The 72,089-nt window shown below is 35.3% G+C and overlaps 3 protein-coding genes across 3 annotated transcripts in view; all 3 read left to right on the forward strand.

The window, feature by feature from the left end:
* The first annotated feature begins 7,824 nt into the window (after positions 1–7,824).
* Positions 7,825–27,289, forward strand: LOC131803537 (zinc finger protein 850-like). Its single transcript, XM_059124884.1, has 3 exons — positions 7,825–7,960; positions 20,493–20,629; positions 25,406–27,289. The coding sequence occupies exons 2-3, from the start codon at positions 20,507–20,509 to the stop codon at positions 27,287–27,289; spliced, it is 2,007 nt and encodes a 668-aa protein (XP_058980867.1). The 5' UTR covers positions 7,825–7,960; positions 20,493–20,506.
* Positions 27,290–35,955: 8,666 nt separating this feature from the next.
* Positions 35,956–41,012, forward strand: LOC105261439 (serendipity locus protein delta-like). The gene is made up of 3 exons (XM_059124883.1): positions 35,956–36,088; positions 39,914–40,039; positions 40,106–41,012. Exons 2-3 carry the CDS (start codon positions 39,917–39,919, stop codon positions 40,976–40,978), a joined length of 996 nt encoding a protein of 331 aa, XP_058980866.1. The 5' UTR covers positions 35,956–36,088; positions 39,914–39,916; the 3' UTR covers positions 40,979–41,012.
* Positions 41,013–54,877: 13,865 nt separating this feature from the next.
* Positions 54,878–72,089, forward strand: part of LOC131800460 (transcription factor grauzone-like) — a 23,753-nt gene continuing 6,541 nt past the window's right edge. Inside the window, exons 1-3 of the mRNA XM_059124885.1 lie at positions 54,878–55,029; positions 62,896–63,028; positions 63,091–64,350. Coding sequence (XP_058980868.1) covers positions 62,906–63,028; positions 63,091–64,350 — 1,383 coding nt within the window. The 5' untranslated portion in view covers positions 54,878–55,029; positions 62,896–62,905. The remainder of the gene's footprint in view (positions 55,030–62,895; positions 63,029–63,090; positions 64,351–72,089) is intronic.

Below are 72,089 nucleotides of genomic sequence, written 5' to 3' on the forward strand. Positions count from 1 at the left end.
TAGTCCATTAGTCTATTCTATAGTATAACTGTTTAATATTAAAAATTTGTTCTATATTTTCCATATTCCATAAGGCCAGACACTTCGGAACAATGTCCTACAATAAAAAAAAATTAATTTATTCCCCTTAGTTTAAGTTTTGTTTCTTCCACGTCTTTTGAATAAGTTTTATAAATATCTTTTTTATGCATTATTTCTAATATTTATTTTATTTTATTGTTGAAAACACTGTTCTATAATACGAATATTTTAATAAAAAAATTTGCTGAAATTTAAGTTCCACAATCTAAAATGTTGATGGAATCGGACCCATCCAACCTTCGCTTACAGTGTTGATAGATTTCGGACCCATCCAACATTCGCTTACATTGTCGGTCGATTTCGGACCCATCCAACATTCGCTTACATTGTCGGTAGATTTCGGACTCGTCTGACGGCCTAGGCCATCGCTGTGTAAATGTAAGTAGAAATTGTATACAGGCTTTGGATGGGTCGCACCTACATTGTCATTGGTCTCAGATGGAAGATGTATGTGCTAAAAAATCCGCTGGGGAGTTGAGCGAGTGAGAGAGATAATTTAAGAACAGTGTTCATATGTATGTTCGTATGTACGTTAAATGTGTGCATAAGTTATGTTAAGCCATAACTTTAACTATTTCGATTTTTAGTTTGTTTACATTTTTCGGAAAACTCATGTTGTTTTATTTTACCGACAAATTGAAACTTTAGATGCTGTCTTTGTAAGCAAAAATTAAGTAGAAAATCGAACGAATGAAAGCCAAATTTTGAAAGTTGCGATTTAAGATAACCTGTACTTATTACGCACGTTTCATTGCTTGTTTTGATCACCTCATGGTAGAAATATATACACTGGTGGCCAAAACTAAAGCAACTTAAATCGTAAAGACAATAAATGTCCTGTAACTTTTACAAAAATAAACAAATCCTAATTATTTTTCCAGTTTTAAATGAGGGGTTTAATTCACTTCTAAGAAACTAAAAATAAAAATACAAAAATAATTTTGAACGAAAAATAATATGTGGAAAACTAAAATGACCCAATTTTTGCTTGGTCAAAACTAAAGCAACTTTTGATTTTTTATTTTAAAATAATTAAATTTTGGCTAGTAGTCGATAGCATAGCCATTATTTTTGATAGCAGCTGCACACCTACGAGGCATTGAATCTATAACACGCTCAATTTGATCCTTGGGTGTGCTTTCCCAGGCACCCCGAATTCTTTAGAAAATGTTGTGCTTATTTATTTCCGAATTTCTCTTGATCTTCCTATCTACGATACTCCAAAGGTTTTCTAAGGAGTTTAGGTCAGGTGATTGTGCCGGCCATAACAAAACATGAATTTTTGACTCCCGCAACCAATATTTGACAAGTTTTGATACAAGTTTGGGATCATTGTCATGATGAAACACCCAAATAAGCCGAATATTTTACTCAGCGTAAGGGAACAACGTGATGTCCAAGACATCTTTGTAAAAAACCCGATCCACAACTTTCTTTATTTTATGAATAGGCCCAAGTCCATAGAAAGAAAAACAGCGCCACGCCATTTTTTACCCTCCCTCATGCTTCACTGTACCTTTGCAACACTGCGGCTTGAGTCCTTCTTTTTTTGGCCTTCTCACCGTAAAATTTTTCACGTCTTAGCCTTTAATATTAAACGTAGACTCATCCCAGAAATAATGTTTTTTTCCATTGAGCTTGATTCCACTTAATATTATCGTTTCCGAAAGCCTTTTTGATTTTTTCAGATATAAATGGTTTTTTGATGTTTTACGGACATGCAGACCAGCTGCCACTACTCGTCTACGCACTGATCTCGAGCTTATATCCAATGATTGCTCTCTCACCAATCCAGTTGAACTCTTAAATAGCTGTTTTTTATTTCTCTCATAATTTGTGGATCAGTACGGGCTGAAGTTTTTCACGGCCTTCATCTGCTATAGACTGTTACTACTGATCCAGTTTCAAAAAACCGACTTAGTATACAGAAATAATTATGAAATCACATAAATATTAATGAAATATTTCTCGGAAATCATTTTCTGTGATATGTTGTTTTGATAGTCACTGATAATTTGCTGTATTATTCAGGTACTGTATTTGCTTCTAGCCATTTTTAAAGTTTTTTTTGGGCAGTACTTAAAAAACGAAAAGAAAAACACATACTGTTGTAAAAAACTTCTCAAAAAGGATTTATGACAAGCGAAATTGACGAAGGAAGCAAAAAGCGATAAATATCACAGTAAAAACAACTGAAATTGCAGCGGTTATATGAATGTACAACAGAGTTGCTTTTGTTTTGTCCAAGCCAAAATCGGGTTATTTTTCTTTACCAAACATTATTTTTTATATCAAAATTAATTTTGCTTTTATGTTTTAGGGTTTTAAAACAAGAAAAACTTTCTCATTTTCTTAATTTTTGAAAAAGTTACAGGGCATTCATTCCCCTTGTAATTTCAGTTGCTTTTGTTTTGGCCACCAGTGTAGTTATTTTGTCAATGAGATGTTGTCAAATGAAAAAATTGAAAAGGAATTGTAAACATATGATTGCATAACTTTACCTTCGTAAATATGTCAAAAAAATTAAAATTATATTATGTTTCTCTTACACAGAGGTTAAGTAAATAAGTCAATTTCAACAAATTTAACAGATTTTTTATGCCCTCCCCCATACTATGGAGGGTATATTAACTTTGTCATTCCGTTTGTAACACCTCGAAATACTCATGTCAGACCCAACAAAGAATATATATTCTTGATCAGCGTTAAATTCTAAGTCGATTAGGGATGTCCGTCTGTCTATTGTAATCATTCGAACGAATTGAGGTAGATAGATACATTTTGCACACATGATTATTTTGCCAGTAGGCAGGTTAAGTTCGTAAATGGACCATGTAGGTCTACGTTTTCATATAGCCCCCACATAACAGTACCTCCCCATATTCGGTATTTTGATTATTTTAGCGGAGGTACTTGATGGATTGGATCGATATTGTCCATTTTCGCACCTGACCTAGCACTAATGCAAATATTAGCAAAGTTGGAGCAAAATCTTTCTGTGCAGTAAATTATTTTCTTTGAAAATGTTGACATAATATTACGATGTACCAAGTTTGGATACTCCCTTCGAGTGGTATGGTGCGCACCAGCCATCCAGACAGGATTTGGTTCAAAGAGACCTAAAAAACCGTTATTTCGAAGAGGCACGTTTTGGTCGAATCAAATGATATATACCCTCTCTAGCCATATGTTTAATAATAACAATTAAAAAGTGTAAGTTATTTTAAATTTGTTTGAAACAAGTAAAATAGTATCAGTAGGTTTTGCCGACAGATGTATACCCCCAGCCTTGTGTTATGAACGTGACGGATTAGGACTATATCGACTACTTCTTGGACTTTATATGAGATACGTGTACATTTTCGGAAAATGGAAATATGCGTCAGGTAACAGAAGTATTCCATTTTCATATTTCATCTAATACAGATAAAATATTTTGGTATGTGCAAAATTTGAAGGAAATCGAACATTCGTATCCAATTTTATGCGAAATCATAAATTCCGACAAATTACATATTCATTTCAGAATACTGGTTAAGAGAAATATTTAGATATAGCAAGTTGTAAAGAATCGCCGACTTGTTTCGCAAGTTATGACAGTTATAAGTTGGCAGATGTATATGATCTTCACAACAGATCTTGTGTTAGAAATAATGTCTGTATGTGGGAAATTTGAGGAGATGGATGGATGCATTTGGATACTTTTTTCGAATTTCCTGAGCCTTTTGTTTTTAAAAATCTTGAACCCTATGTGGGGAGGTACCAGAAAAATGCTTCGATGTTAAGAGCTTCATGTATACTCAAAATGTTGACCCTTTGTGGAAGAGGTACCAGAAGGAGTGGACCGATGTATTCCATCTTGGCACCGGACCTTGGGTTAATAAAATTATTGGGATATGTGAAATTTGAAGACAATCGGTCTCTTACATCATCCAAGTCTGATTAGAATCGGATGTTAATTTTGCGTTTTATGAGCTTCACGGATACTAAAAATTTTGACATTTGTGGGGAGGTACCAGAATGAGTGGAGTGGAGTGATATATCCCATCTTCACACCAGATCTTAAGTTAGTAGAAATAATGGGACGTGTGTAATATGAAGAGAACCGGATGTTTATTTCGGATTCTTTGCTGGTTTTGATCAAAACTTAGATCCTTCGTGTGGAAGGTACCAGAACGAATGGTCCGATCTTTACCATTTTTATAAAAGATCTTGCGTTTATGATAATATTGAGATGTGTCAAGTCTGAATTTAATCGGATGTTAATTTAGCGTTTTATGAACTTGATGGATATTCAAAATTTCGACCTTTTGTGGGGGAGGTACTTGATGGAGTGGACCGATATTATCCATTTTTGTACCTGACCTAGAACTGACGTAAATATCAGGATAAGGATTTGCAAAGTTGGAACAAAATCGGATTATCGATTCTCTTTCTGTGCAGAAAATATATATATTTTTTTAAAATCTCGATCATTTGTGTGGGAGGTACCAGAAGGAGTGGACCTATATATTCCATCTTAACACCAGACCTTGGGATAATATAAATATTGGGATGTGTGAAATTTGAAGACAATCGGTCTCTTACATCACATTTTGTGAGAGTTGTAATTATTAAAAAAGTTGATCCTTTGTGGAGGAGGTAGCAGAAGGAGTGGACGGATATTGTCCATTTTCACACTTGACCTAGTACTTACGCAAATATTAAGATTTGCAAAGTTTGAGCAAAATCGGATTATCGTTTCTCTTTCTGTGCAGAAAATAAATATATTTTTTTTTAAATTTCGACCATTTGTTTTGGAGGTACCAGAAGAACTGGACCGATATATTCCATCTTAACATCAGACCTTGGGTTAACATAAATGTTGGCATATGTGAAATTTTAAGACAATCGGACTCTTATATCACATTTTATAAGAGTTGTAGTTATTAAAAATTTTGACCATTTGTGGGGGAGTTACTTGATGGAGTGGACCGATATTGTCCACACATTCACACTTGGCCTAGTACTTACGCAAATATTAAGATTTGCAAAGTTGGAGCAAAATCTTTTCTCTCCTGTGCAAAAAATAAAGTTTTTGAAAATTTCGACCTTTTGTGGAGGAGCTTCCAGAAGGAGTGGACCGATATTGCCCATCTCCGAACTCGATCTAAGTTTGACAAAAATACGACGGTATACCAAGTTTGGTCCAAATCGGATACTCCCTTCGAGAGTTATCGTGCGCACCAGACAGGCAGATGGACGGATGGACATCGCTAGATCGACTCCAAATGTAAACTATCAGAAAATGGTCGAAGAACACTGTACTAATTTTGAGAAAGACTCCAATGTGATCTATTTGGGTATAAATTACTAAAAGTTAATTTTGCCATGTTTTTTTAGAATTTTTCATTTCTTAGTTCAATAAATGATAACAATGCGAATCGAAACAAGTTAAAAAGCAGTAAGTTCGGCCGGGCCGAACTTTGAATACCCTCCACCATTAGAAACGAATTTGGAAATTTTCAAAAAATAAAGTCCTTAAAAAACTCTGTTAACATCTTAAAAATATCGAATATAGCCGTTATATTGGGGTCAATACAACGTGGACCTACATAGGCCTTATTTGTGGTAAGCCATTACCATATTCAAATTCGAAACTTGAAATAAACGGTGAATAATGTAGCTAAAATCATCAAAATATCGTATATAAGGAAGTGCCGTTAAATTGGAGCTGTGCAAAGACCTGGATCAGCATAGAGAGCTTTCTGTCACAGGCTGTAGCATCCATTACGAACTTCAAATACCACATTTCAAACAATTTCGGTGGGTATTGTACCTAAAATCGTCAAAATACCGAATATGGGGAGGTACTGATATATAGGGCCTATACGAAGACCTGGACCCGCACAGACAATTTTATGTCACAGACTGTAGTATTCATTACGTACTTCAAATTACAATTTTCAAACAATTCCGGTGAATAATGTCGCTAAAATCATCAAAATACCGAATATAGGGAGGTACCGTTATAGGGGGGCTATACGAAGACGTTGACCTGCACAGACAATTTTCTGTCTTAAGGTGGAGTACCCATTTTGAGCTTCAAGTACCAAATTTGAAACAATTCCCGTGAATAATGTCGTTAAAATCACCAAAATACCGAATATCAGGAGGGGGCTATACGAAGAAATGGACTTGCACAGACAATTTTCTATCTTAGACTGTAGTATTCATTACGAACTTCAAATACCAATTTTCAAACAATTCCGGTGAATAATGTCGCTAAAATCATGAAAATACCGAATATAGGGAGGTACTGATATATGGGGCCTATACGAAGTCCTGGACCCGCACAGAAAATTTTCTGTCACAGACTGTTGTATTCATTACGAACTTCAAATTACAATTTTCAAACAATTCCGGTGAATAATGTCGCTAAAATCATCAAAATACCGAATATAGGGAGGTACCGTTATAGGGGGGCTATACGAAGACGTTGACCTGCACAGACAATTGTCTGTCTTAGGGTGTAGTACCCATTTTGAGCTTCAAGTACCAAATTTGAAACAATTCCCGTGAATAATGTCGTTAAAATCACCAAAATACCGAATATCAGGAGGGGGCTATACGAAGAAATGGACTTGCACAGACAATTTTCTATCTTAGACTGTAGTATTCATTACGAACTTCAAATACCAAATTTGAAACAATTCCCGTGAATAATGTCGTTAAAATCATCAAAATACCGAATATAGGGAGGTGCCGTTATATGGGGGCTATATGAAAACGTGGACCTACATGGCCCATTTACGAACTTAACCTGCCTACTGGAAAAATAGACATGTGTGCAAAATTTTAGCCATCTATCTCAATTCATTCGAAAGATAGCGTGATTACAACAGGCAGACAGACGGACAGACGGGCAGACGGACAGACAGACAGACAGACGGATATCGCTAAATCGACTTAGAATTTTATCAAGAATATATATACTTTGTTGGGTCTGACATGAGTATTTCGAGGAGTTACAAACGGAATGACAAAGTTAATATACCCTCCATAGTATGGTGGAGGGTATAAAAGAATTGATAAACTATCAGAAAATGGCTAAGAAGGCTTTTAACTAATTTTGAGGAAAAGTCGTATGTGATTTATTTAGAAGAGTAGTGGGAGGTCTTGTTTTTCTCCCGACAAAAATTTTACGATCAGAAAATGATCTCATTTTCCAGCTTTTTAATCACGCAACACGATCAGAAAATACTAGAATGTGATTAAACATTTCAAAAAAATTCTGACTGGGTACAACTTTATCTAAACCTACATGATTTACCCTGGATCTAATAAACGCAGTGCGAATCTGCAATAGTATAAATGCGCCATTAATGATATTCTTTAAATTCAAAGTTATTTAAAATAAGTTCTTTGGTCCTTGATTTTCTTCGATTGGCAATTAATTTTCTATAACGACAATGTTGTTATTATAAATGCTCTCTTCCAGAAATTTAATAAGATGTTGTCAATAAAAAACAAACATTAACATATAAATACACAAGGTTACCTTCGTAATTCTACCATGTATTGTGAAAAAAGTTGGCAACAGTGAATTTGTAGAAAAAAAAACAATCCTCTCACGAGAGCTGATTTTACATGCCTACAAACAAACATACGTTCATGTATCCATGCGGACGACGCACAGTCTGTTGTTTATTTGTTGTTCTTTCAACTGTAATATGTCTGTGCAGTTGATTGTACAGGCTAGCTGTTAAAAGACTCTGTTGTGCCGGATCAAATCAGCAGATATGCTGGGTGTCTGTTCACAGCTTAGTTTTTTCGGGGAATGTGTGGATTTTAGTTCTTTTAATAAATTAAAAGTTGAATTTATCAGTTTTATCCACCGGTAAGTCTAATTTTGTTTTTGGAAATAAGCATTAAGTATTTAAATAGAGTTAAATATTTGAAATGTGCATACATACAAAATATTCTGGCTTTATGATTTGTTTACCGAATCGAAATATCTGCTTATTTGATTCTCTTTTGAACAATTTGTTGAGTACGGTTGCTTGCGAACGGAATTAAGAGAGAATATAAATACGTTGTTCGTATGTTTGCATAACATTAGCAGTAATTTTTATTTTGTTAACATTTTGTGGTGAATTTGTGTTATTTTATTTTACAGTCAAATTGTTTTGTTCACCGACATATCTAACAAACGTAAACAACGAATATATCATACCAAGTTTAGACAGTACATACAGTGAAGTCAACATACACTTTACGATTTTGACCAATAGGCAACCATAATTTAACCAAATTTTATGAGTGTATTTAAAGCATTAAAAACCAAGTTTATTTATAAACAAGTAAAAAGCAATAAGTTCGGCCGGGCCGAACTTTGAATATGGAATATGAATATAACGATATCGTTAACCTTTATAGAGAATTATCTGTCAAGGAATAAAGTGCTCATAAAGAACGTACGGACGGACAGGGCTAAATCGTCTTAGAATTTTACGCTGATCAAGAATATATATATACTTTGTTAGGTCTAAAATGATTACTTCGATGATTTACAAACGGAATGACGAACTTAATATACCCTCCATACCATGTATGGTGGAGGGTATAAAAAGGAAACGTTGAAAAAGGGGAACATTCTCTGAAAATGAAAAATCGAAAATAAACTTATATTTCAGTTAAAAATATAATAAAAAAAATACGAAAAGAAAATAAATCATACGGAGAAATCGCCGAAACTTGTAACATAAGCTTTTCAACTGTGCAAACTGTTGTAAGGAATTATAATAAAAGCGGTACAACTGAAAATAGAGCGCGATCTGGTAGACCTGAAAATTTGTCCAAACGAAATAATAGCAGTATTCTCAAGAAAGTACGTCAGGATAAAAATATATGTGCTGCGATATTGGCGGAACATGTGGAAAAATATTCGAAAAAGATCGTCCCTCCGAGATCTGTAAGAATTCTGCTACATTAAAATGGCTTTAGAAGCAAGTAGGAAAGCTAGAAAACTTCGACTAGAGTTTGCAAAGATACATATTGACAAGGGAATTAATTATTGGAGTCACGCTCTATTTATCGACAAAAGTAAATACTACATTTTCGAAAGTGTGATTGTTGGGGAGGGGCGTTAATTGGGGCTTCTGTAATTTTTATAGAAAGTCCTTTGGTCCCATATCTGTAGGGTCCTGTACACATATGTAGTGTAGTATGCAGACCATCAGGCTAGCATGATCTTGACTCACGTCGCGACGTGCAGCCTGGTATGCTAAGTTCCACCGATACGAGATTTTGTATTACGTTTAAAGATGTGCGTTCAATAGCAGCTTGGAATCATGGCAAGGTATATTAATGTCAAATTATAGGGAAAACGACGGAAGGATTCTAGTGCGGCTCTGGCATCCTTTTATGATTTGTCACAAAATACGTCATGTGAGGAATTCGAGCTGCTTGTGTACCCACTCCTCATAGCAGTTTTGAGTGTACTTTTTGACCCGCTTGTAATTAGAATTAAAGCTTCTCATCATTCAGATGGACCAAATCACAACTTTAGTGGGGGAGAATCCCCGAATGGTTTCTCATCGGAGAAAACCAAATTCCGCAGTTCATCACTTTCGGCCACGCGAAGTAACGCTTTATTTTTTTCTTGAGTCTATTTTCTTTCTGTTGCGGTGTAAGTTCTTACACTTTTAGGAGCTCATTTTTCAACATTTGCGGAATGGAATATTGCAATAGGTTAAGCTCACTAGCCATTTTCGGCTACTGCGACGCGGGTTTCGATCAAGTGGCTTCTTTACATTTCGAACTACTGTTCTTATTATTTTCTGCTGATCTTGCTGTTTTCTTCCGTCCACTCCCTTGACGCCGGGCCACGGTAACGTGCGATGGTACGAGACACCAAAGGTTTATTCACATTTAATTGCTGGAGTGCTCTAACGATAGCCACCTGTGGTTTTCCTGCCAAATATAAAGAAATCACACTATCACGCTTGAATTCCATCACGAATAACTTTTTTCTCTGGAAAATTCACACCAAGATGCTTTTGTACGCTTGTAAACATTTAATGAGCTGTCACTGGAATAATTTTAACAGCTGTCGGACGAGTGGCTTATAAATGACAGCAATCTGAAGTTGGTTGCAGTTTTTTCACCTTACCCCGTATATCATATGTTTGCAGGAGATTGCCGCATATAATTTAGCAAGATCCTCTCAAGAGAGCTGTTTCGATATCAAATAAAACCATTTACCAACTTTAAAGTTGAGACCAATTTCGTATAGTTTGCTAAAAATTATAGCTTGATTACCATTTAGACAACAATTATATTAAGAACAAGTTTCAACAAGTCCTAAAATAATATAAAATCGAATATTTTTTTCTCTTAAGCTCGATTTTGCTCACCTATTTTGTATACGCTTAGGCACATACATACATGCATCCACACGAATGCTGGAATTGTGTTTTTAACATGTATCACGAAACACACCGTTCCTCCTACAGTCTGTTATTCTGTTCATCCAACAGAAGTACGAATGTCTGTGCCGTGCAATGTACAGACTTGCTGTTATATGACTCTGTAGCGTTCTTTCAAATCCTCCGACATGCTGGGTAGACACTACCCAGTTTTGTTTACAGCTTAGTTCTTTCGTTGCATTCGCAGTGTGCATTTGTAAATTTTCATACTTTTATGTAATCAAAAGTTGGATTATTCCTAGTCAGTTTTACTGCCATGTAAGTGAAACTTTGTTATTTCGTTTTTGTAAATAACATTACATTTAAATAAATTGAATTAAATCCATATGTTTGATGTGTGTACCTACAACATGTTTTGTTCAATGCTTTTGTTTACTGAATACCGAAATGTCTGGCTATTCGATTCTCTTTTGAACCATTTGTTGAGATGAACAATAGTGGTTGTTTGCGAACAGTGCTGAGAGAGAGAAAACGTTGAACGTATGTATGTATGTCCGCATGTACATTAAAAGTGTGCATAACCTTAACTATATAGATTTTTGTTTACATTTTGAGGACAAGTTTTGTTGTTTTGTATACCCTCCACCAAAAAAGGTATGGAGGGTATATTAAGTTCGTCATTCCGTTTGTAACTCATCGAAATAATCATTTTAGACCCAACAAAGTATATATATTCTTGATCAGCGTAAAATTCTAAGACGATGTAGCCCTGTCCGTCCGTCTGTTGTAATCACGCTACAGTCAAAAGGAATTGAGATAGGAAGCTAAAATTTTGCACAGATCTCTCTTTTGCATGCAGGCAGGTCAAGTTCGAAGATGGACTATATCAGTCCACGATATGGTATAGCCCCCATATAACGGTACCCCCCGATATTCGGTATTTTAATGATTTTAGCCACGTTTTTTAACGGAATTGTCTGAAATTCCACACAAAGAGTTCCTTGTGACTACTTTACCGCCTGAAAGAGAATTGTCTATATAGGTCCACGATATCGTATAGCCCCCATATAACGGTACCCCCCGATTTTCGGTACTTTCATGATTTCAGCAACAATTTTCAACGGAATTGTCTGAAAATCCACACAAGGAGTTCTTTGTGAGTACTTTATCCCTTGGCAGAGAATTATCAATAAAGGCCCACGATATCGTATATAATGGTACCACCCGATATTCCGTATTTCCATGATTTTAACCACATTTTTCAAGGGAATTGTCTGAAATTCCACACAATAAGTTCCTTGCAAGTACTTTTCCCCCTGAAAGAGAATTTGCTATATAGGTCCACAATATCGGATATCCCCCATATAATGGTACCTTACGGTATTCGGTGTTTTTAGGATTTTAACAGAATTTTCAATAGATTTTATTTTTTGCAAAATTTCCTAATTCATTCCAAATGGTGGAGGGTATTCAAAGTTCGTCCCGGCCGAACTTACTGCTTTTTTACTTGTTATACCCTCCACCATACTATGGAGGGTATATTAACTTTGTCATTCCGTTTGTAACTCCTCGAAATACTCGTATCAGACCCAACAAAGTATATATATTCTTGATCAGCGTAAAATTCTAAGTCGATTTAGCGATGTCCGTCTGTCTGTCTGTCTGTTGTAATCACGCTATCTTTCGAATGAATTGAGATAGGTGGCTAAAATTTTGCACACATGTTTATGTTTCCAGTAGTTCGTAAATGGGCCATGTAGGTCCACGTTTTCATATAGCCCCCATATAACGGTACCTCCCTATATTCGATATTTTGATGATTTTAGCGACATTATTCACGGGAATTGTTTCAAATTTGGTATTTGAAGTTCAAAATGGATACTACACCCTAAGATGGAAAATTATCTCTGCAGGTCGTAATTATTTTTTTCAGTTTTAAATGATTTGCTTTATTCACTTTTATAAACTAAAAATAAAAATACAAAAATAATTTTGACGGAAAAATATATATTGAAAACTAAAATGACCCAATTTTTGCTTGGTCAAAACTAAAGCATCTTTTTTATTTTTTATTTTAAAATAATTAAATTTTGGCTAGTAATCGATAGCATCCATTATTTTTGATAGCAGCTGCACACCTACGAGGCATTGAATCTATAACACGGTCAGTTTGATCCTTGGGTATGCTTTACCAAACACCCTGAATTCTTTGGTAAATGTTGTGTTTATTTGTTTCCGAATCTTGCGAATCTTGATCCTCCTGTCTACGATACTCCAAAGGTTTGCTATGGGGTTTAGGTCAGGTGATTTTGCAGGCCATGACACAACACCGATTTTTGACTCCCGCAACCAACCATTGACAAGTTTTGATGTTTGTTTTGGATCATTGTCGTGGTGAAACACCCAAATGAACCGAATATTTTCCTCAGCGAAAGGGAACAACATGATGTCCAACACATCTTTGTAAACAATCTGATCCATAACTTCCTTTTTTCATAGAAAGAGAAACAGCGCCAAACCATTTTTGACCCTCCCTCATGCTTCACTGTACCCTTGCAACACTGCGGCTTGCCATTTTTAAATTTTTTGGGCAGTACTTAAAAACGAAAACAAACACGTGCTGTTGTAAAAAAACTTCTCAAAAATTATTTATGACAAGCGAAATTGTTGAAGGAAGCTAAAATCGATAAATATAACAGTAAAAACAACTGAAATTTCAGCGATCATATGAATGTACAACAGAGTTGCTTTTGTTTTGTCCAAGCCAAAATCGGGTTAATTATACCCTACATTGTTTGTAACAGGCAAAAGGAAATGAGATAGACCCATAGTTCCTTTTGATGATCTGCATAGAATTACATTCTGAGTCTATTTATGCATGTCCGCCCGTCTGCCTGTCCATGTAGTTTTGTGACCAAAGTACTGTTCTCATTTATTACCCGATCCAGATGAACTTTTGCACAAATCATTTGTTTGGCTATTGAATTGGGGGTGGTAAAAATTTAGATATAGCTCCCATATATATCTTCGTCCGATTTACGTTTTATAGTGCACCAAACGTGTAATATCAGCCCGAATAGTATGGAATTTTGCACATACAACCAAATTAGACCTGAAAATAAGTATGCCAAATTTGATCGAAATCGGTTCAGATATAGCTATAGCTCCAATATATATTGTTCATCCGATTTGTTATTTTAGTCCTCCGCAGCCGTAATATGCACTCTGTAACAACAATATTTGGGGAAATATATCAAATACAGCTCAGAAATACCTTTGCTAAATTTTATAGAGATCGGTTCGGTTTTAAGTTTTTTACAAAACTTCTCAAAACTGATTTATGACAAACGAAATAATTGTTTTTATTAAAAAAAGTTTCTAATTTCCTTAAGTTTTAAAATTTTAATTTTCTTAATTTGTAATTTCAGTTGATTTAGTTATGGCGGCCAGTGTATATGGGAGCTTTATCTTAATTTGAACCGATTTTCACCAACTCCAATAGGGGTCAACATTTACAATTTGATTGGAAAATAAACATTTTCTTGTAAAATGTTAGTGGGACAGGATATATGAACTTTTGCCGTTATTGTAGCAAAAGTTGACAACAATGGACTTGTATGAAATATAAACACAATCCTCTCATGTGAGACGTGCCTACAAACATACCTTCATGTATCCATGAAAACGACGAGTTTTGTTTTAACATATTCGGAAATCTACGGTCTGTTATAAATTTGTTTGTGGTATATCTGTGCAGCGAATTGTACAGACTATCTGTTAAAACGCTCTGTTGTGCTGGATCAAACCAACAGACACGATGTGTGTCTACCCACTTTTGTTAACAGCTTAGTTCTTTCGGTGAATTCGTCGTGTGAATTTGTGAAATTTTAATTCTTTTGATAAATGGAAAGTTGAATTATTCTGAATCAGTTTTACCCAACTAATGTAAGAGAGAATTTAGTTTGTTTTAAGAAATAAAATATTCCATATTTTTCTACAACTTAATATTTAATAGGTACCTACATACAAAATGTTCGGACCTATTGATTTGTTTACTGAATCGAAATGTTTGGTTATTTGATTCTCTTTTAAACCATTTGTTGAGTATGGTTATTTGCGAACCGAGTCGAGAGAGAATGTGAAACGTTGTTCGTGTATGTACGTGTACATAACCTCAGCAATGATAATTTTGTTTTGTTAACAGTTTGTGGTGAATCTATTTAACATTAAAATTGGTTCGCCCGCAGAAATATCTCAAAACATAAACAACTAATAGGTATATCATACCAAGTTCACATGGTGTAAATTATTTAATTTTATAAAAAAAAAATAAAATTTGGGAAAAAAAATGAAAATCTTGAATGTACAAGGATACTTTTTAATACCCTCCACTATAAATAGTATGGAGGGTATATTAAGTTCGTCATTCCGTTTGTAACTCGTCGAAATAATAATCTTAGACCCAACAAAGTATACATATTCTTGATCAGCGTAAAATTCTAAGACGACTTAGCACTGTCCGTCCGTCTCTAAAGAATTCTCTTTATATATGTATATTCTATTCTATCTATATATATATATATATTCTATTCTATTCTATTCTATTCTATATATATTCTATTCTATTGTATGAAATTGTACACAAGGAGTTCTTAACGATATAGCCCCCATATATCGGCACCTTCCGATATTAGATATTTTAAAGATTTTAACAGAATTTTCAATGGATTTTATTTTATTTATTTTTTATTTTTTTTTTTTTTTTTTTTTGAGAATTTTCTAATTCCAAATGTTGGAGGGTATTCAAAGTTCGGCCCGGACGAACTTACTGCTTTATTACTTGTTATACCCTACACCACATAGTGGTAAGGGTATTATATCTTTGTACATTTGTTAGTAACTTCTTGACCATGATCGGATCAGGTTAAGATATAGCTCCCATTGATTTCGGGTTAACGGTGCACTAAATAGCCAATTTCAGTCAAAATGACCTAAATTTTGGAACATCCGACCGAATTCAGTCTAGAAGCAAGTAAATTAAATTTATAGTTCCCATATATATATATATATATATATACAGTGTGAGTTGAAAACACTGACTTTGGACATTCCAACAGGACTCAGCACCATCGCACTCAGCACGCGCCACCCAAGAATGGTTACAAATGAGGTTCCTCGCTGCATTTCCAGCGCAGAATGGCCACCAAAATCTCCGGATACCAATACGTTGGACTATTGTGTCTGAAGTATTTTGGAAAGCAAGGTTGGCAATAAAAAATACCTCAAGCAAGCGCTTCGCCGGGAATGAGCCTAAATACCCCAGAGCAACATACGGCAGCGTGTGACGGTTTCATTGGGCGTTTGAAGGCCATAATTCGTGCCAAAGGTGACAATTCGAACAAATCTACACTTATCTAGCATATGATGTCCGTCATCAAATATCATTCTTCTGGAGTGCATATTACGCTTGTGAGGGACTTAAAACCACAAATCTGATGAAATATATATGGGAGCTATAGCTATTTGAACCGATTTTCTCCAAATTTGATTTACATAAATTCGGTGGGTTGTGGACTTTTATTTGCCATTTCGTGTACAATTAACCCGAAATCGGTTGTCAATATATGGGAGCTATATTTAAATCTGATCCGATTATCACCAATATCAATAGGGTTTGTCCTTGGGTCAAACAAATATTGTTTACAAAATTTCATCTCAATCGGATAATAAATGTGACCTGTATTTTGTTCACAAGTATCCATGGACAGACGGACTGACATGCATAAATTGACTCAGAAAGTGATTCTATGTAGATCCTCAAAAATTAACTATGGGTTTCCTTATCCATTTTACAAACAAATACACAAAGACATAATATAATATAATACTGGAACACAAAACGCTTGTGAGCACTTAGTCATTTCGAGCGAGTTTACATGTGATGTAACAGGTTGACGAATTGACTTCACAGATGCTCGAGAATTCATATAATAATCTGTTCAGGTGGAATTGATGAACGGAGATTCGATGGCTTCGACGGTGTTGAGATTCAGTTTCTTAACGATTTGTAGATAATCGGGAACTCTGTTAAAGGACGTGGGGGATCATGAAGTTCGGGTTATGGATGATCCGAGGATAACCAAGAATTTTGTAAAACGTCGGCGACCACGACGATGCTGTGTTTCGGGTTGCAGACGGTTTGAAGGCAATCGAGAACTCTGATAAATGGTCGTCGGGTGTCCGGTGCTCGAAGGTTAGTTGGTCGGGCTACGACAGGTCTAAGACTGCCTACACGTTACTACTCTAAATTTCGGTTGGGCAGCGAGCCCGAAGCTCCTTTGTCAGAAACAGTCGAAAAAGATGTTCCCATCTAACAGTTCCAGCTCCTGACGACAGTAAATTATTTCAAAACCAGTAAAGAAAGTCCTAAAGTCGGGCGGGGCCGATTTTATGATACCTCACACCACTTTGCTAATTTAGTTGAGCTTTAGTTGAGTTGATTGATTATAATTATAATTTAAAATTCAAAGGACTAAATATGCCGAAGATTTTGTATATTTTAAATTCGGACTTGTATTGTCCATTTGGTGCAAAATTAATTTGAAATCAGATAAAGATATATATGGGAGCTATATCCAAATCTGAACCGATCTCGATAAAATTTAACAAAGGTATTTCTGAGCTGCATTTGATATATTTCCCCAAATATTGTTGTTACGGAGTGCATATTACGGCTGTGGGCAACAAATATAACAAATCGGATGAACAATATATATGGGAGCTATAGCTATATCTTCACCAAATTTGGCATACTAGCTTCTAGATTCAATTCGGTCGTAAGTAAAGATTTATCCCATTTGGACAAATATTAGACGTTCGGTGGAAAATAAAAGGTAAATCGGACGAAGTTATATATGGGAGCTATATCCAAATCTGAACCGATCTCGATAAAATTTAACAAAGGTATTTCTGAGCTGTATTTGATATATTTTCCCAAATATTGTTGTTACAGAGTGCATATTACGGCTGTGGAGGACAAAAAAAATCGGATGAACAATATATATGGGAGCTATAGCTATATCTGAACCGATTTCGATCAAATTTGGCATATTTATTTTCAGGCCTAATTTGGTTGTATGTGCAAAATTCCATACTATTCGGGCTGATATTACACGTTTGGTGCACAATAGAAAGCAAATCGGACGAAGTTATATATGGGAGCTATATCTAAATTTTTACCGATTATCTCCAATTTCAATAGGGTTCGTCCTTGGGCCAAGCAAATGTTGTTTGGAAATTTTCATCTCAATCGGATAATAAATGCGACCTTCATTTTGTTCAAAGAATACATGGACAGACAGACGGACTGACATGCATAAATCAACTCAGAAAGTGATTCTATGCAGATCATCAAAAGGAACTATGGGTCTATCTCGTTTCCTTCTGCCTGTTACAATCAAATGCACAAAGACATAATAACCTGATCACCTTGTGGTATCTATATCTATAAAAGAGGAAAATGTTTGTACGTTTGTTTGTTTGTTTGTTTGTTTGTAATTTATGGACTCGAAAACTGCTGAATAGATTTTTCTGAAAATTTCCATATATACTGCAACATCGCCTGAAAGTAACATAGGCTATATACATTTTTGAATTTCCACTTGGAACTGGAGATATAGCATCAGAATCGGAGGTACCTCCCAAAAATTTGGATTTTATATGCACATATCTATTTATCGGTTAAAGATACAGTCTCCAAATTTGGAATGTGTAACGGAATTTGGAACAAAAATAAGTTTGCTAAATTATATTGTAATCGGTTCAGATTTGGATATAGCTCCCATATATATTTTCGACCGATTTCGTTCATTTGATGCCTCAAACACAATATGAATGTTCGATTCCAATGAAATTTGGAATATGTGACGGGATTTGATCCGAAAATAAATTTGTCAAATTATATTGAAATCGGTTCAGATTTGGATATAGCTCCCATATATATTTTCGGCCGATTTCAAGCATTTGATGCACCAAACACGCTATGTATCCCCAATTTCAATGAAATTTGAAACGTGTGATAGATTTTATCTAAAAAAAATTATTTCCCAAATTATATTGAAATCGGTTCAGATTTGGATATAGCTCCCATATACATTTTCGGCCGATTTCATGTATTTGGTGGACCAAACAAGATATGTATGTCCAAATTTAATGAAATTTAAAATAAGTAACGGAATCGGGAGCAAAAATGAATTTTTCAAATTATATTGAAATCGGTTCAGATTTGGATATAGCTCTCATATATATTTTCGACCGATTTCATGTATTTGATGCACCAAACACGCTATGTATCTCTAATTTCAATGAAATTTGAAATTTGTAGCGGAAATTAAAACAAATATACATTTGTCAAATTATATTAAAATCGGTTCAGATTTGGATATAGCTCTCATATATATTTTCGACCGATTTCATGTATTTTATGCACTATTCACGATATGTATGTTCGATTCCAAAGAAATTTGGAATATGTAACGGGATTTTGATTAAAAAATAAATTAGTCAAATTATATTAAAATCGGTTCAGATTTGGATATAGCTCCCATATATATTATCCGCCGATTTCACATATTTGATGCACATTTGACAAATTATATTCAAATACGCTCAGATGTGATTATAGCTCCATATATATACTCAGCCGATTTCACATATTTGATGCACCCAAAGCGAGAGAGACAAAATCTGGCACCGGCAAAAATTGCCAAATTATATTGAAATCAGTTGAGGTTTAGATATAGCTAACATATATATTTCGGCCGATTTCATACATATTATGCACCAAACACGATATATATGACCGATTCCAATGAAATTCAGAATGTGTGGCGGAATTTTGTTATAATAATAAATGTGATAAATTAATTGGAAATTAGTTAAGATTTGGATATAGCTCCCATATATATATTCTCGGCCGATTTCACATATTTGACGCACCAATTTCAATGAAATATGAAAGGTGTGGCGGAGTTTGGTGTAAAAGTAATTTTTTTAAAATTATATTTAAATCGGATCAGATTGGGATATTTTTTTAATAAGAACCATTGACCCACAACGCCTTAGGCTAACACTAAAAAACAACACAACAATTTATTTGAAATACGCTTATTACGGCGAAGTATGTTGCTATCTCGAATTCACTAATAGCAATAGAAATGCCACTCTACTTAAAAAAATTGCAGTTTCCTGCACGCTTGGTATTTGCTATGAAATAAATAAATCCAAAGGACAAACCCTTCGTGTATGCATGCCATGTTACTGCTTTTGTAATGATTTTGTTTATTAACGCATTAAATTAGTGCAATATTTTTTTTAATTTTTAAATTAGTTTTTCTTTATCCAACATATATTCGTAAATAAAATGTTGAATGCATATAAAATCAAAAGGGGTAGCGAAGCGCACCGGGTTCAGCTAGTAGGGTATAATCACAAAGTACACTTTAGGCAAGCTCCCTGCAGTAGCGAGCATGTTATTGGCAGAAACAGTGTGGTTTATTTGATTTTGTTTGCGTATGTGTACGTAAAGAAAGAAGAAATGTTAAACACAGTTTCATAATGCCTAAATTTCTATTTATCACTTTCTCTGCTTATTTGATAAAAGTTTTGTTGTCTTTTGTAAGAAAACTGTAAAAACTTGTAGAATGACAAAATTGCCTTTTTAAATAAAAACAGGAATATCCCGCTTTTCAACTTTTTTCCTCAAAATACTCTTATATTGATCAACCATTTTCACAGAAAAACAAATAATTTTGCTCAAAAAAAATATATCCTGGAATTTTGTAAAAGAATCTATTACTTGGGAAAAACTCGGTTATCGTATTAATATGTTGACATTCTTCTCTCTTCTGTAACTCAGGAAATATCTGTTACGGAGACATTTAAACATTCCTGCCTGCTTTAATGATTTTCATGTATTTTTTTTTTTTTTTTTGTATGTTTTAGTTTCATCTGGAACGATGTCTTTACTCAACGCATGCCGTTTATGCAAAAATATTTGCGACAATTCTATATGTCTTTTTGATGAACTAGGTAGTTTCACAGAGCCTTATCACACCACCATTAAGTTTTTTCCACCATCGGTAAGTATTTGTAAAATATATTAATATTTATGTTATAGAAAATGTACATGATCGCGAAGTTTATAAACCTGAGGACCCTAACGACATTAATATAACTCAAAATACACAATTGTTATCGATCAATGATCGATCATTTTGATCATCTACAATCTTTAACTTACATGATTGTAGGGTTTAAGAAATATCAAAAAAAAATATTAAGCGCTACATGGCTAAACTCAAGCTTTAGATTTTTGAGGGCCCATTTTAAATCAAGAGAGGTGGTAGTTTCAAATAGATTTACACATTTTGTTCACGTGACTCCATAATACCCAAAACGAATCAGTAGGGAAAAGTCAAAGTCGGGCGGGCCGACTATACACTATTTGGGCTGGTATTAGCCATTATTTGCACAATGAACCTGAAATCGATCTCGATAACATTTGATAAAGATCTATTGATCTATAAGATATCTGGTACCAAATATCATTGTTGTCGAATGCATATTACGAATGTGAGGGACTTAAACACCAAATCGGATGAAACATATATATGGGAGCTACAGCTATATCTGAACCGATTTTCACCAAATTCGATGTACTTGCTTCTAAACTGAATTCGGTCGGTTGTACCAAAATTCAGGGCTTTTGTACGACTATTGGCCATTTGGTGCACAATTAACCCGAAATCGGTTGAAGAAATATATATCATTGTTGTCGAATACATATTACGAATGTGAGGGACTTAACCCCAAATCGGTTGAAGATATATGGGAGCTATATCTGATCAGAATATCACCAATTTCAATAGGGTTCGTCCTTGGGCCAGGGAAACATTTTTTTAGAAAATTTCATCTCAATCGGATAACAAATGTGACCTGCATTTTTTTCACAAGAATACATGGACAGACGGACTGACATGCATAAATCGACTCAGAAAGTGATTCGATGAAGATCCTCAAGAGTAACTATGTGTCTAGCTCGCTTCCTTCCCCATGTTACAAACAACTGCAACAAAGATATAATACCCTTACCACTATGTGGTCAAGGGTATAAAAATGAAATCAGAACAAAGTGCCTGTAGTTTTGGGCACAATGTGAGATAAAAAACTGCAACAAAGTCAAACGCCATAATGCTCTGCGGTTGATCGACACTTTGGTATTTTTTAGTGCCAACCTTGCTTTCCAAAATACTCCAGACACATTAGTAAATCGGATTGGTATCCAGAGATTTTGGTGGCCATTGTACGCTGGTAATAAAGCGGGGAACCTTTTTTGTATCCATTCTTGGGTGGCGTGTGATGAGTGCGAATATAATTTCTCGATAATATTCGGCATTTATTCTGATGCCATGGTCGATTAATACGAGCGGAGAGTGACCATCGGGTGTTATGACGGACGACATCATCACCATGACCGGCGCTTGAGTTCTGGTGGCCAACCCAAGGTGCACATTTTCAGCTGACCTCTTTGCAAGTAAACAAGAGCGGATAATTGGGTTTGTTTACAAACTGCTAAACAACGAATGTTTTCTCATCGGAGAAAGCCAAATTCGGCAGTTCACCCCCTTCGGCCAAGCGAAGCAACTCTTTAGCTCTTTTGAGTCTATTTTCTTTCTGTTGCGGTGTAAGTTCTTGCACTTTTTGGAATTTCAATGGCTTTACCCCGAACTCATTTTTCAATGTTTGCCGAATGGAATATTGCGATATGTTCAGCTCACGAGCCATTTTTCGGCCACTGCGGCGCGGTTTTCGATCAAGTCGCTTCTTTTCTTTTCCTACCATTTCTGCTGATTTTGCTATTTTCTTCCATCCACTTCCTTGACGTCGGGCTACCCTACCAGTAAAACGTCAACGAGCAATGGTACGAGACACTAAAGATTCATTTACATTTAAATGCTGGTGTTCTCTAACGATAGCCGATTGTAGTTTTCCAGTCAAATATAAATAAATCACACTATCACGCTTGAATTCCACCGCGAATAACTTTTTTCATTGAAAATCCTCACCAAAATGCTTCTGCCTTCCCAGAGAGTGCCACCAAACTAAACCACCATAAGTCAAAATCGGACGAACGATTGAGTCATATAACCATTTGAAGATATACGGTTTCTGTCCCCAGCTCCTTCCTATGGAGTTTTTGCAGGAGTAGAATGCTATTAAGGCTCTCTGTTTCTCTTTCAGTTCAAACGCTGGCCGAGAATGGTACCGAAATACTGGGCTTCAGACGAAAGATTCAATGTGGCGCCATCCAGCGATGGTAGTTAAAATTCTGAGTAGTTAATATTCTGTTTTAGATGGCCGCGCGCCCATCTGGAAATTTTCACAAGAGCTGCTTGTAATGTTAATAAAAAATTTTAGTAAAAATATTGTACTTGAAAATATCTTTAGTTCAGTTTTTTAAAATTTTCAACATTGTAAGATTTCAGAATTATAATAATACTAGCTGGCCCGGTCCGCGTTGCCGGCCCGTACTTTTAGTCTTTAAAGCATAATAAATCAAAGATCTGACTTATGTACCCGGCACAATTTTGATTATAAGTAATGACTCCATTATAATGACTCCAATTTTGATTATAAGTAATGACTTGATTATGAGTAATGACTCCATGATTAAGTATAAATTAGTATTCAAAAAAATTATAATTACCGTCGGTTTTAGATATTTTTAATGGCCTGATCTTATTTTTCAGCTATAGGCTTTAATTTGAGTGTTAAATACCTATATGATAAAGAACATCTATAATAGCCCCATGTGAAAATTCAGCTCAATTTTTGATATTGTAAAAAGCATTCAAATGAGCTATAATTTGAAATTTGTATTTCCAACATTTAAAATCCCGTACTGCGTGGTATTCAGTTTTGTCCACCTCATACTTGAAGGCAGAATGTTGTCAGAATAGCCAAAAAAAAAACTCTTTTGCTCCGATTACCGTAAGATGGGCATTAATTGTTTGTCATTTAAATTGTTTGGTGGAGATCCAATAAAGTTACTTTATAATTTCGTATTTTTTCATGTTTCTGCCACAATTTCCGACTGAATGAGTCCCAGATTGATATTTCGGAGTTTATTTCATATAGACGTACATCCCAAATCTATGTTCCCAACCAATATTCTCTTGGGGGTTACAAATTCAATAGAATACCAAATTTTCTTTTCTGACCACACATTGGTTGGGAAAGTGGACTTGGGGGTATACTAATGTGGGGACTATACTTAAATAAATTCCTATGAGGATAATTATCTGTAAGATGATTTTCTACCCCAGGGTTTTTTACCCCAGGTAGCCTCAAGACTAAGATGCGCACTTTTCCGAAAAATAAAAATTTATAAGAAGAGGTTTTCTTCCCCCTTAGAAACAAAGATGTCAAATAAGGGTCAAAAAATGAAAAAAGTGACCAAGACCCCGAAAATACCATAAATCATATGATGGTGATACTAAAACGTGATAATATTTTGCAAAGATGGTTTCTTCTTAAATTATCAACATAAGCTAAAATTAGTACGAAAAAAATGGTTAAAATTTAGAATATACTTGAAATCGGGTTGTTCCGTTATCGGGGATTATGACCCATATCATGACCTGGCAAAGCGATTAAAGGTATCTTGAATGTTTAGGTAGAATTTCTATTTTGCGTTCTTTATAGTCGGTATTTGACTGATTGCAGTCCCAATGTAGTTTGCATTTTGTGTTCTCATTTGACAATTTATTGTCATATGAAAGAAGCAGGTCCACTTTTTGAAATTAACCCCATAACGCTTCTTCGGTCATTTTTGTTTGTTTAAATGTATTCGCATCTTCCAGCTGAAGAACGATGTAGGTCCTGGAGTAGAAAGCATTTAACATCGTATTGCGCCCTCATTTCATTTTTAATATTATTCATTCAGAATTCAAACCAATAAAAAAATGTACACTTCAATATAGAAAAAAGAAAAAGAATCTTCAACTGGTTCGCTGATTTTTTTTGCGGCAAACTTTTAAGAGTGATTGCGAAGTTTGTCGGTAAAATGTACAATTATTTTGAAATTCGATTCCATTGAAAAATTGTAGATTTTTCCCGATTTTAGAATTTTCATATAAAGCGACAACGGATAAAATTGTTATTTATAGATTTTATGTATTTATTGGATATTACGAATAAATACATAAAATCTATAAATAACAGATTTATCACACATCATATTAGAATTCCAAAAAAAAAAAACTCTACAAATGTACATTGGAAAATAGTAAGTCAAAATGGAAAAAAATATGCAATATAAAACATTACTATTGTACATTTTAAAAGTCAAAATGAAAATGTTCAAATTTCACATTTTTACGCGATTTTTTTCGATTTTATTCTTTTCTGCCAAGAGGCAATTCCGAATTTGTCTAAATCGTTAAAATCAGACCGGCGGTCTTTATGTTATAAGAGTAGTAACTAACACAACTTTCTTTTACATATAGATAGATAGATAGATTTAAAAGTAGGCGCGTTCTTCAGCCCCCAAATAAGTACTTAGGGTTGGATGGGAAGCCAACAGCATCTCGTGTAATAATTCTCAAACCGATATCTTCACTATTTTGGCAAATTTAAAGATTTTAGATAAATCGTATTAGTGGGAGTAAAAGGAGGCGTGGTCAATTTTTTTTTTTTAAACCTAACTCGGGGTTTGTCGAACGTTTGTACAAAAAATTATGCAAATCGGTCCAGCCGTTTCCAACTGATTCCGTTACCAACAAACAACAATTGATTTTTATATATATAGATAATTCTTAATAAATATTCCCAAACCGTTATCTTTTTTAATATAGTTTCTAGAAATTGAGGACAACGAACCTGATCCTTTGGCTGTCTTGTGCGAAGAATGTTGGCATCACATTTTCACGTTTAATAATTTTCAAAAAAATGTTATAATCGCCAAAGAGCAGTATCTACAAAATCTCGCTAAAGAATGCACTATTAGCGATAAACAGCTTGTGGCATCTGTCATATCAATCGATGACAACCCTGAACCCCTGAACGAAGTTGAAGGATGCAATGCGGGGGCAGCTTTAAAAGATACCCAAATTAGACCCAGTTTAGATGCACGTTCGGATACAATTTCAATTGCCGGTACGTTAAAAGATAGTTCAGATGAGGAAGACCAAGATCAACAAGCAAGCCGTGAAGTGCCAAATTATGATTGGCAAAATTCGTTTTCCAGTTGGTCCGAAACCGAATTACTTGCAAACGTACAAAGTAGGATCCGTCAAACCGAGTCGTGTGATATTCCCACAACCAGTGCACACAGCTTAGAGGGGAATAGACCCAAAAAGAAAAGAGCAAACGAAAAGGAGCTGGATGATATTATATGTCAGTGGATGCCATCACTGGAGTGCCACATTTGCAAGGAGATTTTCAAAACATTCTCGGTACTGTCCAATCACGTGGCCCAAATTCATCCTAAGGAGAAAATTTCGGTTGAATGTTGTGGCCGTGCATTTCATTTTCGTTGTCGATTGGCTGCCCATTGCCAAATACATATCGATCCGAAGCATTATCAATGTGAGAAATGCGGCCAGTGTTTCACAACGGAAAATCGGATGATGAATCACATGCGGGTTGTTCAATGTGATAATGGCAGGACTCGGCGAACCAAGCTGATGTTATCCCAGCAAAGGGAAGGCAACTATAGTCAAACTGCAAGTTCGAAAGACGGTTCTATTATTGTATTGGATGAGGACAGTAGCGATCTTCAGTCCATAAAATCCAAAGAGGAGGGAGGAAACTCAGTTTTAAACACCCCAGAAAACGAGCCTGAGAAAGAAGAAATCTATGAAGAATTCGAGGAAACAAAATTTGTTATGCAAAGTTCAATTCCCATCGTACCCGAGCTAGGACGAAAAAATCACAGGACTTCCGATGAACTTGATGCCATTATAAGCCAATGGAAGCCCATTCTGGCTTGCAGAATATGCGGCGAAAAGTGTCCAACATTCACCCTATTGTCCCATCACTTTAGCAAACATCATCCAGATACGAAAATGTTTGTAGAATGTTGCGGACATAGATATCGTTTCCGTTGCCAATTGGTGGACCATGCCCATGCCCATCTTAATCCCGAACTCTTTCAGTGTTTCAAGTGTAACAGTAGTTTTTCAACCAAGCAGGCACAACAATATCACACCAAATATGTTGAGTGTCTCAAAGGAAATGTTCGCAAAAAAGCCTCTACAAAAAGGTACAAGCGGGGCAAAACAAAAAAGTTTGCAGATCTCATGATTACACACAGATCTCTAAATCAATCGAATGTGCATGTGTGTCGTAGTTGCAAGAAATCATTCAAACATCGTTCTTCTTTGGTGCGTCACATAACCATGAGCTCTCCCTGTCGTGCTCAATGTCCTTCGGGTGGACAAACGCATCCACACCAAGAAATCGATGATGCTGAAGAAAAGGACGAGAAGTACACGAACCGACGTGGTGGTAAAGCAAAAACTCACATTTGTCGGAGTTGCAAAGCAAGATTTCAACATCGCTCCTCTTTGGTCCGACACATCACAATGAACTCGGCCTGCCAAGCTGGAAATATTGGTCTCAGAAGAATCGATCGAAAATGCTTTATTTGTTCGAAACAATTTAAATTTCGTTCTCGAATGCTGCATCACATGAAGGTTATTCATGGTCATTGTAAAACGGAAAAACCTGATAATTAAACAAACTTGTAATGAAATAAAAATTGTTGCATTTGAGAAGCAGTTGTTTTAGGTTTATAGTTTTTACTGGCCGCAAAGGTAAGTCGAGGGTTCACATGTGATTTTTTTCAGATAAATTAATCATGTTTTTGAAGGATTGCCATGTAATTTAGAAATTTTTTTCTACAGTTTTTCGTTTCCTTACTACAATGCACCCACATTAATTTCTATACCCTCTACCATAGTATGGAGGGTATATTAAGTTTGTTACTCCGTTTGTAACACCTCGAAATATACAATTTAGACCCCATAAACTATACGCCATAATTTTATTTTTTTTATTTTTTATTTTTTTTTATTTCGATCGGTCCCAACGCCACACTCACCCGCCCCTGCCGACCGAGGGGGCCACCTCCCAATTACGTAGGGAGCGCGTACACCCCATAGTCCGAACTATGGAGGGTTAGTACGTTAGGGAAACCAGCTACAGTTATACATCAGCCGGTTGTTTAAATTCACAAATAAAGACAACACACAGGAAATAAAACAACATATAACAGATAAGAGTAGAGAATCTGGCAACTACTTGCTTTAATACTAAAGATGTAAAATAGTGTGTTTAATGACATGCAAAGGGTCTGTCAATGATATCTCATTATATAATTTGTTGTAGATATCACATAAAGACCTCATAGGATTATAAAATTCATAATTGGATTTAGCCAAGCAAAGTTTAAGTGGTATGTAATTTCGAGTATTACGAGCAGGAATATTAAAATTTAATTCACCGGTTAAAAACTGTGAATCGATTTCGCCACGCAAAAGTTTTATAATAAATAAAGCTCTTAACATTAAACGTCTCTTTTCCAGTGTCGGAAGATCAATTAGTTTTAGGCGATTCTCATATGGTGGAAGTGTATCATTTATATCCCATCCTAATCCTCTGAGAGCAAATAAAAGAAATTGGGTTTGTACTGATTCCAATTTAGCAGAATATGTTTTGTAAAAAGGACTCCACAATACGCAACCGTATTCTAAAGTGGGCCGAACCAAACTAATAAATAAACGCTTAGTCACATAAGGATCGTCAAATTCTTTTGACCATCTTTTTATAAAACCCAGCAATGACTTGGCTTTATTTACACATGAATCAATATGCAAATTAAAACGCAATTTATTGTCTAAAATTACACCAAGATCAACGAATGAGTCTACATTGTCCAATTTGTAAGAACCAATGAGGTAATCATTTTTAAAAGGTTGTGTTCTAAACAAAGACAGTTTTTTACATTTCTTGAGATTTAGCGTCATACCATTAGCACTGCTCCAATTAACAAGGCAGTAGATATCATGTTGCAAGTTAAGGGAACTAATGTGAGAGTCCATATTACAAAAAAGTTTGACATCATCAGCAAACATAAGGATCTTAGAGTAACGTATAACCGTTGGAAGGTCATTTAGATACAATACAAAAAGTAGAGGACCTAAATGGCTACCCTGGGGGACACCAGAGTACACAGTTATCTGTTTAGAAAGAACATTATTGAAAGAAACTCTCTGTGTACGCCCTTGCAAATAAGATGATATCCATGATAAAAATAATGTTGCGAAACCCATTTTGTCAAGTTTATGTAATAATAATAAGTGATCCACTTTGTCAAAAGCCTTACTGAAATCAGTATATATAATATCAGTTTGGCATTTTATTGAAAACCCCCTGTGTACATAACATATAAGTTCTAATAAATTAGTTACAGTTGACCTACCCTTTACAAATCCATGTTGGTAAGGCGATATTATAGACGAAACAAAGTGTGTTAGTCTACGCGAGACTAAAAACTCAAACAATTTCGGTATTGCACTTAATTTTGCAATACCCCTATAATTTTCGACGACACTTCTATTATCAGCTTTATGCAAAGGAATAACAAAACTAGATCGCCATACTTGAGGAAAATAACCAGATGTCAAAGAATAATTAAATATAGTGGTTAGAGGTAAATAAAGCTCATATGCGCATGACTTTAAAATGTAAGCAGGTACTCCATCAGGACCAGGGGAATTACTACTTTTTAACGATAGGAGACCATTTAAAACCTCCTCCTCAGACAGAATAATTTGGGGGAAATAATTTAATCTACTAATATTATAAGCATAACTGTCATTATGATTGGATGAAGGCTTAGAGTAAGTATTTTGAAAAAAGTCAGCAAACAAATTTGCTATTTCAAGGTGGTCCCCTGATTCCCTGCAACCAAGTTTCATGCTACTAGGAAATTCGCGGACTTTACGTTTTGAATTTACAAATTTATAAAAGCTTTTAGGACTCTTCTGAAAGTTATTTTTCATTTTACTTAAATAAATCGAATAAGACCTTAAATTTTCAATGTTATATTTACTTCGAGCTTTGGAATATTTTGAATAATTTAAAGTGATATTACATTCTTTAAATTTTTTAAATAACCTACTTTTTATGTTGCGCAAGCGCCTAAGATGTGGGGTAAACCAAACTGGTCCTGAGTCAGGATAGAACTTCAATAATGGAACTGATATAGTTAACGCATTTTTAAGAACGCTATAAAAATTTGAAATTTGCAATTCAATGTCACCTTCATGAGACCAACTTGAATTGGACAATGTAGAACGAAGGAGATTAATATTAGTCTTAGAAAAATTTAATTTGTGAGGCTTAGTTTGTGGTTTTGCATAATTTGTTTGAATATTAAGTTCAAGGTCTATGACAAGTGTTGGGTGATATTTATCTTCCGGTTCTATTTTATTTTTTTAAATTTTATTGAATGAAAACAAAAATATCGGAAATAGCATCAAATTTTAGGGTAAGTTTAGATTTGTTCGATTGGATCACCTTTGACACGACTTATGGCCTTCAAGCGGCCAATGAAACCGTCACACGCTGCCCGAATGTTGCTCTGCGGTATTTTGGCCCATTCCCGGCTAAGCGCTTGCTTTAGGTGATCACCACTTTTGTATTTTTTTTAGAGCCAACCATGCTTTCCAAAATACTCCAGGCACAATAATCCAACGGATTGGTGTCCGGGGATTTTGGTGGCCATTGTTTGCTGAAAATGAAGCAAGGAACCTCATTTTGTAACCATTCTTGGGTGGCGCGTGCTGAGTGCTGTTGGAAAGTCCAAGGTATGCGGCCAAAATGTTTGAGAGCCAAAGGCTATATTTGGCATTTATTCTGATGTCAATGTCGATTAATACGAGCGGAGAGCGGCCATCCGCTGTTATGGCGGCACACCATCACCATGGCCGGCGCTTGAGTTCTGGTGGCCAACCAGAAGTGCACATTTTCAGCTGACCTCTCATCATTTTGTTTGTTTACAAACTGCTGGACAACGAATGTTTCCTCATCGGAGAAAATCAATTTCGGCAGTTCACCACTTTCGGCCAAGCGAAGCAACTCTTTAGATCTTTTGGGTCTATTTCCTTTCTTTTGCGGTGTAAGTTCTTGCACTTTTTGAAATTTCAATGGCTTTGCCCCGAGCTTATTTTTCAATATTTGCCGAATGGAATATTGCGATATGTTCAGCTCACGAGCCATTTTTCGGCCACTGCGACGCGGGTTTCGATCAAGTCGCTTCTTTACATTTCGAACTATTTCTTACCATGATACTGATATCGTAGCCCGACGTCAATAAAGTGGACGGAAGAAAACAGCAACCGTTCACTTTATTGACGCCGGGCTACGATATCAGTATCACGGTAACGAACGATGGTACGAGACACAACAGATTTATTCACATTTAAATGCTGGTTTGCTCTAAAGAAAGGCACTTGTGATTTTCCAGCCAAATATAAAGAAATCATCATTACAAAAACAAACTTTGCTGTGAAAAAATCTGCTAATAGAACTTGAGTCGAACTTTGGAGAGTTTCTAGTATTTAATTCGCATATGCTAATTCTCAATAAGTTCGAAATATATACTTTCCAGTAAACGGCCCTTGTAAGCCATCATTCACACCAAATATGCCTGATGAGCCGCTTATCCAACGGCGAAACGCGTCGCATAGTGGTAAGTGTGTGATAGTGTCTATCTGGCTTTCCTTTTCACTGCAAATTTCAGTCCATTAAGCTCTTCTCGAAAGAGAAACAAACACATAAATCATAAACATATGATCTTGGCCTAAATAAGGCAGAAAAACGCTATGCCGATTTAGCGATGTGCATCCGTCTGCCCGTCTTTGGAAATCATTCTAGCTTCCGAACAAACTGAAGTAAGTTGAACAAATTTTACTCAAATGTATATAAATCTACAATACTCTTGGTATTGAAAATGTAGGTCCACGTTTTGGTATAGCCCCCTTATAATGGTACCTCCCAATTTTCGGGATTTTCGTGATTTAAGCGACATTAAGACTGAAAATTTTCTGTACAGGTTCACGTCTTCGTATAGCCCCCATATAACGGTACCTCCCGATATTCGGTATCGGGCCGAACTTACAGATTTCTTACTTGTTTTTGTTAAAAACTCTTTCGACTTCTCGAAACCAACAATGGCCTCGATATCATATTTCAGTATTTAGCTCTATCCCTTCACCCAATACCAAATTTAGTATTATTTTCGTAAAATTATGGTACACATTTCCAAAACCACCTCCATATCTTAGATCGAATCTGAGCGTAATCATGTATTGTAGTTTTGGTATGGTTATCAATACTAGAAGCAGTACCTATTAAAGAAATCGAAACAAATGGTATTTATTAAATAAGGATTTTTTATTTCATTTGGGCTTATAGTATACCAGACTTTAGTGGCTTATTTCTAAAAAAGAACACATTATTTCTAAAAAAATAACAAAAAATCAGACTTCAGTCACTTATATGTAAAAAAGGAACACGTTTTTTTTTTTTTTTTTTTTTCAAAAATAATAATAACAAAAAATGTATTTCAGTTGCTTATTTCTACAAAAGGAACATATATCAGTCGTTCACTGATACGGATTTTAAGGGTTGCGATTCCTTCAACATTTTGCAGCACCCATGTCGTGTTAAATTTGATGTTTGGCTATTGCTGTACCGCAAGGTTTTATTACAAGTGCGGCAGAAAACAAAGCCAGGTAAAACTGTGCCATCTGATCTTAAAACATGAGTTATGATGTTCCACACAAAACTTCTACCTTTTCGTTTTAGTTTCCATTTGCAACATTTTCGGTTACACTCTCACAATTTTCTTCCATTTCAAATATAGTTCGTCAAAATTGCCTGTGCAGGCTTATTTGGATGAATAAACAGTGACGCTGAGCGAACTCGATTCAAAGAAAACAATCACGGTTGTGATTGCTCATTTACATTCATGTGTTCGATCAACTCATGTTGCTGAACACATCAAACCGTCTCGAATACTCATGTTTGATTGAAAGTGATGTGATTCAAACTGAGCGTTCGATCCGATCCGAAAACGGTCAATTCATTCAGATCAAACCAAACGACTGCATCAACAAAAATCATATAAGAAACCGAGTGTGATTGAATTTTTGTATACTCGTTACAGCCCTCTGGTGCGCATATCGAAAACAATCTACATCTCTCCATCCTAAATGACAACAGTAATCCAAAATTTGTACCATTTAGTATTTTTGGAGAAAACCTTTTGCATTTGCAAAACCACCCCCCGATACCAACAGAGACCTAAATACCGATTTTATTTCAGCTTTTTAATTTCCCCTGTTACCATATTTAGTACCAGTTAGTACAATTATAGTGCGCTTTTCCAAAAACCACCAGCATATCTCAATTCCAGATACCAACAGAGACCTCAATATCAAATTTGAGAATTTCAGCCTCATTCCAAATTTAGTACCATTATTTTTTTCGTACAGATGTAGGACACATTTCCAAACCTACCGCCATATCTCAATTTTCAAAATTTTAACCTATCCCTTCACCCAATACCAATTATAACACCATTCAGTACTTTTCGTACAATTATAATACATATTTCCGGAGCCATCTCCAAATATCCAGACTACACATGAACAGTGACCCTAATACCAAATTTCAGATTGCAAGCATCTTTTGCATCTGTTCACCTAATACCAAATAGTACTATTTGGTACTTTTCGAGCACTTGTAGTACACATTTGATAAATCCACTCTTTACTCAATAAAATTTTTCAGAAATCCATCCTCATCCGTTCACCTTAAACAAAACTGTTCCAAATTTAGTACATTTTGCACACTTAGTACACATTTTCAAAATCATCTTCGTATATCAAACTTACGTCTCATACCAAAGTTCAAGTTTTTAATTCTAACCGTTCACATAATACCGAATGGTACCATTAGAAGTTTAGTACCAGTTTACTTTTCGTAACCTTAAAGTTTCCAAAAGCTCTTTGGTACATGTACCTTGCACTCCCTAAATAACTCTTATGCAAAATTTCTAGCACATTCGCTTTATCCAATACAAAGAATTAAATTTTTAGTACATTTTAGAAGTTTTCGTACACTTTAGTACGAATTTTCAAAAACCCAACCTTAACACACTCGTAGGCACCTAGACTATATGTCGTGCAAAATTTCAAGGTTCTAGCTTCTGCCGCTTCATCTGGGCGTTGATACTCTGTCAGACAGTTATCTCAATAATATTTTATATACGGATACCTAATTCTAAATTTTGTACCACTTGGTACTTTTCGTTCTCATAAATATTAATTTTCAAAAACATTTCAACCCTACATACCTATATCGACCATAATTAAAATTTTAGTTCCATTTAGTGCCTTTAATACATGTACGGCACGTTTTTCCAAAACCATCTACATACCAATTCTGACCCCAGCACCAAAATTCAGAACTCTAACTTTAGCCATTCAATCAATGCTTAATTTTGTACGATTTATTACTTTTTGTACTCTTGTAGTACTTATTTCCAAAAATAGTTCGAATTTTCAGGACTTAACTTAAATCTAATTTGTACCAAATTTAGTAGCATTTAATACACATAAGTACGAATTTCCCACAGTTCCTAGGTAGCCCAATCCTATATTCCAACAGTAATCTTAATTAAAATTTCAGAAGTTCAGCCCTATCGGTTCTCCCAAATACAAATTGTACCAAATTTAGTACCATGTACCAACATACCACAATCCTAGACTTACGAATATGTAGCTCTCACCGCTTATCATAGAAAAATTTTGAGTCAGTCAGTGAAAATATTGAAGTCACAAATTCTAAAATTTTAAAAATATCAACAAATAAAGGATACCTGAGAGCTAAAGCTTCGAAAAATACCGGAATAATCAAGTGAAATACTTAAAACCTGTCTAAAAACAAAACTTACTTTATGTTATAAACATATTCACTTGTCTATGAAAAAACCAGTAAAGAAAGTCTTAAAGTCGGGCGGGGCCGAATTTATGATACCCTACACCACTTTACTAATTTAGTAGAGCTCCACATAAATATTAAAAGTTTTTATGGGAGAATTCAAACATACACGCTATGATTATAATTATAATTTAAAGTTCAAAGGACAAAATATGCCGAAGCATTTGTATCTTTTAAATTCGGACTTGTATTGCCCATTTGGTGCAAAATTAATTTGAAATCAGATAAAGATATATATGGGAGCAATAACCAAATCTGAACCGATCTCGATAAAATTTGGCAAAGATATTTGTAAGCTTTATTTGATATATTTCCATATTATGGTTGTGGGTAACAAATATAACAAATCGGATGAACAATATATATGGGAGCTATACCTGTACCGATCTTCACCAAATTTGACATACAAGCTTCTAGATAAAATTCGGTCGTAAGTGCCAAAATTCATCCCATTTGGACAATCGGACGAAGTTATATATGGGAGCTATATCCAAATCTGAACCGATCTCGATAAAGTTTAGCTAATGTATTTCTGAGCTGTATTTGCTATATTTCACCAAATGTTGTTGTTACAGAGTGCATATTACGGCAGCGGAGGTCAAAAATAACAAATCGGATGAACAATATATATGGGAGCTATAGCTATATCTGAACCGATTTCGATAAAATACTTATTTTCAGGCCTAATTTGGTTTTTATGTGCAAAATTCCATACTATTTGGGCTGATATTACACGTTTGGTGCACAATAAAAGGCAAATCGGACGAAGATATATATGGGAGCTATATCAAAATTTTTACCGATTATCTCCAATTTCAATAGGATGCGTCCTTGGGCCAAACAAATGATTTGTGCAAAATGTCATCTGGATCGGTCAAAACATTCCAGCTATACTTTGTTTACAAAAATACATGGACAGGCGGACGGACGGACATGCATAAATCGACCCAGAATGTGATTCTATGCAGATCATCTCGTTACCTTTTGCCTGTTACAAACAAATGCACAAATACATAATACCATGACCACCTTGTGGTGTAGGGTATACAAATTGAGTCAGTTAGTGAAAATATTGAAGTCGCTCAATTCTAAAATTTTGAAAATATCAACAACTAAAGGATACCTGATAACTAAAGCTTCGAACAATGTCGGAATAATCAAGTGAAATAGTTGAAACCTGCCTAAAAACAAAACTTACTATCTCTTATCTAGATATTCACTTGTCTATGATATAAGTACCTAATTAGCAGACAGACTTATTGTGTAGCTGTAATGTATTCTTTCATCTGTACGTCATGGACACGCATGTGCCCTTTCAAACTTGTTTTGTCGCGCACTCGATATAGCCTATTTTATACAGTGTTTAGTACTAAACCTACGGTGAATGTGTTACCTTGTGTTACTTTTTTGTGTAATACCGTTTGAGAAAGACTCGGAACAGAGACGAATTTTATAAAACATATGTAAGTACTTACCCACAAATATACGTACATACGTTTGTACATCAATTTCTTCAAGAGTTTGGTTTTTTGTTATTCAAAAAAGTTCTGCAAGTTGCTCTCACCGTTTATCTATTGTGTGATTCTCTCTTGCAAAAAGTCTGTTAAAAATAAAACGTGTTCGCTTTGTTGTAAGGGCTGGCTTCGGTTATTTGGTGTGTTCGTTCGCCCAACGGCTAGTTCGGTAACAGCTTATTTTGCTATATTGCAGAAGAATGTAAACAAATTTACTACGATAACAGATTTTTCTGTATGATATCGAAACAAATTGCAACACTAGAAGATTATTGCTGGTAGTTAAATAAATAAGTGAAAATAAAAAATAAAATGCATAATGAAATTTTGCATTGGAGTTACAATTACACAAAAATTACTATATAGCACAATATTTTTTTTTGTAAAATTCGGTTTGTACAGATATTACTTTAAATCTGAAATTGGCATGGTGCAATGAAGAGAAGGTAGGCCAACTTTGAAAAAATTGCAAGTATGGAGGTCTACCTGTTTAGCTTGTAATGTCAGAATTAGTATCAAAACAATTAAAAATCAAACAACTTGTTGCATTTATTTTGAATAAATAATTGAAAAACGCGATAACTGAAAGAAAGGTCAACACTTCTTTTCAAAATCATGTACTACATATCTCTAAAGGATTATTTCGCTACAAAAACTCTAGATTTTTTCGATGCATACGTTGAAATAAACATTTTGAAAACACGCGAATTTGAATATTTTTTGAACATTTTTTTTGTTATTGAAAAGAAAACACATACATAAACAAATAAAGATGACCATGGTATTAGGGTATTAGGGTTGCTGTTCATGTGTAGTCTGGACATATGGAGGTGGTTTCGGAAATATTTACTATAGAGAGATATAATTCTGAAATTTGATATTAAGATAACTATTAGTGTCTGAGGTTGAGATTTGGTCGGGGGTTTGGAAATGTATACAATAGTTGTGCGAAATGTACTATATAAACTAAATTTTATATTGGAAGGAGGAATAGAGCTGGAATCCCGAAATATGATATTGAGGTCTCTGTTGGTGTCTTTGGTTAAGGTATGAAGGTGGTTTGGGGAATGCGTGCTATAATTGTTTAAAAAGTTCTAAATGGTACTACAGTTGGCCTAGGTTGAACGCATAGAAATAAAATTCACAAATTGGATATTTCGATAACTGTTGGTATCTGAGGTTGAGATTTGGAGATAGGTTTGGAAATTTCCATTGTGGTTGTGTGAAAAGTGCCAACTTGAACTAATTTTCTTATTGGGTGAAGGAATAGAGTGGGAATGCCGAAATTTGATATTGAGTGGTATCTGAAATTGAAATACGCAGGTGTTTTTGGATATGCGTACTATAATTGTTCGAAATTTTTAGGTGGAACTTAATTGGGTATTTGGTGAAGGGATAGAACTAGAATTCTGAAATTCGATTGGTTAAGTCTGTGGTTAGGATATTAAGGTTGTTTTGGAAATGAGTACTATAATTGATTGAAAAATACTAAATGCTATTAAATTTGGCCTTGGTTAAAGGGATAAAAGTAAAATTCTGAAATTTGATATATAGATAGATACAGTTTTGGAGGTCGGATTTCTAAACCCTTACTATAGTTGTTCGAAATGTATAAAATTGAACTAAATGTGGTATTGGGTGAAGGGTGAAAGATAAAATTCAGAAATTTAATATTTATATTATTGATGGTATTTGTGCTTGATATTTGGCGGTGGTTCGGAAACGCGCCCTTTATTGGTACGAAAAATCCTAAATGGTATTCATTTTTTAAATGATATTATTTTTTTGGACTGGAATTCTCGAATTTGATATTGAGGTCTCTGTTGATATCTGGAATCGAGAAATGGAGGTGGTTTTGGATATGTGTACGTTAATTGTTCGAAAAGTACTAAGTGGTACTTAATTGGGTATTGGCTGAAGGGATAGAACTGGAATCCTGAAATTTGATATAGATGTCATTGTAGGTATTTTGGGAAATGAGTACTATAAACGTTCGAAAAGTATTAATTGTATTAAATAACTAAATTGGGCCTTGGTTAGAGGGATAGAGACAAAATTCTAAAATTTTATATTTATGTAGCTGTTGGCATCTAAGGATAAGGATAAGATTTAGAGGTGGATTTGGAAATACGTTCTACAGTTGTTCGAAAAATACTAAATTGAACTAAATTTGGCATTGCGTGAATGTATAGAACTAAAATTGCGAAATTTGATATTTAGGTCTTTGTTGATATCTGGTGCTGAAATCTAAGTACTATCTAAAGAACTAAATGATACCAATTTTGGTATTGGGTTGAGGGATGGAGCTGAAATTTGGAATTTTGAAATGAAAAATTGAAGTCACGTGTGGTTTTTAGGGTTTAAATATGAAGGTAAAGCTTGAATAATATATAATACCTTGAAAGGCAGAGTAGAGACACAAACTTGGGACCAAAAATGCATTGTCGCCAGCGTCACTTTTCTCACAAAGAAAACACGCTCACAAAGAAAACACGCATATATAGGTCGGGCCGTCCACCATTTAGAAGGAACTTGACAATTTTCAAAAAATTTCGTCGAAAAATACCATAAGTAATAGTTGTTATCAGCTGTAATACGGATTCCAGTAGATATTGTCGCTAAAATCACCGAAATACCAAAATTGGGGCGTGTCGACATGGTCCGTTTGTGGAATTAACCTGCCTACTGGCAAAAAACATATGTGTAAATATTCTAGCATTCTATCTCAATTCTTTCGGAAGATAGCTTGAATACAACAAAAAGAGGGGAAAAAAGAAAAAGTGATCCAGAATATATATATATATATATATATATATATATATATATATATATACTTTTTAGGGTCTATCATGAGTATTTCGAGGAGTTACAAACGGAATGACAAAGTTAATATACTCTCCATAGAATGATGGAGGCTATACAATTTTAAGGTGGACTTTTCGCTGACGAAGTAGCGGGTATTTGCTAGTCGACGTATATAGTCATCGCACCGTTCAGTTCACTGTTTCTGTTTTCCAACAGATCTATGGCATTTTTGCTAGCAAACACCGGTCCACTTTCCATCTTTGAACGATCAGTATAGGAAGCTATACCGTTTAAAGGTGGGTTGTTATAGGTCAAGTCGTCTCCGTCAGTTCAAGATCCGCGGTGGTGATATATATTTAATTATTATATTTTGACTTCGCCTCCAATGTCTGCCATGTGCCGTAGATTCGCAGAATGTCCAAATGACTGACTGCTTCATTGGTCAAGTTCTCTGTTCCTCTACAAATATTATTAATGGATATAACTTAAGTAGGGTGTCTAGAGCATCATAGCTCCATAGTTGAGAATCGAAATAACAATTGACAGATATATGCATTTAATTATAAGCGATTCAAGTCCCTAGTTCTTACCTATAGAGTTCTTGCAAGAATAAAGTGCTGAAGAGGATGAACCCTGTTTTAGATGGATTTACATATAAGCCGTCAATACAAGCCCACCTCGGTAGTTTAACAAGATTTCCTTGTATTAGATCTAAGCCTGTTTGCAGAAAATTAAATGTCTAACAACAAGTCGCGATCGAGTTACGTACAATATATATACCATGTGTTACCAGCACCATATCTCCATTCAAATCACTTAAGGTTGGTGAAATCCATTGAATAATAGCTCAACGCGAGAGAAATCATAAATTTGGAAAAATTGGATAGATGCATATGGATTCAGAGGTTGTCATATGAGTATAACTCCCTCCTAAAATGCATAATTAAATGTTTTACTCTCAATTTTCAGATAATGTCCAACTCGAACATATGTCGTTTGTGTCGAACATTCTGCGATGACAGTATCCGGCTGTTTAATGTGCATGGTGATACAACAGAAATATACATCATTGCTTTAAAATTCTTCCATCCAATGGTAATTGCAGCACAAACTTTGTATTAATTTAAAATCCGATTCATATACAAAAAATATTATTTTCAGTTTTTCGAAGTTGATACGGGAATCCAAACTTCCACTGCCGTTCTGTGTGCCGACTGTTGGCATCACATTTCAAGTTTTAATAATTTTCAACAGACTGTTGTTCTAATACAAGCTAAACTTCAGGCAGCAGCAGAAAATGTTAAAAAGTCAAATGCCAATGGGAATGAACCCATGCAACTTGAAGGAAGAACCATTAATGATCTGGATATCAAGCCAAATCCAGAAATTATAATACCCGATTATGTGTTGTATGAAGAACGGAATGTTATACAAAATGCAGAGTCCGAACAAGTGCCTATCACAGATTATGATGTCAAATCTGAAATGAGTTTGAACAAACCCCAAACGTTTGACATTGACACAAGTGCGGAGAAAGATAAAACTGATTCCTTTCATGAAGACAACGATGAAGAAACTGTCACTGCTGATGTATCGAATAATGAGGCTGAAAGCTTAAACAACTCCAAGAATGAAATAAGCAAATCTCCTCAAATAAACGAAACATCTGAAAAGAATGACGAAGAGATAGCTGACGACGGTTTGCTGTGTTCTGTGTGTGGCCTTTGTTGTGGCGATGAAACGACCCTCTTGGAACACAGCACCGACCATATTGAAATAATCGTCACCAATAACTGCAGATTCTGTGATCGAACTTTCAACGGTAAATACGGTTTGTATCAACACATAGCTCTCAGTCATCCGGGTGAAGAAAAGCCGAGAGTTGTGATCAGAAAATGTCGTATATGCCCCAAGAATTTTTCAGATAAAAGTGAGCGGCTTAAACACGAACAAAGAACTCATCCTAAAGAATGCGAAAAATTGAAGAGAAAGCGGCGCAGAGTAAAGAAACCAGAAAATTTGATAGTTCACTGATTTATTGTGATTATGAAAATAAGTTTATGAACAGAAAAAACAAATGCTGTGTTTTTTTTTTTTTAATAATTAATTATATAGTCCTGCCAAAATATCCAACTTTGGACCAATCCTTTAAATTATTGAAAATCGGAAGCTATCCTTATATACTATATTCCAAGTATCAAGTAAAGAAGCTGTAAGTTCGGCCGAGCCGAACTTTGAATACCCTCCACCATTTGAAAAGAACTTGGCAATTAAAAAAAAATCCGTTAAAAATGCTGTTAAAATCTTTAAAATAAAGAATGTGGCCATTATATTAGGGTCTTTATAACGACATGGACCTGCATAGGCAACTTTTGTCATAAGCCATTAAAATATTCAAATGCGCAACTTAACAAGTAAAAAAGATGTAAGTTCGGCCGGGCCGAACTTTGAATACTCTCCATCATTTGGTACAAATTTAACAATTTTCAAAAAAAAAATAAAATCCCCAAAAAATCTGTTAAAATCTTGAAAATACCTAATGTAGCCGTATATTAGAGTCTATACGACGATGTGGACCTGCATAGGCAACTTTTGTCACAAGCTATTACAATATTGAAATGCGAAACTTGAGAAAAAAAATCTGTTTATAATGCACAGGAAATTTTCTGTCATAGGCTGTAATATCGAACTTCACGAACTTCAAATGCGAAATTTGAAACAATTCCGGTAAATAATGTCGCTAAAATCATCAAAATACCGAATATCGGGGGGTACCGTTATATGGGGGCTATATGAAGACGTGGACCTGCACAGACAATTTTACGTCATAGGCTGTAGTATTCATTACGAACTTCAAATGCGAAATTTGAAACAATTCCGGTAAATAATGTCGCTAAAATCATGAAAATACCGAAGATCGGGGGGTACCGTTATATGGGGGCTATACGAAGGCGTGGACCTACACAGACAACTTTCTGTGATAGGCTGTAGCATCCATTATGAACTTCAAATGCACAATGTGAAACAATTCCGGTAAATAATGCCGCTAAAATCATCAAAATACCGAATATCGGGAGGTACCGTTATATGGGGGCTTACGAAGACGTGGACCTACATGGCTCATTTTTTGTCTTAGGATGTAGTATTCATTACGAACTTCAAATACTAAAATTGAAACAATTCCGGTAAATAATATCGCTAAAATGATCAAAATACAGAATATCAGGGGGTACCGTTACATGGGGGCTATACGAAGACGTGGACCTACATGGCCAATTTTCTGTTTTATGCTGTAGTATCTATTAAAAACGTCAAATACCAAATTTGAAACAATTCCGGTAAATAATGTCGCCTAAATCATCAAAATAACGAATATCGGGAGGTACCGTTATATGGGGACTATACGAAGACGTGGACCTACATGGCCCATTTTCAATACCAAACGTCCTGCAGACATAATATACATTTGAGTAAAATTTTATCAACCTACTTCATTTCGTTCGGAAGCTAGAGTAATTTCCACAGACGGATAGATGGACGGACATCGCTAAGTCGACGTAGAATTTTATGCTGATCAAGAATATATATACTTTATGCGGTCTAAAATGTATATTTCGAGGTGTTACAAACGGAATGACAAACTTAATATACCCTCCATACTATTGAGGAGGGTATAAAAATGGATAACGCAAATCGTTTATTTTTTATTGAAGAACTGAGTTATATATTTATTTCACGAAATTGATTACAAATTCGCATTTTGTTAGTTATTTTTAAACTAAAACAAGTAAGCAAAGGCTACAGTCGAGCGGGGCCGACCGTTGAATACCCTACAACACTATAATCAACGATACAGTTTATATAGGCGAGATACTCGAAAGAATTCCACAAGATATTGTGACAAATAATAAAAGAAAACCATCAGGTTTCGTTCTCTAATTTTCGAATAATAGAAACTTGAACTAATTTGCTCATTTCCAATTTATAGGTAGATGTTGCACGTAAATGGTCTTCCTAGATCTGGAACCAATATTTCCCAAAGACCTATAATCTCTCAGAAGTGGCAAAAGATTAATATTTATTATTGGGTTTTGACTGAAACGCATCTATATGAGATACAGACATTTGACTATATTCTGCAACGAAATCAGCGTTAACGAAATAGTCAGAAGTTCGTCTTTCCTGTATTTGTGAATTCTCCAAAAAGTCACTGGAATGGTCATTTTCGTATTTTGTCTACAAAAGTTGGCAAACTATTTCACATATTTAATATTTTTGGACGGCCAATCAAAACTGCTTGGCTTTTGCAATGCCCGGTAACCCCAATTCAAATGTGCGTGAGGATCGGGCAATAATTACGACCTGCTGACAATTTTGCAGTTTTTTTTTGGTCCATTTCAACCCCTAAATATATGGCGATAAACTCCAAAAAGAGTAGGCTTATATTCTGACCCTCATCTGATCTCCATGCAAAATTTCGTTAGGATCGGGCCATAAATATCCTGATATCCTAACTACTTAGTTTTGTTAGCTGTAGAAATATTACCAAATGTTTAATTCAAAATGAAAATATGCCAAAAATATGACAAAATTGAAAAAAATATGAGAAAATTTTACAAAATCAATATTTTCATCTTTAGAGAGATATTTTTATGCGATTTTTTAGACGTTGTTTCTTTCCTGCCAAGAGGCCATTCTGAATTAATGAGAACTGTCGAAATCAGTTCAGCCGTTCTCGACATTTAAGAGATATTTCAAGCATATCCTCTTTGATAGACATATATATCGCACATATTTTGCTATATATCCGATTTGTTGGATGTTAACATCAATATAAAGATCAGAAGTAATCTTGTCAAGGCTTTGTGATTTTGCCGGGATTTAAAATATTCGCGGTTTAATGAAAAATTTTGAATTTTTTCAACAAAAAAGATATGGTCTATTTTACCCGCTAAATATTATCCGATGACCACCCAAATTGGTAGGCTTCTTCCCCGCCCTAAACTCTAGCTACATGCGAAGTTCCGCGTCGATTGGTCTATAATTGCGACCTGTATAGCTACTGCAAAATCCGACATTTTTGTCGGTTTTTGGTCCATTTCGACCCCCGATCATCTCCAAAAGAAATAGGGTTCTATTCTGACCCTAGCCCCACCTCCATTCTAAATTTCGTGAAGATCGGGCCATAATTGCGACCTGTAGAGTGATTACAAATTAACATGGACAGACGGACACACGGATGGACGGACATACATAGCTAGATCGACTCAGCTCGGCGAGATAGGAATATCCATATATACTTTCCTATGTGGGAAATCAATATTTCGAGGTGTTACATAATTTTTGGCCCAATCAAACTTATAATACCCCCAACACATAATGTTGTAGGGTATAAAAATATGCCATTGCTAAAAAATGCAGGTAATACCAGTTACTTTTAAAAAAAGCTTGCCATATCTCCGTAAAAAATGCACGGAGCACTGACCTGACCAAGGACATTTGCCCAATATTTAAGTGCTGAGTCATGCTGTTAGTTTTTGTGGTCCATTTTCCATCCAAAATGCTTGAATCCTTCCCTGTCCTTAACTCTCTTCTCAAGCGTGTCGATTGGCTTAAATTGTGTGATCAGGAAATTTTTTTCTGTTTTTGGTTAATTTGAACCCATAAATATTTTGCGATCATCTCCAAAAGGAAGAGGCCCCTCTGTATCTCTAAATTTAATGGTCCATTCTACTTGCTGTCCTAAACTCTAACTTTGTCCTTTGGTTTATATTTGTGACCTTTATAACGGCTGCAAAATCAGGAACATTTTTAGTTGTTGGTCCATTTCAACTCCTAAATATATTGCGGACAGCCTTGCCCTTATGAAAATTTTCGTGAGGATCGGACAATAATTGCAATCTGTATATAACAACCCCAACTGATGTTGTAATGTGAAAAAATATTACAAAATATACACTTCAATATTTAACAAGTAAAAAAACATTAAGTTCGGCCGGGCCAAACTTTTAATACCCTCCACCTTAGGGTAAAAGAAACATTAGAAGAAATGTGGCAAAAACCATCAAAATACCAAATAATGGACCCATGCATCCAATGTTTCGCCACCGAAGCTGGAACCCGTTATGATCAACAAATACCAATGTGGCAAAAAATGTGGCAAAAGCCATTAAAATGCCGAATATCGGGAGGTACCGTTATATGGGGGCTATACCAAAACATGGACCTATAATTACAATGTTCCACTACACAAACTAGGACCCATTATGACCCACAAATACCAATTTTTAGACAAATCCGTGAAAAAAGGTTGCAAAAATCATCAAATTACCGAATATCGGGAGGTACCGTTATATGGGGGCTATACCAAAACATGGACCCTTACATGCAACGTTTCGCCGCCGGAGCTGGAAACCATTATGACCCACAAATACCAATTTTTAGACAAATCCGTGAAAAAATGTGGCAAAAAAAAATAAAATACCGAATATCGGGAGGTACCTTTATATGGGGGCTATACCACAACGTGGACCTATACATGCAATGTTTTGCCACACGCTCAGGGACCCGTTATGACCTACAAATACCAATTTCCAGACAAATCCGTGAAAAAATGTGGCATAAATCATCAAAATACCGAATATCGGGAGGTACCGTTATATGGGACTATACCAGAACGTGGACCGATATATCTCATTTTCAATACCAACCATCCTAGACACAATGCAAACAGCTCTGCTAAATGTTGACGCTCTACGTCAAATAATGTGGGCTGTATCGTATTTCAACAGACAGATGGACAGACAGACAGACGGACATCGTTAAATCGACTTAGAATTTTATGCTGATTATGAATATATATACTTTATGGGGTCTAAGACGAAGATTTAAGGATGTTACAAACGGAATGACAAAGTTAACGTACCAAAGTTAATATAACTTTCCAAGGTGAAGGGTATAAAAATATGAAAAAATAAAAAAATGTCACAAAACACTACAAAATCTATATTAACATCTTTATTGGCATATTTTTATGCGATTTTTTTTAGAATTTATACATTTATGCCAAGAGGGCATTCTGAACTGAAAAAATTTGTCAAAATCGGTCCAGCCATTCTTGAGATATAAGCATTATAGCTAACATCTCCTTCCTTTGTACATACACATTGTATATATTTCGCTGTATATACCCGATATATTTATTATCGGCATCGATGTAATGGTCAGAATTGACCTGTTCGTCTATTTGTGATTTCGTCGGGATTAAAAATATTCGCGATTTAATGGGAATTTTGACTTTTATTTCACACAGATGTTATATTCTATTTCACCCACTAAATATTACCCGATGACCATCAAAATTGGAAGACTTCTAGCCACCCCTAAGCTCTAGCCCCATGCTAACTTTCGATTGGTCCATAATTGCGGCCTTTACAGCAACTGCAAAATCAGGAAAATTTTCAGTTTTTGCTCCATTTCAATCCCTAAATATTATGCGATCATCTCCAAAAGCAATAAAGTTCTATTCTGACCGGGGTTATGGTCAGAATAGAACCTCCATTTTCAATTTCGTGAAGATCGGACCATAATTGCGACCTGTAGAGTTTTTATAAATTAACATGAACAGACGGACATACATAGCCAGATCGACTCAGCTCGGCGAGATAGGAAGATCCATATGTAATTTCCTATGTGGGAAACCAATATTTCGAGGTGTTACATAATTTTTGGCCCAATCAAACTTATAATACCCCCAACACATAGTGTTGTAGGGTATAAAAATAACAACCGATAACTAACAGGACCAAGTTTATATATGGTGATGCATATAAAAATGTGTTAAAATGAAATCTCTCTCTCGTGCTTGGCCTTCTCTTAAACACTATGAATGCCGGCAATGTTATAAAGCTTGTTGATATTTTCAAATGCAATAAAATATTTACAGGCAAGCCAAACACACATCTGTCCATAAAGAAATATGTCTGTTCGTACTATGGGCAATACTAACAGGCAAGTTGTTGGAGTTGTCAAATAACGTCGGGTTAGGCGCATTCACGCACTGAACGTACGAGTATTCTAGGACGATTTTGAAAAAAAAAACTGTTGAGGACGTTGTGGGGAAAACTGTCAAAATATTATAAACATATATTTATTTACAATTAAATAAAGTTTCCGATTGAAATTAAATTAAAATACTTATTTATTTGCGTTCGAGAATGAGCAGCTCGGTCGTCAAACTCAATTCTCTGATTATCAATGAGAGACGGGAATATGTCTATACCTTTATTTCTTTTTGACATGACTTGTGGTCATTGTCATTCCATAGACTGGACCAACCCTGGGCACCAGATCGTATAAATAATTTTGTGTACACCCATAGCGAGTGTACACTAATCTAATAGTACCAATTAAAAGTTTTATAATTTTTGGTAGTTACTAATTTAATACCTACGTTCCATAAGTTCCTCTATGGAGTTGGATTGCAGAAAACATGGTGTGTATAAAATTTTATTTTTTATTTTACATCCATATGTATGTATGGACACACAAAAACTAGTTGATTTCTCGTGCACACGAGAGGTTTGTGTTAGCTAAGGCATCGCACCAGTTCTCTGACAACAGCGAACCAGTCTGCTTGTGTCTTTTCTGTGTGTAAAACTGTTTGTGAAAAATACGGAAGATTGGTGCAATTGTTGTTATCTGAATGTAAGTATTTATAGAAGAATTTTTTTTGTTATGTACCCGCTCGTCTCACAACAGTTTCTTTTCGATGTCTGTAGCTTGGTTTCGATTAGTGTGTACAGACGTAGACGAATATGTCTGTATGTTGTATATAACTCTTTGTTGCTGGCTGTCTACACAATTGTTTTTGGGGAGAAACAAGTTGTACAGTACATTGTTGTCTTATCGAATACTTCCACTTGCGTTCGCTTAGAGAAAACACACGTTTTAAATGTTAATGCTGGTGTTGTGAGGCGATTTGATGAAAAATTCCGTGGAATCAAAATGAGCACAAAAGTCTGAAGTACTCTCAGTAGAGTTGCCATTACAGCGAATATAAATAACAATATTGAAACCTTTCTACAACTAATGCTGTACCAAGCGACGCTTTCCGTTAGTACGTAGATTCCATAACGGATTTAAAACAAATCCGGTCGTGAGAAGATCTATTTTTGTATGATAAATCTTGGTGATTGAATTCAGATTAAGCAATAAATCCAGATAATGTGAGGTAATCCGAATAACTTTTTGGATCCAAACGCTTACACAAGTTTCATTACTACATGGTAATGAAACATTGTTTTCATTAAATAAGTTAGAAGTGCAAAATTGAACTGAATGTAAATTAGAAATTTATTTTTCATTTCAGATTTTCATAGAAGGGAAATTGGGCGTCTAAAATTAACTAAACCAATATATACAGTTCGCATATATTATCCGATTGAGATGAAATTTTCCAAACAATATTTCTACATACAATTTAGTGAAAATCGGTTCAGATGTAGCTGTAGCTCCCATATATATGTGTCATCCGATCTGGTGTTTAAGTCTCTCATATTCGTAATATGCATTCAATGATAATTTTTACTAGATATCTTATAGAGCTGGGAAATAACTCTGCCAAATTTTATCAAAATCGGTTCAGATTTGGATATAGCTCCCACATATCTTCAACCGATTTCGGATTAATTGTGCACCACATGGCTAATATTAGACCTAATGACCCGAATTTTGGCACATCCGACCGAATTCAGCCTAGATGCAAGTACATCAAATTTGGTGAAAATCGATTCTGAAATAACTATAGCTCCCATATATATGTGTCATCCGATTTGGAACATTCGTAATATGCATTCGACAGCAATGATATTTGGTATCAGATACAACCCACAAATACATCTGCCAAATTTTATCAAGATCGGTTCAGATTTGGATATGGCTCCCATATACGATTTCAGGTTTGTGTGTGCAGGTTTCAGGTGTGCAAATAATAGCTAATATCAGCCCAAATAAGTGAATTTCCATTTTGTGGAACTCGGCTCCGTTATATATTTTTATACCCTCCACCATAGTAAGTATATATATATATATATATATATATATATATATATATATATATATATATATATATATATATATATTCTTGATTAGGATAACATTCTATGTCGATTTAGCGATATCCGTCCGTCTGTGCCCCTGTACAACGGTACCTCCCTTTTCGGTATTTTTGTAATTTTTAGCGACATTATTCGCCGGTATTCTTTAAAATTTGGTATTTGAAGTTCGTAACGGATGCTACAACCTGTTACAAAATATTGTCTGTGCAGGTCGACGTCTCCATATAGCCCCCATATAATGGTTCCTCTCGATATTCGGTACTTAGATGATCTTAGCGACATTATTCATCGGAAGTGTTTCATATTTGGTATTTGAAGTTCGTAATGGATACAGAAAATTATCTGTGCAGGTCCACGTTTTGGTATAGCCCCCATATAACGGTACCTCCCTATATTCGTTATTTTAGATACCGATTTTTTTTTCAAGTATCGGATTTGAATATTGTAATGACTTATGACAAAAGTAGCCTATGTTGGTCCACCTCATCGTATAGACGCTAATATAACGGCTACACTCGGTATTATTCGTTCAGAATGGTAGAGGGTATTCAAAGTTCGGAACGGCCGGACTGTAGTTTTTCCAAAAATAAAAAAATATGGGCGTACAGCAGGCAAGAATTTTGAATTTATTTCCGACCAAATATTTTGTTATTTCTCCGCCTTTTAGAGGCTACAAAAGTCGAGGTGATAAGTCATGTAAAACTTAATTATGGTCCGGTTGAATTTTATTTCGCCTAGGACAAGTATGAAGACGCCTTGTTCATGCATTGCTGGTAGAAGATTGTTACCCCTCATTTTTAGTCGAATTGGCCTTAAACTCATTATAGGAAATGGACAGCGTAAGTGATCGTTTTGGTATAGAATCCATATAGCAGGGAATGGGAATTCTTGGAATTTAATCTTTACAGGCGGACCTAAAATGAAACGTTCTTCGAGACCTACACAAGATCTAACATCACCGAAAACGTTTCCTTGAGATATTTATCTTTATATGTTCAAGTCCAAGAACAGATGAATAGACTTGGCATTATTCAGATATGGAACGAGAAACAATTTTTATGTGCCAAGAAACTCCAAAAATAAAAGATTATTTATTATTTTTGTAAATTCTGCCACTCGTCATACGGAAATATTTTAGATGATGAATTTTTGATTGTATTTGAAAAATTACAAGGTCGAGTTCTTCAGAAAAGGGTTGGCATATTCAACTCAGCAAATGCGTTTACCTCTATTGTTTTGCCATGATTAAGACCAAGATATATTTGAAAGAGTCTAGATTTTTGCAAACACTTGTAAAAGCAATCAAATGGCAACACTGAAATTGTGTTTGACATGACGTTGTATCTATCTGAAACGTTCTCTAACACAATTTTGCACAAGTGCACAAATAAAATAAAATATTCGTCGATATTTACATTTGTGTGTAACAGCCTCGTCGTCTGTGCAAAGATCTGCTACGTTATAATGGCAAACAAGTTGACTTGCAAATATTATTCATTTGATGAGGGTTTGGCAAAGCGACGAGCGGGGAGCATCTTACGCAGCTATTTTTTAGAGTTGTACTTATATAAGAGAAGAGAGACATTTCTCTTAATAATTTCTATAGGAAATTGGTTGGTACTTATTTGCTGGTGGAGGGTGCAACAACCTGGATGAGGTGCACAGTCACTTGGGGAAACACGATAATATAATTAATTTACATATATGTATTTATTCAAAATAAACTTTATCTACATAGATTTTCCCAAAAACAAAAAAAAAAATTATGTCATATATCATAAATTATATTTTGAACTGTACAAAAATATAAGCCCACTGCAGATAATTCTTTTACCTTTTTCCTACCGCTTTTACGATTTAAGTTTTGATATTACAAAAGTAAAAGTCAAAGAGTTGCGATCGCAGATCCTAATGGAGAGGGACAAAGAAATTCCTGAATCGATTCGAAAATGGTGGTAAATTTATGAAATAAAGGAAAGTTTTCGACAACCGAATGTAAAGGACCATAATACGACAGCTGTTAAAATTATTCCAATGACAGCTCATTATATTGTTTACAAGCGTACAAAAGCATTTTGCTGGGAATTTTCAAAAAAAAAAGTTATTCGTGATGGAATTTAAGCGTGATAGTGTGTTTTCTTTATATTAGGCTGGAAAACCACAAGTGGCCATCGATACAGCACTCAAGTATTTAAATGTGAATAAATCTTTTGCGTCTCGAACCATCGCTCGTTACAGTGATACTGGGAGTGTAGCCCGACGTCAAGGAAATGGACGAAAAAAAAAAAACAGCAACATCAGCAGAAATGGTTCGAAAAGTAAAGAAGCGACTTGATCAAAACCCGCATCGCAGTGGCGGAAAAATGGCTCGTTAGCAGAACATATTGTAAATTTCCATTCGGCAAATATTGAAAAATGAGCTCAGGGTAAAGCCATTGAAATTCCAAAAAGTGCAAAAACCTATACCGCAACAGAAAGAAAATAGACTCAAAAGAGCTAAAGAGTTTCTTCGCTTGGCCGAAAGTAGTGAACTGCCGAATTTAGTTTTCTCCGATGAGAAAACATTTTCCAGCAATTTGTAAACAAGCAAAATTATCGTGTTTTGCTTAAAATGTGTATCTTCGGTTGGCCACCAGAACTTAAGCGCTGGCCATGACGATGGTGTGGGATGCCATAACAGTCGATGGTCGCTCTCTGCTCGTATTAACCGACAGTGGTATTAAAATAAATGCCGAATATTATTGCGAAAATATACTGGAGGGTGTATTAAAGCCTTGGGAACGCAAATATTTTGGCCGCAGACCTCGGAAATTCCAACAGAACTCAGCACCGTCGTACTCACCACGAGCCACCCAAGAATGGTTACAAAATGAAATAAAAAATACCAAAGTGTCGATCACCTCCCTTCGACGGAAATGGGCAATAATACCGTAGAGCAACATTCGGGCAGCGTGTGACGGTTTCATTGGCCGTTTGAAGACCATAATTCGATGACCAATTCTAACAAATCTTTAATTATTCCAAAATTTGATGCTATTTCCGACATTTCTTGCTTTCTTTCAATAAAATTAAAAAAAAAAATGTAAAAATTATGGCGTTGGACTTTGTTGCAGTTTTTTTTATCTCACCCTGTACATTGTATGTATTTCGCTACAATATACAATATATATATATATATATATATATATATATATATATATATATATATATATATATATATATATATATATATATATATATATATATATATATATATATATATATATATATATATATATATATGTATATATATATATATATATATATATATATATATAAATATATATATATATATATATATTTATATATATTTATATATCTATATGGCATCTACGTAACGGTCAAAATTGACCTATTCTGTTTGTGATGTCACCGGGATTAAAAATATCCGCGTTTTAATGGATAATTTTACTTTTATTTAACACAAATGCTAATGGACCATTTCACCCACTAAAAATTACCCATCGAAATTGGAAGACCTCTGCCCAGCCCTAAGCTCTAACCCCATGCTAAATTCCGCGTCAATTGGTCCATAATTGCAACCTGTAGAACAAATGCAAAATCAGGAAATTTTTCATTTTTTTTTTTTTTTTTTTTTTGGATATTTTCAACCCCTAAATATTTTGTGATCATCTCCAAAGCAATAGGATTTTTTTCTTACCATAACCCCACCTCCATGTATCCAATTCGTGAGGATCGACCTGTAGGAGTGATTACAAATTAACATGGACAGACGGACGACTCGGCAGGAACATCCACATATACTTTCCTATGTGGGAAACCGATATTTCGAGGTGTTACATAATTTCTGTGCTAATTAAACTTATAATATTGGTATGGGCAAAATTACAAAAAACAAAAAATTATTCAAAAATTGATTGTAGATGTCCATTTTCGCACCTGACCTAGCATTGATGCAAATATTAGGATATGCAAAGTTGGATCGGGTTATCTTTTCTTTTTTCGTGCAGTATTTTTTTTTTTAATATTGAGATTTTGTGGGGGAAGTACCAGAAGGAGTGACCGATATTACCCATCTGCGAACTCGATCTCGTGCGCACCAGCCAAAGATCCTGAAACGGATTTGGTCAAAAAAAAAAAAAACCTAGGGTCTAAAACCGTTATTTCGATGAGGCTCGTTTTGGACGTATCAAATGATCAAATATACCCTCTATAGCCATATGGCTGAGGGTATAAAAATTGTCATTCAACTAATATTTATAGTTATATCAGCGACTCCTAATGCTTGATGGAATCGTTCGGTCGAATAGTTGTGTCATCCGATAGAATAGAGTCAAGTTCAACACTAGGCATCTCAATATATGCTCTTTTGAAGTTGCTTTTGTAAAAGTTATTGTTCTCATTACTATTTGTACCCTACACCACATAGTGGTAAGGGTATTATGTCTTTGTGCATTTGTTTGTAACATGGAGAAGGGAACGAGATAGACCCATAGTTACTTTTGAGAACCTTCATAGAATCACTTTCTGAGTCGATTTATGCATGTCAGTCCGTATGTCCGTCCGTCTGTCCATGTATTCTTGTGAACAAAATGCAGGTCGCATTTATTATCCGATTGAGATGAAATTTTCCAAACAATATTTTTTTGGCCCAAGGACGAACCCTATTGGTGAGAATCGGATCAAATTTAGATATAGCTCCCATATATATCTTCATTCGATTTCGGGTTAAATGTGCACCAAATGTCCACTATCAGTCCAAATTACCTGAATTTTGGCACACCCAACCGAGTTCGGCCTAAAAGCAAGTATATAAAATTTGGAGAAAATCGGTTCAGATATATCTATAGCTCCCATATATATGTTTTATCCGATTTTGTGTTTAAGCCTCTCACATTCGTAATATACACTCCACAAGAATGATATTTGGTACCAGATATAAGATACAGCCCAGAAATAGCTGTTTGTAATTTTATCGAAATCGGTTCAGATTTGGATATAGCTCCCATATATATCTTCATCCGATTTCGTGTTAATTGTGCACCAAATGGCCGATATAAGTCTAAATGGACTGAATTTTAGTACATCGGACCAAATTCAGCCTAGAAGCAAGTATATCAAATTTAGTGAAAATCGGTTCAGATATAGCTATAGCTCCCATGTATATCTTTCATCCGATTTAGTGTTTTAGTCCCATACATTCGTGATATTCACTCCACTACCGTGATATTTGGTACCAGGTATTAGATGGAGCACAGGAATAGCTGTTTTAAATTTTATCGAAATCGGTTTAGATTTGGATATAGCTCCCATATATATCTTCATTTCGGGTTAAATGTGCACTAAATGGTCAATATCAGCCCAAATCACCTGAATTTTCGTACATAAGACCGAATTCAGTCTAGAAGCTAATACGTAAAATTTGGAGAAACCCGGTTCAGAGATAGCTATAGTTCGTAAAATGCACGATAAAATTAGATAGATTTTGATTTTGTACCAAATATCATAGAGCTTTGAAATGCCCTGTATAAACCTTTTTACGAGAGCTCTACTAAATATGCATAGTGGTGTAGGGTATCATATAGTCGGCCCCGCCCGACTTTTGAGCTTTCCTTACTGGTTTAGTTATTACTATGTTGTTTTTTATATTGTTTGGCTAGCGTAAATAGCTATTGTGTAGTTATTATATGACTATTTCAAATTAATATTTTGACAAAGACAAAACTCCAAAATTACAGCTTCGAATAGATTTTTCATACCTTACTGTTAAGCTTCTCTCTCTTATTTAATACGTACGTGTGCACATACAAAAACAAGTTTTATTGCTCGTGCACACGAGAGTTTTGTGTTGGCTGGGCCAACTCACCAGTTCTCGAACAACAGCGAACCAGTCTGCTAGTGTCTCTTCTGTGTGTAGAATTGTTTTTGTAAAATACGGAAGATTGGTGCAGTTTTTGTTATCTGAATGTAAGTATGAATGAATGTGGCTGCTTTGTTTTCGAACACAAGCATTTAATTTTGTTGTGTGCCGGCTCGTCCGTCCATCCGTCTCACAACAGTTTCATTTTAATGTGCGCGATGACTTCGTTTCAATTAGTGTGTCGAGACGTAGTAGGGTTTGTAAATATGTCTGTTTGTTTGATGTAGGAATGTTATTCTTTGTTGCTGTACATTCCCGCATGATATCTACACCCATATTTCTTTTAGAAATGAACAAAAAGTTGTTCTGTTCAGTGTTTATTATTTGCTTTTGGCTTATCGTTCGTATTGTAACTTGTGTTCGCACACAAATTTCGAATGCCTATTCTGTGCTAAGAGATGATACCCCTGAAGAAAGTAAGTTCGACATTAATGAGTAGGTGCAACCAAATAGTCGTTGTGCTCTCGATTAGTGTTGCCATGTTGGCGAATATTAATTCGATGAAAATGATTTCTTAAACCGTCCAAAAAAAAAAGACCTCGAAAACTTCAGGATGCTAATGATTTAAAACAGATTACTTACAAAATGTAACTAGTCGTAAAGTTTGGAGGTGGTAACATCATGTCATCAAAGAAACTCTAACCAGAGTTGGTTATAAAATAAAATTTCGTAATATATCCATAATCTGGAAGTTTCAACATGACAATGACGCAAAGCACATACCAAGAGTGGTACCTGAATGGATTAATCTAATGGAGTTAATATTCTTCTGAACTCAATAGATAAAGACCTCTAAAATAAAGAATTACACCAAAAAACACAGTTAAACAAGTCAAATAATATCAGTCGGTTTTGCCGACAGTTGTATACCCCCAGCCTTGACTTACGATTATTCAAACTCTTGACTCTTTATTGGGGAGGTTTCGAAGTTGACCAATTCGTTTCTGACGTAAGGCTGATATAAATACTACAACGTAACACATTTGGACTATATCGACTACTTCCTGTACTTTATAAGAGTTATGGGCAAATGATTGGACAATGTGAAAATATGCGTAAGGTAACGGATATAGCGGACTGAAGTATTGCGTTTTCATACTTCATCCAATACAGATGAAAAAATTAGCATGTTCAAAATTTAAAGGAAACCAAACATTTAAATCCAATTTTATGCGAAATCATAAATTCCAATAAATTTCATTCATTCATATCAGATTTCCGGTTAAGAGAAATGTTTAGATATAGCAAGTTGTAAAGAATCGTCGATTTGTTTCGCAAGTTATGACATATATAAGTATTGGAAATGGTGACCCTTAGTGGGCTAGGTACCAGAAGGGGTTGACAGTACCTAAGCACCTCCTCAGTACATATTTTTTAAATGATACAATTTTTAAGAAAACAAAGTTATTATTTTTTTTTATTTTTTTAATTATTTATATCTTTGTTATTGAAAAACACAAACTTAAGGAATTCAGAATTTAATAAAAACTAAAGCACCGCCTAATATTGTGTTTGGAAATTTTACTATGCTACTGCGACATTGCTGTATTAGTTAACGGTACACTCCAAAAATGCAGACTGGTCGCACATCTCCTACTCATTCTGGAGGAAAGCCACGTGAAACTTCGCGACAGGAAGACTTCTTAATCAAAAGGACAATCCAAAATGATCCTACAGCATCTTCTAGTCACATACGAAACCGCTTAGATTTAAACATTAGCGAAAGAACGAGTCGCAGAAGGGCGGTAGAGGCCGGATTATTCAGTCGACGACCAGCAAAAAAAAACTTTTCATATCGTCAAAAAATAGAAAAGGCAGACTTGAATTCGCAAAGTCCCATCTCAGCTGGAGTGTCCAAAAATGGAGGACTGTGTTGTTTTCTGACGAATCTAAGTTTAATTTAAAGGATTCAGATGGTATAAGGCGTGTACGCAGACCAAATGGGCGAAGGTTGAATCCTAAATATTGCAAACTGTAAAGCATGGAGGCGGAAACATAATGGTTTGGGGTTGTTTCTCTGGGCAAGGGATTGGGCCAATTCATAAGATTGATGGAATTATGGATCGTTTCATGTATCGTGACATATTAAAAGACGTGATGTTGCCTTATACTGAAGAAGAGATGCCACTACAGTGGATATTCCAGCAAGATAACGACCCCAAGCACACGTCAAAAGTGGTTAAAAAGTGGTTTCAGAACAATTTGTTAAAAGTTCTCCCTTGGCCTGGCCAGTCCCCCGATCTTAACCCAATCGAGAACTTATGGGAGATCGTTAACTCAAAAATCAACCGAGAAAATTGCAAAACGAAAGAAAATTTATTTGAAGCCGCAAAAATAGCCTGGGAAGCCATATCTCCGGATACAATTAATAATTTAATAAACTCTATGCCTAAAAGATGTGCGTGTGTCATCCAGAATAAAGGATTCTCAACGAAATAATGATTTCAGTCGTTTTTTTTTTTTTGCATCTTAAAATGGGGGTGCTTTAGGTTAGTCCGCTTATAATTTCGACTTAAAATATTTTTTGATTTCTAACTTTTTTTAATAAATTCTGAACTTCTATAGTTCTTGTTTTTCAATAATAAAGATATAAAAAAATAAAAAAAATAGTTTTAAATTTTATTTTCTTAAAAAAAATTATCATTTAAAAAAGAATAATAAAATCTTACCAGACAGACGGACGGACATCGCTAGATCGATTCCGGCATAGGCAATTTTTGTCAAAGTCCATTACAATATTCAAATACGAAACTTAAAATCCGGTGAATAATGTCACTAAGGGAACTCTCGATATATGGGGATATATGAAGATGTGGACCTGCATTAAAATACCGATATACAGCCCGTTTTTAGTTTGAGTAAAATGTTATTAACCTAGTTCAATTTGTTCGAAAGCCAGAGTGATTTCCACAGACGGGGAGACAGACAGACGGACATCGTTATATCGATATAGAAGTTTAGGCTGATCAAGAATATATAGACTTTGTGGGGCTAAAATATATATTTCGAGGTGTTTCAAACGAAATGATAAAAGGATGTACGAATAGCATTAAAATGTACTACATTTGGTACCATTTCGTATCATGTGAACGTGAATGAGCTAAAAACTTGAAATTTGGAATGAAAATCAAGGTTGAGGAGTTAGGTCGTTGTAAGGAGGAGAGTATACTCACGAATACGAAAAGTACCAAAGGTACTATATTTGGTACAATTTCAATTTTTTGAAACGTTTTGAGCTGAAATTTTCACTAATGGCGGAGTGTAGGTTTGTGATATGGAGAAATTTTTCGAAATTTGTACATATGTGCACGAAAATTACTAAATTTGGTACAATTTCGATTAGGGTAAACCGATAGAGTTGGAATGTTGAAATTTGAAAATAAGATTACTATTGCATTGTAGGTCTGAGGATGCAGATAGTTTTGGGAATTCGTACTTATATGTACTATATCGTATCAAATTTGGTAAACCGATAGAACTTGAATCCTGAAATTTGGAGTTAAGATTGCTGTTGGCGTGTAGGATTAGGGTATGTAGGAAGCTTTGAAAAGTAGCACTTATGTGCAGTAAATGGTACTAAATTCGGTACAAATTGGAATTGAAGTGAACCGATAAAGATTTAATTATGGAATTTTGAAATACGATTTCTAACGGATTGTATAATGCAGGTATGGAGATAGTTTAGGAAATTTGAGGGGGTATGAAGAAAACTTTGGAAATTCATACTTATGTGTACTAAAATTTGGTACAATTTGGATTTGTATGAACCGATGGGGCTGGAATTCTGAAATTTGGAATTAAGATTACTCATGGAGTATAGGATATAGGAACTTTTGGAAATTCGAACTTAGTTTTACTAAATGGTTCTCAATTAAGAAAAAATTGGTTTTGGGTGAACCTTTAGAGCTGGCGTCCAGAAATTTGGCATTTTTTTTGGGAATAAGTACTACAAGAGTACAAAAGGTAATAAAAATGCATACATTTAGTGTTGATTGTAGGGATAGAGCTCAATTTCAGAATTTTGGTGTTGGGGAGAAAATTGTTGTGTAGTGTTGAGATATGGAGGTGATTTCGGAAATACACACCGTAGATGTACGAACGGTACTAAATGGTATGGTAAAATTTGAATTATGGTCGGTATCGGTGTGTAGGGTTGAGATCTCAAGTGGTTTTTGGAAATAAATACTTACGTGAACGAAAAGTATTTAATTTGGTATTACATATTACTTTACGTACATTAAAAAAATTATATTTTTCAATTTGTTTCTTAAGATTTCACAACTTATAGCATAAAATTGTATGGATCTTCACATTATATTAATTCTGGATATTTTTAGTCAAAATATAATTCGAAAAATGTTCATATTAATGTAAATTAGACCCAATATTACAACAGAAATTAAAATTACTACGCATTTCAAAATACTTCACACAAAACAAATTTTGTATTTATTGTTCCAAAAATTCCTCGAAAAACTGAATTTTATCGTTAGTTAAGTTTTGTGTTGCTCTCTTTTATAGTTTACAAGACCATTTATAGTAAATTATCGTTGTATTGATAAACCAGTAAAAAAAGTCAAAAGGCTACTACTATGCATATTTAGTAAAGGTCCCGCAACAAAAGAGTTTATATTGGGAATTTATGTAAAGACCACATCAACTAATAACCTTATTTGAACGAGTGTCATGGCATTAGAGCAGTTATAATCTGCTTTCGGAACTAATATACGAGAGACATATCCAATTCTGAACAGCGTTCGAAAATAAACAGTATGGTACTGTATCGTAGTGTTCTCTACCGTTCCGAGGCAGAGTGGTACACTAAGATAATGTACCGTATCGGAGCACAACCCTTAAAAAATATTTTACTGATGCTGTAGCACAACGAGAATCGTACTGTACCGCAGTTGGAGCACTAAAAAAAGTAGTGCTCCGCAGTCGGAGAACTACGAAATCGTAATGTTCCGCAGTCGTAGCACTACAAAATCGTAGTGTACCACATGGCGGAACATTAAAAAATAATGTACCGGTAGTGTACCACATATGTGTTGTTTACGATATGTGAGAAAATTAGATGTTTGATGTTTTTATACCCTACACCACAAGGTGGTCAGGGTATTATGTCTTTATGCATTTGTTTGTAACGGGTAACAGGAAAAGAGCTAGACCCATAGTTCCTTTTGATGATCTGCATAGAATAACATTCTGAGTCGATTTATGCACGTCCGTCCGTCCGTCTGTCCATGTATTTTTGTAAACAAAGATGAAATTTTGCACAAATCATTTGTTTGGCCCATGGACGAACCCTATTGAAATTGGAGATAATCGGTCTAAATTTAAATATAGCTCCCATATATATCTTCGTCCGATTTGCCTTTTATTGTGCACCAAACGTGTAATCTCAGCTCGAATAGTATGGATTTTGCACATACAACCAAATTAGGCCTGAAAATAACTATGCCAAATTTGATCGAAATCGGTTCAGATATAGCTATAGCTCCCATATATATTGTTCATCCGATTTGTTATTTTTGCCCTCCGCAGCCGTAATATGCACTCTGTAACAACAATATTTGGGAAAATATATCAAATACAACTCAGAAATACATTTGCTAAATTTTTCAGATTGTTCAGATTTGGATATAGCTCCCATATATAACTTTGTCCGATTTAGCTTTTATTGTGCACCAAACGTCTAATATTTGCCCAAATGGGATGAAATTTGGCACTTACGACCGAATTGAGTTTAGAAGCTAGTATGTCAAATTTGGTGAATATAGCTCCCATATATACTGTTCATCCGATTTCTTGTATTTGTTACCCACAGCCGTAATATGCACTCCGTAACAACGATATTCAGGGAAATATATCAAAAGGAGCTCAGAAAAATCTTTGCCAAATTTTATCGAGATCGGTTCCGATGTGGATATAGCTCCCATATATATATTTATCCGATTTCAAATTAATTGTGCACCAAATGAACAATACATGTCCGAATTTAAAAGACACAAATGCATCGGCATTAGTCCTTTGAACTTTAAATTATAATTATAATCATAGCGTGTATGTTTGAATTATCCCATAAAAACTTGCAATTTTATGCGGAGCTCTACTAAATTAGCAAAGTGGTGTAGGGTATCATAAAGTCGGCCCCGCCCGACTTTAAGACTTTCTTTACTGGTTGGTGATGCAAAAATTACTAATACAATTCAATATTATGTAAATAAAAGCTGCATTTATTTTATGTATGTTTAGATTGGTTGCGAAATTGAAGAACGTAGAAAAATATGGGAATAGGTAGAAAGAATAAAAAAGGACCAAATCTGAAGTTATAATGATTTGTATTTAACCAGTGAAAATTGAAAAACAAATCAATCAATGTAGGTGTAAAAAAACTAAATACAGGGTTGCGCATATTCGACGGACCTTTGGGCAACATTCTTTGCGTCAATTGAATTTTGTACGGGAACAAATGCAAATCAATGCGAATAATCCGTTGTAAAGTGGACCGAGCCATGCCCAACTGCTGATAACGACGTTTTTGGGATGTTCTTGGGGACCTCTCAACACTTGCTCGTACGGCAGCGATATTTTCGGCCGATCGCCTTGGTCGACTTTGGATTAGAAAGAGCCTTACCAGTCGAAAAATTTTCGTATAAAGGCTTAATGATGTTCTTAGAAGGCGCACTTCTCACATTTTTTTTTCACAATTGACTTCTTCTGTTGAATGTAAATTTCAACTATTTCAGAGCGTTCGCGTGGCGTGTATTGGTTCATAGTAAAAATCTGCTTCTTCAAACGCGGTATGTCATTAAGCGATGTGTCATCTCTGTCAAAAGTTATGGCGTTGCCAAATGGGTCCGTCGAATATGGGCAACCCTGTATTTTACAAAGAATGGCTGAGTGTTTAAAATCAGTTTTATGATTTCGATTTTTATACCCTCCACCATACTATGGAGGGTATATTATTTTTGTCATTCCGTTTGAAACTCCTCGAAATACTCATGTCAGACCCAACAAAGTATATATATTCTTGATCAGCGTAAAATTCTAAGTTGATTTAGCGATGTCCGTCTGTCTGTATGTTGTAGTCACGCTATCTTTCGAATGAATTATGATAGATGGCTAAAATTTCGCACACATGTTTATTTTTCCAGTAGGCAGGTTAAGTTCGTAAATGGGCCTTGTAGGTCCACGTTTTGATATAGCCCCCATATAACGGTACCTCCCGATATTCGGTATTTTTGATGATTTTAGCGACATTATTCACCGGAATTGTTTCAAATTTGGTATTTGAAGTTCGAAATGGATACTACAACCTAAGACAGAAAATTGTCTGTGCAGGTCCACGTCGTCGCATAGACCCCAATATAACGGCTATATTCGGTATTTTTAAAATTTTAACAGAATTTTTTAAGGATTTTATTTTTTGAAAATTTCCAAATTCGTTGCAAATGGTGGAGGGTATTCAAAGTTCGACCCGACCGAACTTACTGCTTTTTAACATGTTTTAATGTGGTGCATTTGGTACATTACTATTTTTTAATACTCCGATTGCGGAACACTGCGTTTTTAGTGCTCCGACTCCGGTTCACTACGATTTTTTAGCGCTCCGACTGCGGAAGCTATAGTTATACCTTAACCGATTTTCATCAGATTTAATGTACTTGCTTCTAAAGGAAAATGGTCGGATGTGCCAAAATTCTGGTTAGGATATTGGCCAGTTGGTGCACAATTAACCCGAAATCGGTTGATGATATATATGGGAGCTGTATCTAAATTTGAACTAATTCTCACCAATTTTAAAAGGGTTTGTGCTTGCGCCAAAAAAAATATTGTTTGGAAAATTTCTGCACATATACTGACAAAATAATTATTTTAATAATATTATTATACATTATTTATCATTTCAGAATTTTGATAATGGCCGGCACGAATACATGCCGTCTATGTCGTACTCCCTGCAGTGAATGTATTCGGTTGTGCGATGCGAGTGGCAAGACAAATGAAATATACAGCATTACTGTCAAATTCTTTCATCCAATGGTAATTGCACTTAAATTAACTTTTTTTGCTGTTACAATGATATTTCAATTTCTTTTTTCTAGTTTTTGGAAATCGACAAGGAGACCACAAAAGTCATTGGTGTTTTGTGTATGCAATGTTGGCATCACATATCTGGTTTCAATAATTTCCAACAGACGGTTCTTCTACTGCACGCCAATCTACATACGGCCGCAGAGAGTGCTATATCCCGAAGTCAGTTACAGCCTGAGGGAGGGACATCGAAAGATGGTGGGGAGCAACTAGACATTACAGCCGATTTGGAATTACAAATTAAAGATGAATCGGACACAATTGTAATACCTGATGATGACGCCGAAGATTGTAAAGAGGTGCCAACGACAAGTAGCAGCGGCCAATTGACCGTGACAGATCACACAGTGGAATTCCAACTAAATTCGAATGCTACCCCAAGGGCCCAACCTGAAATCATACTGCCTTCTACGTATGATGAGCGGATGCCACCTTTCCAAATTGGGAACGCAATGCACATCGATGAAGAGTTTTCCGACCAGGAAGGCGATATTTTTATTGTCGATGAGCTAAATGATGACATTGAAGTCTCAAGCAGTTCAAATGGCGATTTGCTGGAAGTGAGCAGTGCACAATATTCATCGAATGCGGCTAGCGAAATGATTTATCCAGCTAGCAGAAAGAACCGAAAATCGCCAAAGGAGATCGATGAGATTATTGCCAAATGGAGACCACTCTTGAAGTGCGAAGGTTGCCCCGAATCGTTTCCCACATTTACACAACTAAAAACGCATTTCCTTGCCCAGCATCCCAATCAGGAGTTCTACGTGCTGTGTTGCGGACGCAAACTTAAATATCGTTTTCGAGTCGAAGAGCATGCCATAATTCACATGAACCCGAAGGCGTTCAAGTGTCAGTTGTGTGGCAAATGTTTCACAACAAGATTTACTTTAATTGCCCACATTGGCCAATTGCATCCCGGTGCAAAGTTATGCCCGTCGGACAACGATGATTCGCCATTCAAGTGTCCCCAATGTGGATTTAATTGTGGCGACGAGGCAACTCTGCTGGAACATTCTTCGCTTCACACAGACGAGCAAACATTTCACTGCCAGTTCTGTAATAAGTCTTTTAAACGACAAACGGCCCTGTTCAAACACTCAAGACTCTATCATTCAGACAATGGCAGCAATCCGCCGCTCTATTTTAAACAGTGTAAATTGTGTCCGAAGGCTTTTACCTATCGCACCGGGTTGTATCACCATGTAAGGAAATATCATCCGGTCGCATTTGAAAATCGCCGGAAAAGAAGAGGTCCGACCAGGGATACACCATAAAGAGAGAGACTGATGATGTTGATTCTATTACATTTTATTGGGAGAATTTATAGAAATAAGCATAGCATTATTTATATATTTAAGCTAGTTTTTAATAAGAAATTTGAAAAGTTTCTCAAAAAAATTTCAATGTTTTTTACCCCAGCAGGGGGGATATATAAAGATTGTCCTTCCGCTTGTAACACCTCGAAATATACATCTTGGACCCTACAAAGTAAATATACTATTGATAAGCATAAAATTCTATGTCGATTTAATTTGATGCTAATCAAGATAGAGTATTACCTATGCAGGTCCAGGTCTTCGTATCTCCCCATATAACGTCCCCCCATATTTACATCCCGATATTCGGTATTTTGATGATTTTAACGACATCATTCACCGGACTTGTATCAAATTTCGTATTTGCAGTTCCTAGTAGGTTCTACAGCCTGTGACAGAAAATTGTCTATGCAGGTTCAGGTCTTTGCATATACTCCATATAACTGCAGCTCCCTGTATTCGGTATTTTGATGATTTTCAAATTATTTTTTGACAATTTCCCAATTTTTTCCAATTGGTGAAGGCTATTAAAAAGTTGGACATTATCGAACTTACTTCTTTTATACTTGTTATGCCCACAGTCATATGGCTAGAGAGGGTATATATCATTTGATACAGCCAAAATGTACCTCATCGAAATAAAGGTTTAATATCCTAGGTCTCTTTGGACCAAATCCGTTTCAGGACATTTGGAGTCGATCAAGCGATGCCCGTCCGTCCGTCTGACTTGTGTGTACGATAACTTTCGAAGGGAGTATCCGATTTGGTCCAAACTTGGTACATCGTCATATTGTTATCAAACTCAGATCGAGTTCGGAGATGGGCAATATCGGCCACTCCTTCACTCCACAACAAAAGGTTAAATTTTAAAAATATATATATATTTTACTGCACAAAAAAAGAAAGGATAATCCGATTTTACTCCAACTTTGAAAATCCTAATATTTACATCAGTGCTAGGTCAGGTGCGAAAATGAACCGTGTCGGAAAACTCCATCAAGTTCCTTCCCCACAAAGGGTCAACATTTTGAATAATTATAAATCTTAAATAATGTGATGTAAGGATCCAATTTTCTTCAAATTACACACATCACAATATTTTTGTTAACTCAAGGTCTGGTATAAAGATGGTCTATATCGGTCCACTCCTTCCGTTACCTACCCCAATAAAGGTCGAAAATTTCAAAAAAAAAAAAAAAAAAAACATTAAAAACTTTACAGCAAAGAAAGAGAAGGGATAATTCGATTTTGCTCCAACTTTGCAAATCCATATACTTGCATCAGTGCTAGGGCAGGTGCGAAATTAACAGTATCGGTCCACTCTATTGAGTACCTCTCCCACAAAGGGTCAAATTTTTGAATAATTATAACTTATAAAATATGGTATAAGAGTCCGATTAACTAATTACACGTATCACCATATTTTTATTAGCACGAGGTTGGTGTGAAGATGGAATATATCGGTCCTCTCTTTCTGGTACCTCCCCCAATAATGGTCGAAAATTTAAAAAAAAGAGCAAAAAATATTTTACTGCAAAGAACGAGAAAGGTTAATTCGATTTTACTCCAACTTTGCAAATCCTAATATTTGCGTCAGTGCTAGGTCTGGTTTTAAATAACCAAAATTCGAAATAAGCATCCGGTTCCCTTTATATTTCTCACATTCCATTATTTCCACTAACACAAGATCTGCTGTGAAGATTGGATATACCGGTACACTCCTTCTGGTACCTCCCCTACAAAGGGTAAACATTTTTAGTATCAATGAAGCTCATAAAACCCGAAATTGGCACATCTCAATATTTATATCAACACAAGATCCGTTATAATGACGGGACCATTCCTTCTGGTACCTCCCCCACATAGGGTTCAATATTTTGAAAAACATAACGCCCAAAGAAAGCGAAATAAGCATCCAACTGTCTTCAAATTTCACACATAACAAGTAAGCAAAGGCTATAGTCGTGCGGGGCCGACCATGTGATACCCTACAACACTAAAATATATTAGAAGCCCCCTTATGTCCAAATCTATTTCGCTTTTGAAATTATGTCATAGAACACAGGGTCATATTCCCAACATTTGTGCACTCCGTCGTGCTGTTAGTTGTTGTGGTCAATTTACAGCTAAATATAACCCATTGGCATCTAAAATGCTAGGACTTCTTCCCTGTCCTTAACTCTCTTCTCGGGCGTGTCGATAGGCTTCAATTGTGTGATCAGGAATATTTTTCTGTTTTTGGTTCATTTGGTATTTTTTCACACAAAAGTAGTGGTCCATTCTACCCGCTGTCCTAAACTCTAACTTCATGCGAGATTTAGTGTCATTTGGTTTCTATTTCGGCTGCAAAATCAGGAAAATTTTTCGTTGTTGGTTCATTTCAACCCCTAAATATATTTTGCGCACATCTTTGAAAACAATAGGCTTAGTCCTTCTGAGCCTAACTCTACCTTCGTAAAAAATTTCGTGGGGATCGAACGATAATTATTGCAATTATGTATATAAATAATAACCCAAACCTGTGTTATAAAGTGAAAAAATATTACAAAATATACACTTCAATACATAAGTATAAAATAACTTCAATATATAAGTATATAAAAATCGCATGCGATAAAAAAAATGAAAAAATAAAAATATGTTACAAAATGCTACAAAATCTTAATGAACATCATTATTGGCATCTTTTTATGCGATTTTTTAGATTTTATACTTTTATGCCAAAAAGGCATTCTAAATTGACAAAATTGGTAAAAATCGCTCCAGCCATTCTGGAGATATAAGCATTCTTACGAACATACCCTTCCTTTGTATGTGTACATTGTATATATTTCGCTATATATATTAGATATTTTTACTATCGGCATCTACGTAACGGTCAGAATTTACCTGTTCGTCTATTTGTGATTTCGCCGGCATTAAAAATATTCGCGGTTTAATGGAAAATTTGACTTTTATTTATGACAAATGCTATGGTCTATTTCAACCACTAAATATTTCCCGATGATCAAAATTGGAAGGCTTCTGCCCAGCCCAAAGCTCTAGCTCCATGCTAACTTTCGCTTCGATTGGTCTATAAGTGTGACCTGTAGAGCAACTGCAAAATCATGAAATTTTTCAGTTTTTGCTCCATTTCAACCCCTAAGTATTATGCGATCATCTCCAAAAGAAATAGGGTTCTATTCTGAACTTAACCCCACCTAAATTCTAAATTTCGTGAAGATCGGCCATAATTGCGACCTGTAGAGTGATTACAAAATAACATGGACAGACGGACGGACGGACATACATAGCTAGATCGACTCAGCTCGGCGAGCTAGAAAGATCCATATATACTTTCCTATATGGGAAACCAATATTTCGAGGTGTTACATAATTTTTGGCCCAATCAAACTTATAATACCCCCAACACATAGTGTTGTAGGGTATAAAAACATATTTTCTAACACAAGATCTCTTGTGAAGATGATATATATCTGCGAACGGCTCTGGTACCTCACCCACAATCTTCAACATCTTTATCTGACAGACAGATTCTTGTTGATGTGGCTGAAAAGAGCCACAGTCAAATCGTTGCTGGTATCGGCTTCAATTCTGGGACAAGTTGAATTTCGTATGGAAACATTCTTATGGTATGCAAAATTCTCTGCAGCGACCCTCTTGAAAGGCCAAGTTGTGGCGAACTTCTCCTGCTTGATGTTTCTGAAACCAGACTGTTTTTGTTGACCGTACATTGACGGCGGCATACACGTTGCACGAAATTGACGACGGTATGCCCGCCGAGTCAAAAGAACGATTTGGCACTATGTTCAGTTGTGTATTGCTCCATTATAAATTGTCCAAGTCTTCTTTGCAAAATACTGAAGAGAAAAAAAGTTATGAGGAATTCACACCACTTCGGTCTATCTGGACCACCCTGTATTAAATTCCTTCGTTTGGAGGGTTGTCTACCTTTAAAGAAACCAAAATACAAAATTGTTAGTAAAGCAAAAAAAAAAAAAAAATAAAATAATAATAAACATGTTAAGCATTCCTATGAGGCACCAAATATCTTCTTTTTATCCCCAAAGCAAACTTAGAAACTCACTTCCGAATGCTTGCAAAAATTCTATAATATTTTGCACTTCAAAACTCTGTGATGTGCAGCTAAATAAAAAGTTAATTATCAACAACTGGTTGTATTTGTGAACCACTTCGAACAAATGAGCAGCTGCACACCATGTTCGTAGCTGAACAGACCGGTTTGTTTGCGATGTGCACACACCATATTTCTCTCGGGTCACATTAGTTCTAAAAAAGAGTTCGTGAGAGCTGCTTGTGTTTGTCTCTTGTTGAGTATTTTGAAAAATCCGAGATTTCTTGTTCTTTTCTTCAAGTATGTATAAACATTTATCGGTTTAAAAATTATGTTTTGTATTCTCTATTTTATTTGTTAAAAAAATAGTATTTGTCTGATTACTAACTGTTTTATAATTGTGTGCACACTGTACAGAAAAGAGTGGTTTGTCGTACTTATTAAAAGTTGTTGTATATTTATTTTGTAGCAACAGATGTGCGCGTCGGAATGTGTGTATGTACTACATACATAGATGTAGTGTGGTGAATCGTCGTAGTTGGACTGTGTATTTCTTTCCAAGGCATAGATAATTGGCAGAGTTGCCAAAACAAATTATAAACACTCCCTCATCGGGGATAATATAAAAATATCGAGTTATTATATCTGATAAGATTTTGACTCAAATAGACGATGAATTAAAAAAAAATATTTATATTCAAAACATCTGTGTTATGAATTTTCGTAAATTCAAAAACATTTAGTGTAACTCTTACGAATATCGAAAGACCCTAAAATTTATATATAATTTATACCGTTGCGAATTAAACCAGTAATAAAAGTTGGGAGCGGCCGACTCTATGATACCCTACATCACTATGTGTATTTAGTAGAGCTCCCGTAACTAAAAAGTTTATATTGGGAAATTATGTGAAGTAGATCATACCAACTATGAACCGAATAACATTGCTATATAGTGCATGATATGACTTCTATAAGGACCGAGTTTCATCAAATGGTAAAATTCGGTAGAATGTGAAAAAATCCAAAATTCAGTCCAATTGGGTGATATTAGCCATTTGGTGCACAATAAATCTAAAATTGGATAAGGCTATATATGGGAGCTATATCCAAATCTGGTCCGATCTTGATAACATTTGACAGAGATATTTTTGGGTCCATAAATTATCTGGTACAAAATAACATTCTTGTGGAGTGCATATCACACATGTGAGGGACTTAAAACCCCAAATCGGATGAAGCACATATATGAGAGCAATAGGTCTATCTGAAACATTTTTTCAAAATTTTATGTACTTGCTTGACTGATTGAATTCAGTCAGATGTGCCAAATTTCGGGTCATTTGGACGAATATAGGCCATTTGGTGCACAATTAATCCGAAATCGGTTGATGATATATATGAGAGCTTTATCTAAATTTAAACAGATTCTTACCAGACTGCTGTCATTTCTAAACCACTCGTCCGACAGCTGTTAAAATTATTTCAGTCACAGCTCATTATATTGTTTGCAAGCGTACAAAAGCATTTTGGTGAGAATTTTTCAGAAAAAAATTCAATTCAGAATTCAAGCGTGATAGTGTGATTTCTTTATATTTGGCTGAAAAACCACAAGTGGCTATCGTTAGAGCCCTCCAACATTTAAATGTGAATAAATCTTTTGTTTCTCGTACCATCGCTCGTTATCGTGACTCTGGTAGCGTAGCCCGACGTCAAGAAAATGGATGGTAGAAAACACCAACATCAGCAGAAATAATTCGAAAAGTAAAGAAGCAACTTGATCGAAACCTGCGTCGGCATGGCCGAAAAAATGGCAAGTGAGCTGAACATATCGCAATATTCCATTCGGCAAATATTGAAAAATGAGCTCGGGGCAAAGCCACTGAAATTCCAAAAAGTGCAAGAACTTACACCCCAACAAAAAGAAAATAAACTCAGAAAAGTTAAAGAGTTGCTTTGCTTGGCCGAAAGTGGTGAACTGCCGAATTTGGTTTTCTCCGATGAGAAAACTTTCGTTATCCAGCAGTTTGTAAACAAACAAAACGATCGTGTTTACTTGCCGAAGAGGTCAGCCGAAAATGTATACCTTTGGTTGGCCACCAGAAATCTAGCGCGGCAATAATATTCTGGAGAGTGTATTAAAGCCTTGGGCACGCAAACAATTTGTCCGCAGACCTTGGACTTTCCAACAGGACTCAGCACCATCGCACTCAGCACGTGCCAACCAAGAATGGTTACAAAATGAGGTGCCTCGGTTCACAATGACCACCAAAATCACCGGATACCAATCTGTTGGACTACTGCGTCTTGAGTATTTTCGAAAGCAAAGTTGATACTAAAAAATGCCAAAGTGTCGATCACCTCAAGTAAGCGCTTCGCCGGGAATGTGCCAAAATACCGCAGAGCAAATTTGGACAGAGTGTGACGGTTTCATTGGCAGTTTTAAGTCCATAATTCGTGCCAAATTTGACCAATTCGAACAAATCTAAACTTATTCTAAAATTTCCGACATATTTTGCTTTCATTCGATAAAATTAAAAAAAAATGTAAAAATTATGGATTTTTTTTATCTCACCCTGTAACATCGATACCGCTTTTATACAATTCTTTAAGTCAATTCTATTTAAGATATACGCAGCGCTGCTCAAGAAAAAATATATCTTTTCAGTCAAATTTCTCTTTGCTTATTTAAATCAAGAAGAAAACAGTATTAAGTCATTATTTAAACAAATATTTTTTATCCATTTGCTTCATAAATTATTAAAACAATTAAATGGAACCGGAAAATATAAAGAAAAATAGAATTTTTATATTCTCTTAAATTATATTTTTTTCGCCTCATGTTCTAGAACACGGTTTTGAGCAGGGCTGCTATATGTCATTGTTGACCGTGTATTAAAAGAATGTTAATTTTAAATCGCAAATAAGGCACTGAGGAGCAACAAATTTAACACTTTAGTAGTTGGGAGATTTCTATATCATGAGTAAAACCAACCGCACCGTGGCAACACTACAGAAAATGGCGAACATAAATGTATCTCACAATCGAGTATCTTTCACAAACACACACACTCGCGCACATTATCTGAGTTTTTCGGTTGCCGCATGTTCGCATTATTTTTGCTCTCAGTGTTTTATGTTCTCTTTTAAAATATCTCTTCTCTTTATTTAGTCTGCTATTTGCTCCATCATAACAGTTTCATGTTAAGGTAGTAAGCGTAAAGCGGTGAACACTGCTGCTGTAAGAACACAACATATGGACGGTGCAGCGACATGTAGTAGCCGTGGTGAGAAACTCAGAAATAAGGATATCTAGCAGAGAATTAAAATTACGTTTTTACAACCGACACCACACTGAGGTGGGTATTATGTCTTTGTGAATTTGTTTGTAACACGAAGAAGGAAACGAAATAGCAAACATAATGATGATCTTCATAGAATCACATTCTGAATCGATTTATTCATGTCCGTCCGTCTTTTAATGTATTTTTTTTAACAAGTACAGGTTGAATTTATTGCCCGATTGAGATGGAATTTTTCACAAATCTCTTATTTAGCCCAAGGACGACCACTATTGAATTGATGGTATTGGGATCAGATTTGAATATAGCTACCA

This window comes from Musca domestica, unplaced genomic scaffold, assembly GCF_030504385.1.
Source record: "Musca domestica strain aabys unplaced genomic scaffold, Musca_domestica.polishedcontigs.V.1.1 302, whole genome shotgun sequence".
In the NCBI taxonomy this organism is placed as follows: Eukaryota; Metazoa; Arthropoda; class Insecta; order Diptera; family Muscidae; genus Musca; species Musca domestica.

Coding starts and splice junctions, on each gene's coding strand:
- LOC105261439 (XM_059124883.1), top strand. CDS start 39,917: ATGTCCAACTCGAACATATGTCGTTTGTGTCGAACATTCTGCGATGAC. Junction 40,040..40,105: donor TAAAATTCTTCCATCCAATG/GTAATTGCAGCA, acceptor TATTATTTTCAG/TTTTTCGAAGTTGATACGGG.
- LOC131803537 (XM_059124884.1), top strand. CDS start 20,507: ATGTCTTTACTCAACGCATGCCGTTTATGCAAAAATATTTGCGACAAT. Junction 20,630..25,405: donor TTAAGTTTTTTCCACCATCG/GTAAGTATTTGT, acceptor TTTTTAATATAG/TTTCTAGAAATTGAGGACAA.